We start from the raw sequence: 72,089 nt of genomic DNA, 5'->3' as shown, positions 1-72,089 counted from the left end.
CGTCAGACTATAAATCGAATTGTTAGAAAAGCTTGCAAGACCACGACTCCTAAAATTACTGCATAGCTGAATGAACACCTACAGAACCCAGTTTCCACAAAAACTGTTTGTCGGAAGCTGCACAAATCTGGATTCCATGAAGAACTGAAAGTAGAAAAGCTCTGCTCTCAAGGCGAGCAATTAGAAAACCTCTGCTCTCAAGGCGACAGTGCTATCCACTACATCACCATGCTGCCCATTGTAATTATGTTATTTTTGGCAACAGTTCCTCTTAAAGTATGTTTTATGTACGATGTGGCTTCGAAAATCCTAAGAAACACACACGCATATACTGGGCTAATACAGCAAATAACCGTACAAATATCCACACTTTTCAAAGCAAACAGATCTATTCATCCCTCGGAGGTTTACAAATCTCACCTCTGTCCCTTGATAGACATACATGAAGTGTTTCACGGGAGATCCTCAACCTCATGTTAACTATATAGGCTTTATTAGTGGTATTGATTGCTTTCTTGCCCTTTTCCCCTGAGGTCTTACACATTCCAATTTAATCTGTTTCTCATTTGAGGTTTTACTAGACGCGTACAGATTTCTTTATATTTTCATCTCCTTTTTAATCAACCTCATTATTTATCTAAATACTAGGATATATCCTGAATTAAATGTGGTTTATAGAACCATTTCCTACAGTTATTTACAAGCTGCCAACTATATGGTAGCAGAGACTGATAGTATGACCTATATCAAGCAGTCTAAATAGCGATAAAAAGAGAGGCTTAAACCGAGCCTGAAGTTAGAAAATCACTTCAGGTTTGATGCTTGCCTAAACAGAGTTGATGCTTGCCTAAACAGAGAGAAGGCCCTGGATAGGTGTACGCTAAAAAGGGCATCAGTAATTTGGGTGCCTAAGAAGCCGCTAGTAGAATATCGGTAATTTTACTGATATTCTGCTATCGCTTTGCCTAAATTTCCTCTCACACTACCCTTCAATCAGTGGCGTAGCCAAGGCGCTGTGGGTAGGGATGCTCATTCAGATTCCGCGGAAATGCAATTTCTGAAATTCCGACCGGAAATTGAATTTCCGCGTCGGAATGCGGAAATCGGTAATGCAAGTGCCGTAGGCGGATTTCCGCCGGAAATCGCGGAAATTCCCGACGGAAATCGCGGAAATTCCACCCGACTTTACCATCGATTTTCTCAAAGACTATAAGGTCTTTTTGAAAACTTTTTTTGCATCTTGTTCACAAGATTCGGTTTAATAAACCCTGAAAATTTGGTGTCTCTAGGACTTAAGGGGGCTTTGCTATTAACCACTAAAGTCGGCGGATTTTTACTGTAATGTAAAATGCAGAAAATCTGCATCTGCCTATTTTCTGCATTTTACATTACAGTAAAAATCCTCCAACTTTACCGGTTAATAGCAAAGCCCCCTTAAGTCCTAGAAACACCAAATTTTCAGGGTTTATTAAACAGAATCTTCGAAATAAGATGCAAAAACAAGTTTTCAAAAAGACCTTATAGTTTTTGAGAAAATCGATGTTAAAGTCGGGTGGAATTTCCGCGATTTCCGGTGGAAATTCCGCATTGGAATGCGGAAATTGGTAGCGGAAAGCGGAATCAGTAATCGGTACATGACGGAATGCGGATTTACAGCGGAATCGGAAATTGGCATTCTGACCATCTCTAGCTGTGGGCCCTGATGCAAGTTTTACAATGGGTCCCCCCAAGCACTCTATACATAACAATTGATACAACGCACCAAACATTGCCAATGGAAACAACAGAGGTGCAAGAAGGGGATGGGTGGCAGTTAAATGATTACTAAAGTTCGAAGTATCTATAGAAGTAATTATTATGAGCACAGGACCAATAGAGAGCTAATACTGCAATTTGAGGGGCAGCCCCGAGGGGCCCCTCTGGCCCAAAGGCCCTGGTGCTGTTACAACATCTGCACCCCCGATTGCTACGCCCCTGCCCTCAATCTACCTACTCCTAATACTCACGTACTGCTACCTATGCCTAACACTAACCATCCCTTACCAACTCATAACACTAATTGACCAACTACCTACTCAAGTCATAATGCTATCCCCCCTCCCACCCAGCCTAACACTTATTACTTTGCAAATATTGATGCTGCCACTACACCGCTATTTTTTGTCTTCCGCAGTTTAGCTACATCTGGCACCTCCATTGCTATAATTATACTGTAAGCGCTGCTATAGTTAATTGGCTGGCGTTCGGGGACAGGAGGATCCGAGAGTGACTGCGAGGGCACAAGACGGCTGCAGGGGGCTGGTAGAAGCCCCAGGTGAGAATTTTTTTTAAGCTTAAGTTTCCCTTTAACAGCTCTTCAAAACTACATGTGTCCCTAAGTAGTCCTAAGGACAAGTGCACCATTACTGACCAGTTCACCTGGCGGGTAGTTCGTGTAGATTTCAGCTGTCCGCGCTCGTGACAGGACGCAAACACATAGCATGTTCGACCTGCTCCCTATACCTCGTCATTGGGCTAAACTTTGACCCTCTACATCACAGTCAGCAGACACATGGCAGCCAATCAGGTTGCACTCCCTCCTGGACCCACGCCCCTCCCCCCCTATAAAAACGCAGCAGCATCGGCCATGTTCTCAGTCTCTGGCTGCTGTTGTAGTGAAAGGAAGGGAGAGACATTGCTGGAGAGATAGGGAAAGCATTTGTTAGGCTCTTATTAGCTTGCTCCTCGCTGAAATTTGCCTCTGGAAGCACCCCAAAAAAGCTTTTTTAAGGGCTAATATTCTTCTGATTTTTTTTTGTTGTGTGTGTGTGTGACACTGACCCTGCATAGATACAGCCCTGTCTGTCACAGCTATTACCACCAGTGCATTTCTTTCCATTTTATTTGTGTGATTTAACTTACTATATCATAGCTTTCTTTGTGGGTGACACTGCATAGATACAGCCCTGTCTGTCGCAGCTGGCCCTTGCTGTACTGTGCCAGGCCCAGCACACTGTATTACCAGTGCATATCTTTCCACTGTATTTGTGTGATTTAACTTACTATACCATAGCTCTCTTTGTGGGTGACACTGCATAGATACAGCCCACAGTTGCCAGCTGGAATTTGTAGTTCACCCGCCAGCACACTGTAAAAAATGTGTTTTTCAATTTTCATCATCATCGCCTGCACTCTCGCCAATGTGCGCACAAGCACGGCCATCACTACACAAATATTTCCGCAGAGAGGACTGGCATTTATGTCCTGAGATCAACAAATGACAACCCTTTGCAGTTGTGTGCTGTGCGTTAAACAGTGAGTTTGGTCTGTCAGTGTGAAGCAGTACACTACTTACACTACCATGTATACACACGTGCTTTAAAGCACTTTATGCCTCCAATTTAGGAATAAAATGTGATTTCTGCCCTTTAGGGATTATAACCCTACTCTGCGTCAAATACTTAATTTTCCCAGGGACTTTTAGCATGTATCCCACTCCGGCATGCCCCCCTCCAGGTGTTAGACCCCTTGAAACAACTTTTCCATCACTTTTTTGGCCACAAACAGTCTTTGTAGGTTTTAAAATTCTCCTGGCCATTGAAGTCTATGGCAGTTCGCCATAGACTCGAACTTTTGCGGAAGTTGGCATCGCAAAATGTGAAGTTCAAGCCATCTCTACTGCTCATGCACAAGTTGGACTCGCGCACATGCAGTAGTGATTTAATCATCCTCCTCAGAACTACTGGAGAAAAAGAACAGAATGGTAAGCAGGGGTGCCTCTAGCCATCTTGTCACTCCAGGCGAGAAAACCTGTGGCGCCCCCCCCATGAAAATAATTATAATGTGGCAGCATTCCACCAAGAAATAACCATAATGCGGCAATGTTTCACCAGAAAATAATTGTAATGCGGCAGTGTTTCACCAGAAATTACACTTATTGCAGCAGCGTTTAACCAGAAAATACATGTAAGAAAGAAAATACATGTAAAGAAGAAGGCACGCAGGGCGACATAGGGAGGCAAAGGGGGACAGAAGGAGGCACAAAGGTCAGAAGAAGTCACAAAGGAGGACAGAAGGAGGCACAAGGGTACAGAAGGAGGCACACAGGGGGACAGAAGGAGGCACACATGGGGACAGAATGAGGCACAATGGAGGACAAAAGGAGGCACAATGGGGGACAGAATGAGACACAAAGGAGGACATAAGAAGGCACAGGAGGACAAAAGGAGGTACACAGAGGGGCAGTGAGCAGTACAGGGGGACAGAAGAAGGCATGAGGGCCAGAAGGAGGCACAAAAGAGGACAGAAGTAGGGGGACTGAAGGAGGCACACAGGGGGACAGAAGGAAGCACAAAGTGGGACAGGAGGCAGCACAATGGGGACATATTGAGGCACAAAGGGGGGCAAAAGGAGGCACAGGAGGAAAGAAGGAGGCACAGGAGGACTGAAGGAGACACACAGGGGACAGAAGGAGGCACAATGGGGGACAGAAAAAAGCACAAAGGGGGGCAGAAGGAAGCACAGGGAGACAGTAGGAGGCACAAAGGGGGACAGAAGTATCCACAAAGGGGGACAGAAGGAGGCACAGGGGGACAGAAGGAGGCAGAATGGGACAGAAAGAGCCACAGGGAGACAGAATAAGGCACAAAGGGGCACAGAAGGAGGCACAGGGGGACAGAGAAAGGTGCAGGGGACAGAGGAGGCACATGGGGACAGAATGAGGCACAATGGGGGACAGAATGAGACACAAAGGAGGACAGAAGAAGGCACAGGAGGACAGAAGGAGGTACATAGAGGGGCAGTGAGAGGTACATAGAGGGGCAGTGAGAGGTACAGGGGGACAGAAGAAGGCATGAGGGCCAGAAGGAGGCACAAAAGAGGACAGGTGGAGGAACAGGGGGACTGAAGGAGGCACACAGGAGGACAGAAGGAGGCACACAGGGGGACAGAAGGAGGCACAAAGTGGGACAGGAGGCAGCACAATGGGGACAGATTGAGGCACAAAGGGGGGCAAAAGGAGGCACAGGGGGACTGAAGAAGACACACAGGGGACAGAAGGAGGCACAATGGGGGACAGAAAAAAGCACAAAGGGGGGCAGAAGGAAGCACAGGGAGGCAGTAGGAGGCACAAAGGGGGACAGAAGTATGCACAAAGGGGGACAGAAGGAGGTACTAAAGGGGGACAGAAGACGGTAGAGGGGATGTAAGGAGGCACAGGGGACAGAAGGAGGCAGAGGAGAACAGAAAGAGCCACAGGGAGACAGAAGAAGGCACAGGGAGACAGAAGGAGGGACGTGGGACAGAGAAAGGTGCAGGGGACAGAGGTGGCACATGGGGACAGAAGGAGACACAAAGGGAGACAGAAGGAGGCACAGGAGGACAGAAGGAAGCAGAGTGGGACTGAAGGAGGAAACGGGGCAGAGGTAGCATCGGGGGACAAATAAAGGCAAAGGGGACATAAGGAGGCACATGGGGACAGAAGAAGGCACAAAGGGAGACTAAAGGACAAACAGAGGGTCAGGCATGGCACAAGGGACTGAAGGAGGTACAAAAGAGACAGAAGGAGGCACAAAAGGGGAAAGAAGGATGAACAAAGAAGAAAGAAGCACAGAGGTGGCAGCTACCTGCAACTTACGCTAAGTAGATGCAACAGAAGTAAGTAATAGAACACCCAATGGGTGGGGCTTAGCCCAGGGGCGGGGCTTAATTTTGGGGCGGAGCTTAATCCAGCAACATGGCTCCCCCCAGGACCAATGGCACTCCAGGCAATGGCCTGTACTGCCTATGCCTAAAGGCGCCCCTGATGGTAAGCACACCACTATAAAATCCAAAGAGGTCACAGTTCAATCATCAGCGTCACTGTTATACCGACCGACGACCACTCATGCACATATTAAATACAAAGTGAAGCGCATTGATAAACACACCCACCTCGTTTCCTCACTTCAGGTTCGCTTCAAAGGATTGCTGCTGTGAAATTCTTGATATTAAAACAAGTCCTTCTATTGCTATTGCCTTTGCGTGTGGCAAAATTTAATTTTAGTATTCATTAGCCACTACCTGTAATAGTTTTGAATACCCTACTGCAGCTGCTACTTGTAATAGACATCCCACAGCTTTACAGCATGCATATGAAAAAGGTGTTAGCTACATGTACTTCACCTGCCCTGCTGGAAATAGTGATAGCCAGTCTGGCATCACATGGAGTGTGCTGTAGTCCTCCTCATAGTACTCTCCAAGGTCCATGGCCTTTAGCTGCTTTTATGTAAAGAGTATCTGGCATGCAGTAATCATCTTCTTTTCCTTTTCAGGCTGCTGAAGAAGAAGTAGTACACTGAGAAGTAGTACCAAGCTCTGTCAATTACACATCAGCACAAAGTTTCTCACTCATCTCTGACTGTCAGAAGTAGCGATGGTCATGTCTAGGAGAACTCATGGAGAAGCATATCATATGTTTGATCACATGACCAAACTGATCACATGCTTCTCCATGATTTCTCCTAGACATGACCATGACTAGTCAGAAGTTACTGCTGGTTCTTTCTGTCCTTTAGCAGTGTTTTGCAGCCCTGGAAGGAGATGAAGATGCTGAAGCTGTGGTTACTAAGGAGGTTCTGATCACACATGACGCAGTGAACACAGCTCTGCTTTGTACAGTATCAAGAGGCACTTGCAAGTTAGTGACAGGTGCTCTCCAGATAAGAACCCAAGGCCATTGTCCAATTCACTTTTTCTCCTATGTCTTCTCCTAGGGGATTTTTTTCACATCTTATCAATAAAATGCACTTTAAGCCACCAGCAAGCAAGAAAATACTCAGAATAATTTTGACAGTACTTTTCTACACATTTTTGAAACTTTTTTATTTGCAAAGTGCTGAAAAGTTATTTTAAAGAGAAAAATAATTACCTCCTAGGAGAAAACCCAGGAGAAAAAGTGAATTGTGGAGTCACGCACCATTGAGTGGTTTGTTGTGGTGTCCTGCATTTTGGAACAAAGTGTTTCAGGCTGTATTGTATGTAAATGGCAAACTTATGCATGGCTCCTTCACAGGCTCAAATGTGCTCTCACAGTCACCAGCGCACACCATTTAGTTGACAGCTGCACAATGAGCGCGTATTAGACCCACACAGCAGTTGAAATTCATTGTACCCTCCTCCCCTCCAATAATGTCCTTTCTTGGCATTATGGGATAGCCTGCTGTATTTTACCATGAAAGTTGTTCAGTTCAATCACTTTTGAATTGTTTGTGTGATATTTGAAGAGAATTTTACTTTTACACAAACATGAACAACCAAACTGCTTGCTAGTAGAAAGCACAACCTTTTCGATACTAGGCTATTAAAAGAAGCTTTGATGTTCATCATTATAATACTTTCATCTGTACAACAAATCATGTGAACATAGATGACTAACTCAAATAACTATAAAGGTCAGATCAATTATATTGAATGCATTTTTCTCAGTTGCAAATGCATCAAATGTAGAAGGAAGCCTTCTCCACAATTAATTAATTGCATGGTTTGACGTTAAGGCTAAAGCAATGTATTATAATTCACTTGATCAGGATCTTTTAATACCGGCTTTGTGTTCTTTTGTTAATTTAATAAACACAAACAGGAATTTTAGTAATTAAAGTGAATGGGAACAGAATTTAAAAAAATGAGACAGATACTTACCCAAGGAGAGGGAAGGCTCTGGGTCCTATAGATACTACCCGCTCCTCTCCTGGTCACCTCGTTCCAGTGTTGGCTCACCCGGTACCAGTATTTGACCAAATTAGTCAAATACTGCTTTACCCGGCCAAAGGAGGCTTCAGAAGTCTTTAGGGAGCCCGAGTGCTCCTGAAGAAGGGCGGCCCTGTATTGCACCTGTGCAAGCACGCTCTCTCACATGCTCACGCCTGTGCAGTATGGACCCGCACATCTTCGGGAGGACACAGCTCCCGAAGACTTCCAAATACCCTTTCGGTGGGGGATTGAAACAGGGGGGAGCCAGCACAGGATAGGGAGCACCGAGAGAGGAGACGGAAGGCTCTATACAACCCAGAGCCTTCCATCTCCTTAGGTAAGTATTTGCTTATTTTTTTTTTAAATGCGGTTCCCATTCACTTTAAAGCAAACCTGCAAACCTTAAATGAATAAAAAGTTAGTAGCAAAGAAAAGAGTATCATATTTTTATTTTCAGTTATATAGATATTTTTTTTATAACATTGCATGATGCTGTTACATTTGCAGTTTTAAAACCACAATCTGTATTTTAAGCTATAAAATAAAGCAGAAATAATGACCGTTTGATCTTTCCTGCAGTAAAACCATTAGATTGTAAGCTCGCAAGGGCAGGGTTACCTCAACCCTTTGTGTCTTGGATTTTATTGCCCATTTCATAGCTGGCACTCTGTTATACATTTTATTCATCATATTACATCTGTCATTGTAACCAACAGTTCTGTATTTTGTACCAGAGTCCATATTTGATATATATAATTGTATCATTATGTACCCTTTGTTTATTTTCCTACTTTGTACAATGCCACGGAATATGTTGGCACTTTATAAATCAATATCAATAATAATCTTAAGCTGTCTCTCATTGTTTCTTGGCTTTTTAAATGCTTCAGAAAACAGGACTGTATTTAACCCAAGTTGTATCAACGAGCTCAGAGAAGCTATTTTGCATAGATAACAAATGAAGTGTTTTAACTCTTCCTGTACTAAGAGGCTCCCTTGGCTAAATATTCCATTTAGCTTGGCACTTGTATTGGCCTGAGGAAGCGGGCTTGGACCCGCAAAATGCGTTGCCTGTGCTATAAATAAATCTTTTGTTTCTTACAAAGATTTGTCGTCATTGAGGTAAGCTACCTCGCGTTTTTGTCAATTTTAAACTGTTTTTAGATGCTTTTATCTACGATTAGGGCGCCTCTTTACAATTGTCTAGTGCATCTTGTACCCCCATACGTGTCCCGTTTGAGGGGTGGAGACAGACCACGCATGGTGTACACCACGGTGGACACCTGTCCCCTTTCTTTTACCCAAGGAGTGCGACCGCATCCAGGTCCTCAGTGACCTCCCCGAGTGGAGTCGGGTTTATTGTCTCCACCTGCTTCCTGCGGTCGGTTGCCCCTCTGCAACCCACCTTTGTGAGTAGAATTTCACTTACTACAATTACCCGATTGTATTGACGTACTGCACCATTGGGCTCCCCGTTTTTGTTCCGTGTCCTTTTTCAGAAGGTGTCCTGACACCCACTACCCACTATGTATTGGGAAAAATGTGAGGGAGGGAACACACTTAACTGTTTTCGTGCGCATTTTCTGCACAGAAAAACTGAGAACTCATGTTAATCAATGTGCTAGTGCACACTTACTGTGTTGTTCGCGCGCAGAAAAAAAACTGACATTCTGCATCCTGATTCTGCACATTTTGGCAGTTTTCTGTATCAATTACATCAGCTGCTGTGAAAAAACGCGCGCGTTTTCCTGCATGGAAACACACTTAGTGTGCAGAAAAAGTATGCAGAAAAACGCGCGCGGAAAACTGAAAGTCAAGTGTGTTACCTGCCTGAGACTTTTTTATTTGCTATTAATCTTTTATTTCTTCGCTGTACTACACAGACAATGCATTATCTTATAAGTTGTTTTTTGCTTCAGGTTTGCTTTAAATGCCTGCGATACTTTATTTTATATTTAAATATAGACATGATTATCCAGTTAGCTTTATATAGGTTTTTGAAATTGGTAAAATATCAAACTGCCAGATCAGCAATTTAATTTGAATTACATCCATTATTTAAAATAGCACTAATTATGCAGGTGCACTAAGGATTGGAAGCTGGAATATAAGACATTACATTATACCAGACATGAAGGTTATATTTCTCATAAACTTCCATTGCATCACTGTGTTTTCAAATATTCACTGTGATGTGTTACTCTGCATAGATCTATGTTTGGATCTGTGCTGGCAGCTTCTTACTACAAGCTGATCTACAATCACACCCAGTGGCGTAGCTAAGGAGCTATGGGCCCTGGTGCAAGTTTTACATGCCCCCCCCCCCCCCCAACCACTCTACACATAACAATTGATATGGGGAACCAAAACCTGGCTGGGATTTCCACAGTGTCAGAGGTGCAAGTAGGGGATGGGAAACACTTTGTTAGTGATTACTACTATTTAAAGCATCTATAGAAGTGATTACTAACAGCACAGGGCCAATAGAGAGCTAATATTGTGCTTGAGAGAGGGCCCCTCTGACCCAAGGGCCCGATGCAGTCGCTACCTCTGCAACCCCTATTGCCACACCACTGATCACACCAGTGCTGGCAAATGCAACTTAAACCTCATACACACGCTCAACAAAAGTATTTTAAATGAACAATTATCAAACAACTTTTGTTGTTGAAACAAACCAAAAAAGTTGTTTGCTATTGTTCAAACAACTGATAAGACGCAGCTCAAGTCAATCCTAAGCTACGTACACACGCTGCATTTTTACAAACTACGGGTCGTCAGACCGGCCTGCGGGGCGGCCATTCAGACGACAGTTTGCCGATTTGTACAGTCTGTCGTCAGGCTGATAAGGCTGGTTTTGACTGATCCGCTCGGTGGATCAAATACTGTCTGTAACCTTAAAGGATACCCGAGGTGACATGTGACACAATGAGATAGTCATGTGTATGTACAGTGCCTAGCACACAAATAACTATGCCTTTTTTTCTTTCTCTGCCTGAAAGAGTTAAATATCAGGTATGTAAGTGGCTGACTCAGTCCCGACTCAGACAGGAAGTGACTACAGTGTGACCCTCACTAATAAGAAATTCCCCTTTTTACCTCTTTCTTGCTCTCAGAAGCCATTTTCTGCTAGGAAAGTGTTTTATAGTTGGAATTTCTTATCAGTGAGGGTCACACTGTAGTCACTTCCTGAGTCAGGACTGAGTCAGCCACTTACATACCTGATATTTAACTCTTTCAGGCAGAGAAAGAAAAAAAAGGAACACAGCATAGTTATTTGTGTGCTAGGCACTGTACATACACGTCTATCTCATCTTGTCACATGTCACTTCGGGTATCCTTTAACTAATACCCCTAAATATTGTCTGTAACCTTACCTAATGTACAGTGCTGCGTTATATGTTGGCACTTTATAAATATAATAAATAAATAAATAAATAATATGGCCACCTCTATATCTCTCTCACCTCGGGTTCACTTTATGGCGTCAATTCACCAGAGAGGATTTACTAAGAGAAAAAAAAGGTAGGTAGTTTATCTCATTAGGTATTTTAACACTCTGGAGTCAATTCACCAGTGTGAGAGGACAGAGAGAAAAGTGTTCGATAGCAGGGGATAATGAAGAGATATGCATGAGGAAAGTGTGAGAAAGCAAAGAGTTAGGTAATCGGTATTAATGATTTACATGGTATACTTTTCCTCTCTGTAAGCGTGAAAGTGAAGCATTGTGGGTAGGAGGCGGAGTTTTACCACTACGTGACCAGAGTATTCCCGCCTTTTACTGCCGGATCATATCATAAATCATATCACGAGTGAGTCTGAACTTCTTCACCACCTCTGTCTCAGTAAAATTATCAAGAACTGTTCTCTCACGAAAAATACGAGGGGCGATTAAACAGACCCTCCTCATAATAGAAGCAAGCTCTAAGGCCTAGTGCACACCAGAGCGGTTCGGCTGCGTTTTGCGATCCGCTTGCGGCTGCGGATACGCTTGGGTAATGTATTTCAATGGGCTGGTGCACACCAGAGCGGGAGGCGTTTTGCAGAAACGCATACTCCCGGGCTGCTGCAGATTTTGGATTGCGGAGGCGTTTCTGCCTCAATGTTAAGTATAGGAAAAACGCAAACCGCTCTGAAAAACGGCACTTCAGAGCGGTTTGCCAGGCGTTTTTTGGTACAGTAGCTGTTCAGTAACAGCTTTACTGTAACAATACATGAAATCTACTACACCAAAAACGCTTCACAAAACCGCAAAAAGCTAGCTGAAACGCTACAGAAAAATAAGAAAACGCGTTTCAAAATCTGCTAGCATTTTGCGGATCTGCTAGCGGTTTTTGGTGTGCACCAGGCCTAACAGAGTAAGCTCAAAAGGCTCCATCTTCCACAGCAGCAGCTGCTGTGTGAAAACCACGATATCTCCAGGTTCATTCAGGGGATAAAGAGATGAAAAAATAATGAATGGCCACACCCCCTTTCTTCCCTGGTGAATTGTGATTTGGAGAAAAACTAACTACTAACTATCACTTATTTATCTCATACTTATCTCACATTTACCGTATCTCTTGCAATTCTCTCTGTCGATATTTTCCCCTATATTTCTGGAGAATTGCTATTTGGAGATATCACAGGAGGTAAATTACCTCCCAAGAGATAAATAGGTTGGTAACCTCTGGTGAATTGACGCCAATGTCCCATATATGTGTGTTAAAGGGACACTGTAGGGTCAGGGGAAAATGAGTTGAAGTTACCCGGGGCTTCTAATGGTCCCCCACAGACATCCTGTCCCCGCGCAGCCACTCCCCGATGCTCCGGCCCCGCCTCCAGTTCACTTCTGGAATTTCAGACTGTAAAGTCTGAAAACCACTGCGCCTGCGTCGCCGTGTCCTCACTCCCGCTGATGGCACCAGGAGCATACTGCGCAGGCCCAGTATGGTGTGTGCCTGCGGCGTGCGCTCCTGGTGACATCAGGGGAAGCAAGGGCACGGCAACGCAGGCGCAGCGGTTTTCAGACTTTAAAGTCTGAAATTCCATAAGTGAACCGGAGGTGGGGTCGGAGCATCGGTGAGTGGCTGCACGGGCACAGGATGCCTGCGGGGGACCATTAGAAGCCCCGGGTAACCTCAACTCATTTTCCCCCGAATCCCTACAGTATCCCTTTAATAAAATAAATATATTCTTAATAATGCTCTGTGGACTTTTTAAGTCTTTTCAGTGGTGTCTATTCCCATCTTCTTGCAATGTGGCATGTAACTCTGTTGAGTTAAATTTAATTCCTATTCAGCTATGTGACAAGACTAATAGGAGATAGAGAGAGAATGATTGGCACCAGAACGCATTCAGCAAATGTTGGGGGTAACAGGTGTAGTGGTTATGCCTTCAGACAGAAGTTGCAATAGATGTAGAAATAAAGAGGACAAGAATCTGGTGGGCACCAACCACAGAAGGATCCAATCATATCACACCTTTATTGCATCCCTTCGTCAGAGGTAAAATTTACACGAAAATTCACACATGTAAATTCAGACCTTGCCTTGCCTAGTGGGAAGGAAATGGATATAAAAGTACATACATTGTTTATTTATGCCCCACATCTATATAGCAGGGTCCCATTTCCTGCAAAGAAAAACATTTATATCTATAATTCTGCTCCTAAAAATTACCCTTTTTTGTATGTTCCATAGTTTTATTTTATACTAGCTGGACGGCCGGCGTTGCCCGGGTATGTATTTGGCTAGTGTTAGCTCTGTCCACTTTTCCTAACCCTAACACACAATTACTTAATGACCAAGTATGTGAGCTTTGCGGTCTTTGGCATCAATAAGTTGCAATGAAATAAAATTAATCTGATTGGATGTGGCTCCACCCCTTTTCTGAATTTGAACCCCAATCACCCAATGGCCAACTGTACCAGGTACAGGTGATTAACAGTGCAAGAATGGCAGCAATTAAATATTCCCCTTAAAAATCAATAGGTGGATTTTGATTGGATTTTGTAGGCTCCACCCACTTTTCTGAATATTAATCCCAGTCACCCAGTGACCAACTGTGCAAAGTTTGAGAACCCTACCATTAACAGGGTAAGAATGGCTGCAGTTTACATTTACGCAATGAAATTTGTATTTTTCTCCACCCACTTATTTCCTAACATTGTTCAGATATGTATTTGGCTGGTGTTGGCTCCGCCTACTATTTCTAACCCTAACACACAATTACTCAATAACCAAGTTTGTGAGCTTTGCGGTCTTTGGCATCAATAATTTGCATTGAGATTAAACAAATCTAATTGGCTGTTTGTGGCTCCACCCCTTTGTCTGAATTTGAACCCCAGACACCCAATGACCAACTGTACCAGGTTTAGGGCTTGTGCCATTAACAGTGCAAGAATGGTAGCAATTACATATTCCCCTTGAAAATCAATAGGTGAATTTTGATTGGCTTTTGTAGGCTCCACCCACTTCTCTGAATATTAATCCCAGTCACCCAGTGACCAATTGTGCAAAGTTTGAGAACCCTACCATTAAAAGTGTAAGAATTGCTGCAGTTTACATTTTCTCAGTGAAATTTGCATTTGTCTCCGCCTACTGATGACCCGGCATTGCCCGATTATGTATTTTGCAGGTGCTGGCTGCGCCCACTTTTCTAACCCTAACGCGCAATTAATCAATTACTCAATTACCAAGTTTGTGAGCTTTGCTGTGTTTGGCATCAATAATTTGCATTGGAATGAAACAAATCTAATTGGCTGTTTGTGGCTCCACCCCCTTTCTGAAATTGAACCCTAGTCACCCAATGATCAACTCTACCAGGTTTGAGGCTTGTGCTATTAACAGTGCAAGAATGGCAGAAATGTAAATATTCCCCTTGAAAATCAATAGTTTAATTTTGATTGGCTTTTATAGACTCCACCCACTTTTCTGAATATTAATTCCAGTCACCCAGTAACCAACTGTGCAAAGTTTGAGAACCCTACCATTAACAGTGTAAGAATGGCTGCTGTTTACATTTTCCAGTAAAATTTGTATTTGTCTCCGCCCACTTATGACCCGGCATTGCCCGCTTATGTATTTGGCTGGTGTTGGCTGTGCCTACTTTTCTAACCCTAATACACAATTAATCAATTGCCAAGTGTGTGATCTTTGCGGTGTTTGGCATCAATAATTTGCATTGGAATGAAACAAATCTAATTGGCTGTTTGTGGCTCCACCCGCTTTCTGAAATTAAACCCTAGTTACCCAATGATCAACTGTACCAGGTTTGAGGCTTGTGCCATTAACAGTGCAAGAATGGCAGCAATGTAAATATTCCCTTTGAAAATCAATAGGTTAATTTTGATTGGCTTTTATAGACTCCACCCACCTTTCTGAATATTACTCCCAGTCACCCAACGACCAAGTCTGCAAAGTTTGAGAACCCTGCCATTAACAGTGTAAGAATGGCTGCAGTTTACATTTTCCAGTGAAATTTGTATTTGTCTCCGCCAACTTTTTGGTTATGGGAATAAAAAGTATCCTATACTTTATTCCAGGTAATGTACTATGTGTGTGCCAAATTTCATTCAAATCCGTTCAGCCATTTTTGCGTGATCGAGTAACAAACATCCAAACATCCAAACATCCAAACATTCAAACAACCAAACATCCGAACTTTCCCATTTATTATATTAGTAGGATTTAAATCTACTTTTAATGTTTTAGATCTCTGTTCAATAACACATTATTTGAAAGATGCCAGAGCTAAAATCTATCAACTATTGACCCTTTTTATCTCTGCCCTGCTCTCAGAAGCCATTTTCTGTTAGAAAAGTGTTATATTGGTGTAATTCCATCCAGGCTCCCACCTGGGCCCAACCCGGACAGAAACTGATACTTACATACTTGATTTTTTACTCTTTTAGGCAGAGGAATTAAAAAAGAAACACAGCATAGTTATGTGTGTGCTTGGTACTGTACATACACGTGTCTGTCTCATCATGCCGCATGTCACCTTGTGTATCCTTTAAGCTATATACACGTTTTAGGTTTTTCTCAGTCAAAACAATCATTAATTATCTTTTCAGTTAGAAATCTAAAATGTTTATAGATGTCCCTAAACAGGGCCATACACCATATGTGTTTTCTTTTTTTTAGATCCTTAAAAATTTTTGATTGATTGTATTGTTTGTAAAATCAGAGCAATCCACTGGACACTATTAAAATTTTTAATTACAATTCACTGTCAGTGGAACCCCACACTACACTTATGTGGCCTAATGCACAAACCGCAGTTAATATTGCCGTGCACAGGGGGCACACAGCAGTATTGCTGATTCTAACGCCAGCTGTAAAATGGTCAATGAGGTGCAAATAATTGCAAGCTGATATACAAATGTGTATGCAAATGTATGCAGCTTGAAAATGAACCAATCAGATGCTGCTGCTGTGTTGTGGTCAGTTTTCAAGTTGCATAAATATGCATAGCTCCCAACTGTCCCTCTTTTGGAGGGACAATCCCTGTTTGGGAGCCCTGTCCCAATGTCGCTCTTTCTTCCTCATTTGTCCCTTTTTCAGGACTAATGTACAGATCTATGTAAATTTATGTTTTTTTCTTCTGAAAAATGTGTTTAACTCTGAACTTTATTCCCATCTTTTAAATTGAAATATTTAATATTTTCAAATGTTAATATGAAGGAAAATAAACCAGGATTGTAAGGACCAGTGTGGTTTTGATTATAAAACTACATATTTTTCCTATGAAATCTTTATGATATGTGTGACTAGGGGTGTGTCAGGGGTGTGATTAGGGGGTGTGGCTTAAATGTCCCTCCTTCTTATCTCAAAAAGTTGTGAGGTAGGAATGTGCATAAAGTTAGCATCAACCTGAAAGTATTTGCATACTGTTGACTGACTCAGAAGGAGATGCGAGCAGGCACTAGTAGGTTGCTGTCAGTGGCGTAGGCGTAGCAATAGAGGATGCAGAGGTTGCGACTGCACTGGGGCCCCTGTGATAAAGGAGTCTATTAGGGGCCCTCCTTCATCCATCTTATTAGGTTGTTATTGACGTTATGCTGGTAATGAACACTTGTTTATGTGCACTGAATAGTGATAATCCTTATCAGTTTCCTTAATCTGAATACACCTCTTTGACACTGCAGCTGTCTTTAGTTGGTTTTGGGGCGGCATATCCATACAGTGCTTGGGGCCCCATGTAAAACTCGCACTGGGGCCCTGAGCGCCTTTGTTACGCCACTGGTTGCTGTGGAGAACATGTATCGGTGCAGGAGGCATATATCTTAATTATTTGTAAAAACTGGAACTTTGTTTAGAAAATGTTATCATGCTAAATCATTACAACTACTGCTTTATTAATTGTGTGTGAAGCAAAGATGTGAGCTTTGGTATCAATGAAAGACATATTTTCATTCTCCCCATTCTGTGAAATGTCTCATATTTCCAAAAATAATGCAATAAAAGTAATTTCCTTTTTTAACCAATTCCGTTCTGTATAATGACTGTCAAGAGACTAGTGGGAGGATAAGCATTTCCCCATGACCCCAATTAACAGTGTGACCTGTCTGGGCTGACTGCTTTCCTGTATCCCCAAGTATGAACCTGGCCTGACCTCTGAGTCTCTTCACTTAGTATGATGGGTGAATTTCCTGGAGACAAACTCCGACTGCACAAGATGTATGGGTGTTCCATCCACCCCACCTCCCATTCACGTCTATTGGAACTGGGATAATGTCGGTCAAATCTTAATTAACCACTACGGTACCAGCAGCCTCTGACCACTTAAGGACCAGAGGCTGCTGGTACGCTAAAACGCCGCATCCCGACGAATCGCCGCAATAATCTGTCGCTCCCACCAGTCACGCCGCTCTGTCTCTATGACGGCAGAGTGCTGTGCGCCGGTCAGGAGCCGCTTTCATTGGCTCCTGACCCTGTCACTCAATGTAAGCCAATGGGATTGGCTTACAGGAATGACAGGGCCAGGAGCCAATGAAAACGGCTCCTGCCCGGCTCACAGTGCTCTGCCGTCATAGAGGTGGCAGGGCAGCACATTGCGGCGGGGACAGAGCAGCAAGAGCGGCAGGGACGGGCGGGGACACGCGGTGAATGGGACGTAGAGTTTACGTCCGGTCAGAACCGCAGCGCCACCCGCCCGCCGTAGATTGAAACTGCGTCGGTCCGCAGGTAGTTAATCAAGACTCATTCCATACTGTAGGCTGATTACAAAAAGAGTCTTTCTCACTCTAGGTTGTGAACACATCAAACAATAAGACTCTGGGGGATTCAAATATTTGACGAGAGCAAAAATCATAAGCAGAGTAAATTAGATGCTATGCTGGAAAGCGTTAAATACATTCTCTGTCCCTGAAGCTGAGAACAAACGTTATCTGAGGCCAAAGCGTTATCTGAGGCCATATGCTAGACGGGAGGCGCTCAATCTTGCTGTGATTGAAACAAGCTCCTTAATGTTGCCTGATGAAGCGGAAGATTGCCTGCGAAACGCGCTGCATTATTTTTTTGGAGTGTCTTAAAGGACAACTGAGGTGACATGTAACATGATGAGATGGACATGTGTATGTATAGTGCCAAGCACACAAATAACTAGACTGTGATCCTTTTTTTTCTTTCTCTGCCTGAAAGAATTAAACTTTAGGTATTCAAGTGACAGTTTCTATACGGGTCTGGACCGGGTCAGACTGGGTCAGACTAAAGCTGATACAGCCATAAAATACTTTCCTGTCAGTAAATGGCTTCTGAGAGCAGGAAAGAGATAAAAAGGGTCAATAATTCATAGATATGAGCTCTAGCATACTACAGTGAAGGTGTCATTGAGCAGAGATAAGGAAACAGGAAAAACCTAAGAACTAGATTTAAATATAAAATAAAACGGTGGGATATATATGAAAAAGTCATTTTTAGGAGAAGAAGGATAGATTTTTTTCCTTATCAGTTTATTTTCACCTCGGATGTCCTTTAAATAAAGAATACATTATTTCAGTGAATATAGACTGATGTGTCTACGTATGGGAAGTAAGTCTGCAACTACTGACCCTTTTTAAATTATTTTTTTAACTTTTTACTCTACACTGGCTCCTCTGGTCTAAAAAATTCAGACAGCAGTTATTATTATTGTGTATTTATATAACATTGACATATTTTGAAGCACTGTATGTAGTATTTAGTCTTGTTACTTAATTGTCCCTCAGAGGGGCTCGTAATGTAATCTCTACCAGCCATATGTCCATTGTAGTCTAGGTTCAATTTAGGGGGGGGAAGCCAATTGACTTATCTGTATGTTTTTGGAATGTCACATCACAACACATCCCCCCCCCCCCCCTCCCCAGATGACTTTCTCTCATATTCATCTGTTGTGCTCGCCATCAGTGGTGCTCAGCAGAGCTCGAATATTCGAGTAGCTTGAATATTCGAGCTCTTTTTCAGCTATTCGAGCTCGAATACCGAGCTCGAATAGCTGCAGCTATTCGAATGGGCTATTCGAGTTAACTCGAATAGCCCATTCAATATTCGCGCTATTCGAGCAAACAGCGCTATTCGAGCTCGAATACCGAGCTCGAATAGCGTCATAGCCCAGATTGATGTCCTTAGAGCCAATCAGAGGGCTCCCTGGCCCTCTGACAGCAGCCAATCACAGAGGGGGACCCTGGCCAGCCCCTACCCTATAAATAGCGGCCGCCATGTTCCGTTTTTCCGTCCTTGACTGACTTTGTACAGAGAGAGATCTGCTCCTTTGTGCTTTGGCTTAGCAAGAGCTCTATTGTGGTCAATCACCTAGCGTTTTTGCTCACATACACCTCCTATATACACCTATATAGTTGTTAGTTAGATAGACATTGTATTTTAGTTAGTAGCTTGTGTGTTACATACTAGAGACAGACAGCTGCTGCAGGCAAGCTTACACAGCTTTAGGCCTCAGGGCCTTGCCTGTGTGGGCAGCTGTCCTCCTGTCCTCTGTTAGTTTATTTCTCATCTTATCTATACCAGTGTTTCTGCTGTCCTTTACTACTGAGAAATTGTGTTTTGTAGTATACTCACTGTAACTGTAGTAGGACACTCACTGTCACTGTTTGTTCGTTCATAGCTCCTGCGTGTGTGCGTGCGTGCACTGTCTGTACACAGTACACACACTTTATTTCCTTCTGATTACTACTGATTATTGTAATTTCTAGTTGTACTTACTGTTACTACTTACTGTACTAGGGACACTCAGTCACTGTTCATAGGCTAGCTCCTGCGTGTGTGTGTGTGTGTGCGTGCACTGTCTGTACAGTACACACACTCTATTTCCTTCTGATTACTACTGATTATTGTAATTTCTAGTTGTACTTACTGTTACTACTTACTGTACTAGGGACACTTAGTCACTGTTCATAGGCTAACTCCTGCGTGTGTGTGTGCGTGCACTGTCTGTACAGTACACACACTCTATTTCCTTCTGATTACTACTGATTATTGTAATTTCTAGTTGTACTTACTGTTACTACTTACTGTACTAGGGAGGGACACTCAGTCACTGTTCATAGGCTAGCTCCTGCGTGTGTGTGTGCGTGCACTGTCTGTAGTGTACTACACACACTCTATTTCCTTCTACTGAATCTTATTACTACTGATTATTGTATTTTCTAGTTAGTGTATTAGGGGACACACTAACTGTTCACTGTTCACACTTACTGATTACTGAATTATTGTATTTTGTATTAGTACTGTACTAGTAATCACTTAGCGATCTAATCACTTAGTGATTAGTGTCACCTCACCCACCAACCCACTTCATTAAAGTACCCCACTTTTTCACCCGCCCTTTTAAAAAACTTTTTTGTTTACGCCCAAAACATCAAAGATGTCTGGAAGTGGCAGCCAGCGCGGTTTGGGCAAGGGGAAGGGCAGCAAGGGAATCAGGAGGAGAGGGAGCAGCATTGTGGCAAGCCGCGGCCGCGCCACCATGCACAGTTCCGCAGCAGCAGCAGCTACGTCAGTGGCTAACATTCCGCCTCTAGCCACTGGCCGTGGACGCCTTGGGCGCCGCCCAGCAGGAGCATCTGCAACTCACGCTGCAGAGACACAGCAGCAGCAGCAGCAGCAGCGTGTAGTACATGCTCCTATTTTCCTCCAGCCGGGTCGGAAACGTCCCATTGAGGAAAAGGATGCAGTCACTGTGGTGCAACTGATGACGGAGGATGAGCAGCCCGCCATCAGCTCTGCATCCGAGGCCTCCACCCTCACCACCACCACCACCCCTGTTCGCAGCAGCCGCCCAGCAGGGCCTGGGGAGGAGGTCAGTTCACCGTCAGTCGCCGACCTGTCATTCAGCAGTCTTTTGACCCCAGGCATGATGAGTCAATTGTCTGCTGTTGTTGGCGATTTGGAGGAGGAGATGCTGATGGGCACTTTGGGGGATGAGGGATTGGACAGCAAGACTGTGGCGACAGTCAAGCAGCCCATCCATGCATCAGGAGAGGAGTTTGGGGGGTCATCATCCCAGCAGGACATGTTTCAGGAGGGGGAGGATGATGATGATGACGTGGTGACAGACAAAGACTGGGTGCCGCCACCACCAGCACCTGGGAATGTCATGATCAGCAGCTCTGAGGAGGAGGATGCGCTTGTGGGCCTTGCAAGGAGGCGCATCATTGCAAGCATTGGCAGCAGTAGGCAGGTCCCACAGCCTGCTGGTGTCTCAGGCTCAGCAGCAGCAGCAGCATCTGCCACCAGTACCACCACCAGCCGCACCCAACCCCCCCACCCAACCACCACAGAGAGACAGGCAGCAGCGGCTCCAGGCCGTAGGGGGTTGTTCTTGTCACCAATCTGGCGATTTTTCACAATGCCCACAGTGTACAGCAAGTACGCCACTTGCAACCACTGTCAGCGGAAGTTGAGCAGAGGTGCAGACCCCTTAAAGTTCAGCACCAGCTCGCTCATCAACCACCTTGCTGCAAAACATTTCCACCAGCATGAGGAGTTCCAGAGGCTGAAGGCATCTGGTGCTGGCAGTGGCACCACACCCATCACTGCACAGCCTTCAGCAGCAGCAGCCGTCCACCCTCCTGCTCCTCCAGCAGCACCAGCAGGAGTGGGGAAACGCACTGCTCCTCCCCCCTCTGCAACTCCTGCCGCCGACACTGAGGCCTGTTCTGGCAGCCAGTCCTCAGTGGCCTCCTCTGCTGTGTCCGCTGATTCCCGTGCTAGCAAAAGGCCACGCCAGAGCCTTTTGAGCGAGTCCTTCCAGGGGGTGGTTAGGGCTCTGCCTCCCAGCAGCCGTCGCGTGCGGCAGCTGAATGGCTTGCTGGCACGGGCCATGTGCTCACAACTCCTGCCATACACGCTCGTGCAGGAGGGGAGCGACATGCGTGCGCTGCTTGCTTGTGCAGTCCCAGACTGGCAGCTCCCCAGCAGACACTTCTTCGCCCGCAAGGCCATTCCTGCACTGCACCGCTTTGTGATGGCCAATGTGGAGCGAGGGCTGGAGCACGCGGTTGGTGAAAGGGTCCACGTCACCATGGACTCCTGGAGCAGCCGCTTCGGGACAGGCCGCTACGTGTCCTTCACTGTCCACTGGGTCAGCTTGGTGGAAGGGGGTGAGGATGGGAGAGCAGCAGCGGGCACAGCAGCAGCAGCAACACAGTGGGTGGTGCCACCCCGCAGGGTCAGGGGAACTGCAGCAGGTTACTCCGATCCTCTGCCATCCTCCGGCACACCTGGCCAAACCCCCCGCCTCAGCAGCAGCGTGAAGCCACGCCACTGCCAAGCGCTGCTGCAGTTGGTCAGCCTTGGGAAGACCAAACTGATGGCAACCCATGTGTTGGCCAAACTCCAGGAGCAGGAGAGGATTTGGCTGACCCCCAGAGGCCTCAGAGTCGGAGAGGTGGTGGCCGACAATGGGGTCAATCTGGTTGCCGCAATTGACAAGGGAAACCTGACCCACATCCCCTGTCTTGCCCACGTGCTGAACCTGGTGGTGCAGAAGTTCTTGCGCACCTACCAGGGGATGGGCAAACTGCTGGAAATGGCAAGGAACGTTGTGCGCCACTTCCGGCGCTCGGCTGCAGCCTGTGCGAGCCTGGAAGACGTGCAAAAGGAGCTGGAGCTGCCACGCCATCGGCTGATCCTTGACGTTCCAACTCGCTGGAACTCCACCCTGGCGATGTTGGAGCGTCTGGTTGAACAGAAGCACGCTGTCAACCAGTACCTTGCCCTGGCCACTGTTTCCGCCGCTCAGAAAAGGGACAAGACCAGCAACATCACGTCCATCGTCCCCGATGACGACTGGAGGCACATGCAGCAGGTGTGCTTAGTGCTGGCTCCCTTTCTGCAGGCCACCAACATGGTGAGCAGGGACCATGCTATGGTCTGCGAGTGGGTGCCCCTGGTTTGTCTGCTGAACAGGGTCCTCGATGCTTTGCTGGAACAGGGAGCGGCAGCCTTGGACCAGCAGGAGCGGCAAGCAGCTGCACAGTCCACCTCTGAGGGGGAGGAGGAGGAGGAATTGGTGGAGGTCCCTGACCTTGCTGCTGATGAGGGGGATCAGCACAGTGCAGCTGAGTTGGTGCGGGGGTGGAGAGAGGATGAGGCGGCAGAGGAGGAGGATGAGGACAGCACTGTCGTCGATGTGCCAGCACACGTGGCCCGCCTCTTCCCAATGGCAGCGCACATGCTGACGTGCCTGCGCAAGGACCCCAGGGTGATCCAGATGAAGCAGAGGGAGGACATCTGGATCAGCATGATGTTGGACCCACCTCTCAAGGGGAAGTTGAGCCAGTTCCTGCCGCCTGCAGGAGGAGAGCCAGCGCAACAAATAAGGAGCTTGCAGCAGGCCCTTGTTGAGCGCTTGGAGGAAGCCTTCCCCCAGCCTTCCACCCCCACTGTCCAGCCAGCACAGAGGCAGCAGCAGGTGCCTGCATCCAGCAGCAAGCGCCCTACAGACCTGCTGTCTCTCAGCAACGAGCTCTACAGGACTGTAGAGGCCCCGGCAGCAGTGACTAGAGAGGAGGTGCATGCAGCAGCATCCTCCTCCGGTCACAGCCAGCGCCTGACCCGAATCGTGGCTGACTACATGGGGTCCTACAGCGGGCTTGACAGCAATGCCCCTGTTGATCCCATGGAGTATTGGGTCAAGCGCCTGGAGATCTGGAGCGAGCTGGCGCAGTACGCCCTGGAAGTGCTGTCCTGCCCCCCTTCCAGCGTGCTGTCCGAGCGCTGCTTCAGTGCAGCTGGTGGCGTGGTCACCGAGAAACGCTCACGTCTGTCTCACAAGTCTGTGGACAGACCTACGTTTCTCAAGATGAACCAGGCGTGGGTGGAAGGCGAGTTCCTGGCCCCTGTTGTCGGCGAGAGGGGGACATGAACTGGCTGCCGGAAGAACCATTATTAATGTGCCTTACCACCCTTTACCACCTCCTGGCTCCTGCTCACTAAGCCAGCCTGGTTCACTTTGACTATTACGTCGCCTGCAGCCACACATTTTACATCTACAGTGGGCTGCTGTGTACTGCCCTTCTGCTGTCTGTCTGTCTGTGTTTCCCACTGCCAGGGTACACAGATTTACCTTCTGCTGCCGCTCTGCCACCAGCTATTACGTCAAACAATAGCTGCCCCTGCTGCCTGTATTTACCTTTAAAAAAAAAAAAAAAAAAAAAGGTTTAATTTTTCTGAGGTGCCCGGGTTGAAAACTGTTTTGTCCCAGTTGTGTATTGGACACGATGTGGGCTGCACGACTGCTGTCTGGGACCTCCTGTTGTGTTTATTTACAGCCCTGGTATCAACGCTAGGTACCAGGGCTATTATGTCACGCTGCCTACCTACCTGCTGCCACACTCACACTACTCCTCCATTCCTCCTGCTGCTGCTGCTGTCTGTCTGTGTTTCCCACTGCCAAGGGTACACAGATTTTACCTTCTGCTGCCACTCTGCCACCAGCTATTACGTCCAACAATAGCTACTCTCATTACTCCTCCATTCCTCCTGCTGCTGCTGCTGTCTGTCTGTGCTTCCCACTGCCAGGGTACACAGAATTACCTTCTGCTGCCACTCTGCCACCAGCTATTACATCAAACAATAGCTATATCTGTGTAATTTGATGTGAAAACAAAACAAAAAAACCATTAAAAAAAAAAAAAAAGGTTTAATTTTTCTGAGGTGCCCGGGTTGAAAACTGTGTTGTCCCAGTTGTGTATTGGACACGATGTGGGCTGCACGACCGCTGTCTGGGACCTCCTGTTGTGTTTATTTACAGCCCTGGTATCAACGCTAGGTACCAGGGCTATTATGTCACGCTGCCTGCCTGCTGCCACACTCACACTACTCCCCCATTCCTCCTGCTGCTGCTGCTGTCTGTCTGTGTTTCCCACTGCCAGGGTACACAGAATTACCTTCTTCTGCTACTCTGCCACCAGCTATTACGTCAAACAATAGCTATATCTGTGTAATTTGCTGTGAAAACAAAACAAAAAAACCATTAAAAAAAAAAAGGTTTAATTTTTCTGAGGTGCCCGGGTTGAAAACTGTGTTGTCCCAGTTGCGTATTGGACGCGATGTGGGCTGCACGACCGCTGTCTGGGACCTCCTGTTGTGTTTATTTACAGCCCTGGCATCAACGCTAGGTACCAGGGCTATTATGTCATGCTGCCTGCCTGCTGCCACACTCACACTACTCCTCCATTCCTCCTGCTGCTGCTGCTGTCTGTCTGTGTTTCCCACTGCCAGGGTACACAGAATTACCTTCTGCTGCCACTCTGCCACCAGCTATTACGTCAAACAATAGCTATATCTGTGTAATTTGCTGTGAAAACAAAACAAAAAAACCATTAAAAAAAAAAAAAAAAAGTTTAATTTTTCTGAGGTGCCCGGGTTGAAAACTGTGTTGTCCCAGTTGTGTATTGGACACAATGTGGGCTGCACGACCGCTGTCTGGGACCTCATGCTGTGTATTTACGGCCTGGTACCACCGCTAGGTACCACACAGCCTATTATGTCTTGCTGCCTGCCTCATTGACTGCCTGCTGCCACACAATCATCCTCCTCCTCCTGCTGCTGCTGCTGAATTTACCTCCTGCTGTCTGTGTGTTTCCACTGCCAGGGAGCACATACAATGGCGCTTCCACCATGCGTGCGCCACCAGCTATTTATTACGCTCAAAAATAGCTGCATTTCTTTAAAAAAAATATATAAAAGAGAAATAAGTGAAGAAGAAGAAGACGATATAGAAGAAGAAGATATAGAAAAAGAAGAAGAAGAAGGAGAAGAAGAAGAAGATATAGAAAAAGAAGAAGACGAAATAGAAAAATAATAATAAGAAGAGGATATAGAAAAAGAAGATATAGAAGAAGAAGATGAAGAAGATGAAAAAAAGAAGATGAAAAAGAAGAAGAAGAAGATGAAGAAGAAGAAGATGAAGAGGATGAAGAAGAAGAAGATGATGAAGAAGATGAAGAAGATGAAGAAGAAGAAGATGAAGAAGATGAAGAAGAAGAAGATGATGAAGAAGAAGAAGATGGAGAAGAAGAAGATGAAGAAGACGATATAGAAGAAGAAGAAGAAGATATAGAAGAAGAAGATATAGAAGAAGAAAAAGAAGAAGATATAGAAGAAGAAGATATAGAAGAAGAAGAAGATATAGAAGATAAAGTAGAAGAAGAAGAAGAAGAAGAAGAAGAAGAAGAAGTATATACACTACTGAACAGAATTTTGGACACAACTTCTCTTTCCACCTTTTTTTTTTTTAAAGGAACATCCCCACATAATCACTTGCTGTTGTTACTTGGAAAAAAAGATGTTTCTTGCATTATTCACCCCCAAAAGAAGTGTTGGAAGCTATTTAAGGCCAATTCGAATAGTCAGCTCGAATAATGAGCTCGAATACCGACTCGAATAGTGAGCTCGAAGTTCGAGGTCGAATCGAATAGTAAAAAATATTCGACTCGAATATTCGACCGAATTCGAATAATTTACTATTCGAATTCGACCAAACTCGAATAATAAAAAGGGGTATCCGAGCATCACTGCTCGCCATTGCTACATAGTTATCTAGGTTGAAAAGAGACACGTGCCAGTCAAGTTCAACCTCACAGCATCTCAATACAGAGGATATAAAATCCATCTTCCTGGATCAAGGTATCATCATGTTCCCACACCTAGCAATCATAGCACTGGACTCCCTGCAAAGTAAGTAAAGCACACAAGAACTTTATGAATGCAAGCATAGAACCTGCTCCTACTGTGAAGAACCCTTTCCTACACAGGTGGTAGTTTTCCTTTCCCACATGCATAGATCTTATCTCTTATCCTATATACAGAGTACAGACCAAGGAATGGAAAACATGTTTGCAAACTTTTGATGTTGATCTTGGGGGGGTCACCTCTCAGTCGTCTCTTTTCCAAGCTAAATAAATCTAGTTTGTCTAACTTTTGGTACTCAGCTCCTTTGATTAATTTAGGGCCGGTTTCCCCTACAAAGTGATGCGAATGCGGCTACGTAGCCACATCACATCACTTCCTCATCTCCCGATGCGGAAGTCAATGGAGGAGATGGGAGGCGGCTGCAGGCGGATGCGGCCGTGCGAGAATCTGCAGCATGCTGCAGATTCTCGGATCGTTCCGCACTGCCCCACACAACATGCACGCAGTGGAAATCCTTCCGTTGCCGTGCATATGTTTCAGCACACCTGCGGTGCGATGCGGCTATGTAGCCGCATCGCACCACTCCTAGTGGAAACGGGCCCTAAATTGCTCCTCTTTATACCAGTTCTAGAACTTCAATATCCTTCCTATAGTGTGCTGCCCAAAACTGTATCCCATACTCCAGATAACACCTCACTCGTGATTTATACAGACAGAGTAGCATACTAACTTATCATGATTTTAATTCTCATGTTGTGCACCACAGGATTTCATTTGATTTAGCTGCTGCTGTTTGGTACTGAATATGGTTACTTACCTTATTAATCAATTTTGCCCACACCTGATTTTCCTAACTGTATGCCATTTAGTTTTATATAAAATTATGACATTGGCACTCCCAAGATGTATGACCTTACATTTATCAACATAAAATGTAATCTGCCATATACAGTGCTGCCCATAGTTATTCATACACCTGGCAAATTTTAAATTAAAGCTACTTTTATTCAACTAGCAATTAATCTTTTGATGTGAAATGACAGGTGTTAATGAAAATCTGTGGAGGGAGCTAAAGATCAGGGTGAAGGCAAGAAGACCCTCCGACCTGAAAGATTTGGAGCTCATTGCTAAAGATGAATGGGCAAACATACCTGTGGAGACATGCAAAAAGCTGATCTGCAATTATAGGAATCATTTGATTGCTGTAATAGCCAATAAAGGCTTTTCTATTGATTATTGAGAAGGGTATGAATAATTTTGGTCTAGACACCTTTTGTTCAAATGTAAATAAAAGCTGAGAAATGTTTTTTTTTCCCACAATAATGCCTCTTGTACCTCGTCGTATTATCTTTTGGGAGACAACTATGTAATTTCCTGTCAAAAAATTACTTGCTGGTTAAATAAAAGTAACTTTAAAGGGGACCAGAGAGGAATGAAATGGGAAAATAGAAAAAAGCTTTTATACATACCTGGGGCTTCTTCCAGCCCCATAAGCCTGGATTGCTCCCACGCCGCCATCCTCCGCTTCCTCTATCGCCGCTACCTGGTCCCGTCACTTCCGGCGGGCGCGGCCAATTGTCCGCATCACAGGGGCTCCCTCCTTACCCTTACGCACACGGCTGCACAGTAGGCAGCCACAAGCGTAAGTGTATGGAGGGAGCCCTTGTGATGCGGAGAATTGGCCACTTCCGCCGGCTGACTGGCGGTTATGACGGGACCCAGTACCGGCGGATCCAGGCAGCGGAGGACGGCGGCGTGGGAGCGATCCGTGCGTATGGGGCTGGAGGAAGCCCCAGGTATGTATAAAAGCTTTTATTTTATCCTCTCTGGTTCTCTTTAAATCAAAATTTGCCAGGGTATGAATAATTATGGAAAGCACTGTATCTGTCCATACAGCCAAACTGTTAAGATCCTGTTGTAATATGTCACTATCCTAGTGTTGATAATTTTGTATCATCTGTAAAGATAGCAATATTAATTTGTATTACTTCCACTAGGGGCTCTATTCATAAAACATTTGCGGGGAAAAAAAAATCTTGGAGGGAAAACACTGCATCTGTATTTTAGACTTTAGTGTGCTAATTCATAAAAAAGTTTACACTTGCAATAAAAGGTCGGGGAAGTCCCGTACTAAACTAGAGGTGCTGCCTGAGTGGATATAATTTCTCTGTGCAGAGACAGAGTTACTATAAAGGAGGCAGCCCCAACTTCCCTTTAGAATGATGTGCATTTTTTTAAAACTACCTTTCCTTGCCCTGAATCTTCTCTGAAACTGTCTATTATGGTGGGCATAGACGGTGCGAACCGGTGGCTCGATTAGCCGCCGGATCGACTCCCGCGCGTCCCCGCGCGTCCGCTCGTACGCCGAATTGATTACCGCTCGTCCCCGCCGGCGCCACTTATCTTCCGCTTGATTCCCTGCCATTGTCGATTGATAAGAAAGAAACGCACCGTGTATGCCCACCATTAGTCTTTCTAAACAATCTATTTAATTGCTGCAGCTTAGAAGAACTTCAAGAAATGTTACACATGCAGGCTTTCTGATGTGAAATTTATCTGAAAACAGGTACCCACGGGGTTAAAAAACACAGCCTGGGTATTCTGGGATGCTTTTTTTGTTCTGCTCTCACTGCTGCTGCCTGGGAGGTCTGTCTCCATTAGCTTGCCTGTTATCTTGCCTGTTATCGCTGGCTTATCTCCTTTTCTAAACAGTCGATATTCTCCATTCCCATTCCACTTGCTCTAATCTTTATGAAGTAACATGTAGTGACGTGTTGTGATAATCACCACATAAGGCGGTAATTTCCCGCACTGCTCAGGAATGTCAGCTTTTCATGCGGAAACAGCTTTTATAAATGGACACTTTGCTAAATGGTCGGTAAAGTCAGCTGTTTTGAGCATTACCGCATGCAGGAATGCTTTATGAATAGAGGCCTAGGTCGTTAACAAATACAGTGCATTAAAATGAATTGGACCTAGTACTGAGCCTTGCGGGACTCCACTGCTAAGGTCTCATTAACATCATCACACGCAGATGGCCGTGTGATCAGCGCGTACGATTGCACACCATGTGCGTTTCCATGCGTTGCGTTGCTGATCCCATTCACTGTAGTGAATGGGTCAGTTGCACGTTTTGGCAAAAAACTACATGCAGCATGTGTTTGGGCACCGCACTGGTATGCAACTGCAATGTGAACATCAGACAGTGCAGTCTATGCACTTCTGATGTTCCTGCGTGCCTGCCACCTACATGAGTTGTTGAAATATGGACGGCAAGTCGCAGAGCTAAATAAGCATCTCGCAACACTGAGATGCATACACAACATGTAGAAGAGCTTGGATCTCACGATCCAGACACTGGATGGAACCGTTGAAGATGAGGAGGGTGGAGTACAGCCGGACCAAGAAGCAGAGGCAGCCGCTAGTTGGGTCACAGTTAGAAGGGGTAGGGGAGAAAGTGGCAGGGAGGCTAGTTCCAAGTTGTCCCTCACTAATAAGTATGCTTGTTTGCGTAATATTGGGGAGGAGGATTCTGGAGTAGCAATGCTGCAGCAGGATGTGCTCCTTAGCAACCAAGGGGCAGACTGCTGCAAAGAGAAAGGGAATAGGAGTGCAGCTAAGGCTAGACAGGTACTGGTGGTAGGGGATTCAATTATTAGGCGCACAGATAGGGTAATCTGTCGAAGAAACCGTGAATGCCGTACAGTCTGTTGCCTCCCGGGTGCTCGGGTTCGCCATGTAGCGGAAAGAATTGACAGATTACTGGGTGGGGCTGGGGAAGACCCGGCTGTCATGGTACACATTGGCACCAATGACAAAGTTAGTGGGAGATGGAAGGTCCTCAAAAATGATTTTCAGGTACTTGGAGATAAACTTAAAGCAAGGACCTCCAAGGTGGTGTTTTCTGAAATACTGCCAGTGCCACGTGCTACATCTGAGAGACAGAGGGAGTTTAGGGAGTTAAATAAGTGGCTGAGAAATTGGTGTAGGAAGGAAGGGTTTGGGTTCCTGGAGAACTGGGCAGTGCTGGGCGTAATGGAAAAAACTACGCTTACGGATCATTACGCGTAATTTTACGCTATTACGCATTACGGAATTACGCTTACGGCGTAGACATTCATTTACGGTACATGTCTGTAATTACGCATAGCCCTTACGCAATTACGTGTAAGAATACCGTAATTCAGGTTGTTACGTTATTGTCTTACGCGTAAATTCCTACTAGCAATTAATGCTTAAGGTCATGCTGCCAAGCGGAAAAGTTGACGCATGGATCAATGTTAGGTAGCCGCCGACTTTAAGGGTTAATAGCAAAGCCCCCTTAATTGCTTAGAGCCTCAAATTTGGAGAATATATTAAGGAAATCAGAAGGAATAAGAGGAAAAAAATTTTTTTCAAAAAGACCTTATAGTTTTTGAGAAAATCGATGTTAAAGTTTCAAAGGAAAAATATATACATTTAAAAACCCGCCGACTTTAACGGTTAATAGCAAAGCCTGCTTAAAATTTAGGAACACCAAATTCACAGGGTATATTAAGGGGATCAGTGGGAATAAGAGGAAAAGACCTTATAGTTTTTGAGAAAATCGATTTTTAAGTTTCAAGGGCAAAAATGTCTTTTAAATGCGGAAAATGTCAGTTTTTTTTGCACAGGTAACAATAGTGTTTTATTTTCATAGATTCCCCCAAGTGGGAAGAGTTTTACTTACTTCGTTCTGAGTGTGGGAAATATAAAAAAAAAACGACGTGGGGTCCCCCCTCCCAGACCTCTTTAACCCCTTGTCCCCCAGGCAGACTGGGATAGCCAGAATGCGGAGCACCGGCCGCGTGGGGCTCCGCACCCTGACTATACCAGCCCGCATGGTCCATGGATTGGGGGGTCTCGGAAGGGGAGGGGCAGCCAAGCGTTCCCCTCCCCCTCCGAGCCCTTGTCCAATCCAAGGACAAGGGGCTCTTCTCCACCTCCGATGGGCGGTGGAGGTGGAGGCCGCGATTTCCTGGGGGGGGGGTTCATGGTGGCATCTGGGAGTCCCCTTTAAAAAGGGGTCCCCCAGATGCCCACCCCCCCTCCCAGAAGAAATGAGTATAGAAGTACTTGTACCTCTTACCCATTTCCTTTAAGAGTTAAAAGTAAATAAACACACAAACACATAGATAAAGTATTTTAATTGAACAAAAAACATAACCATGAAAAAAGTCCTTTAATATTCTTAATTAACCATTAATACTTACCTGTCCCTTTAAAAGCCAGTTCCCACGCAATATCCTCGGAAATATACTAATCAGTTACAATGTAACAAAGTTGTTACAATGTAACAACTTTGTTACTTTGTAACTCCACCGCACCCGACGTCACTCGCCGCTCACCCGCCGGCCGCCGCATACACGCTAAGTCCCCGCCGGCTCCCGCCGTCCACTCCGCCCACACCTGTCACCCATACACATGCTGGCACCCATGGGTGCCAGCATGTATATAGGTGACATGTGGGAGAGGCGGGGAGGGTAGCGAGAGCCGGCGGGACTTAGCGTCCTCCACACCCGACAGAGCTCTGAGCTATATAGCTCAGAGCTCTCTAAAGCATCTTTGTATTTGGGACCAAGGAGCCCCATTGGTCCTTAGCAGACCAATGGGGTTCCTTCAAATCAGAAGGAACCCCATTGGTCTGCTAAGGACCAATGGGGCTCCTTGGAGCCCAAATACAAAGATGCTTTAGAGAGCTCTGAGCTATATAGCTCAGAGCTCTGTCGGGTGTGCAGGACGCTAAGTCCCGCCGGCTCTCGCTGCCCTCCCCGCCTCTCCCACATGTCACCTATATACATGCTGGCACCCATGGGTGCCAGCATGTATATGGGTGACAGGTGTGGGCGGAGTGGACGGCGGGAGCCGGCGTGGACTTATGTATGCGGTGGCCGGCGGGTGAGCGGCGAGTGACGTCGGGTGCGAGGATATTGCGTGGGAACTGGCTTTTAACCAATGCTCGGAGCCTTGCAAATAAAATAGACAAACTAGAGTTCATTCTGAATGACAAAGGCTATGACATTGTGGGAATAACCGAGACATGGATGGATGAAAGCCATGACTGGATAGCTAATTTAAAAGGATACAATGTGTTTAGGAGGGATAGGACAGGGAAAAAAGGTGGAGGGGTTTGTCTCTTTGTTAAGAATTCTCTTACAGCTGTCCTCAACGATGAGATGGAGGAAGATTGCGAAGATGTGGAGTCCGTTTGGGTAAATATTCATGGTGGAAATAAAAGTTGCCAATTGCTTATTGGGGTATGCTACAGGCCACCTCTTATTAATGAAGCTGCAGAACTGTGATTACTACAGCAGATTGAAAAAGGTCATAATTATGGGCGACTTCAACTTTCCAGACATTGACTGGAGTATTGAGGCTACCCATTCTGGTAAAAGCAGCAGATTTCTGGCAGCACTACAGGACAATTACTTGACTCAAATAGTAACTGAACCAACTAGGGGGAATGCGTTACTGGATCTGATCATTTCTAATAGACCAGATAATGTATCAAATGTGCAGGTTCAAGAACATTTAGGAAATAGTGATCACAGCATGATAACGTTTGATCTGGTGACTGATAGGCCACGGGGCAGCAGGACCACTAAAACTATCAATTTTAGAAAAGCAAAGTTCAATCAAATTAGGATGGCACTAAGTTTGGTGAACTGGGATAATGTACTACAAAGGGAAGACACTGAAGGGAAATGGCAAACTTTTAAACTTATACTCAATCAATATTGTAGTATGTATATCCCATATGGAAACAAAATATCTAGGAATAAAAAAAGGCCTCTATGGATGAATAGAAAGGTTAAAGATAAAATGAAGAGGAAAAATAATGCCTATAAGGTCTTAAAACAGGAGGGGACCGAGGCTGCACTAAGCAATTATAAAGAGTGCAATAGAAATTGTAAAAAAGAAATTAGGCAGGCAAAGATTGAAGCTGAAAAACAAATCGCTAAGGATATCAAATCTAACCCAAAAAAGTTTTACAAGTACATTAACTCTAAAAAAAGAAAGGTTGACTGTATAGGACTCCTAAAGGATGAGGGTGGGAACTCAATGGTGGATGACCAAGGTAAGGCAGAGTTATTAAATGCTTTCTTTGCTTCTGTCTTCACAAAAGAAACAGCACTGTTGCAAACTACAGAGGTGGAAGAGTCTCAATCTTCTAACTGTAATATTAAATACTTAACGCAGGAAGAAGTGAAGGCAAGACTAAATAAATTAAAAATAGACAAGGCACCTGGCCCGGATGGCATGCATCCTCGGGTCCTAAGGGAATTAAGTTCAGTTATAGATAAACCCCTTTATCTTATCTTTTGTGACTCTCTTGCAACTGGCAGAGTCCCAGTGGATTGGCGTACAGCCCACGTTTTCCCATTATTTAAGAAGGGCAAAAAATCAGATCCAGGAAATGATAGACCTGTAAGCTTAACATCAGTTGTATGCAAACTATTTGAGGGGTTACTAAGAGATACTATACAGGACTTCATAGTAGAAAATAATCTTATTTCTCAGCATCAACATGGGTTTACTAAAGACAGGTCCTGTTTGACTAACATGCTCAGCTTTTATGAGGTAGTGAATGCTAATATGGTTATTGGGAATGCTGTAGATGTGATATACTTGGACTTTGCAAAGGCCTTCGACACTGTTCCCCACAAAAGTTTGGTGCAAAAGTTGAGGATGCAAGGACTGGGGAAGAGTCTGTGTTCATGGATAGGGAACTGGCTAATGGACAGAAAACAAAGAGTTGTGGTCAATGGATCGTACTCAAAATGAAAGACTGTTAGCAGTGGGGTCCCACAGGGGTCTGTTCTGGGTCCAGTGCTCTTCAATTTATTTATTAATGACCTAGTAGATGCAGTAGTGAGCAATGTTGCTATTTTTGCAGATGATACAAAATTGTTCAGAATCATCAACTCTCAGGAAGATAGTGTCATATTGCAACAGGATCTGGATAGGATGGCTATATGGGCACATACATGGTAGATGAAATTCAATGTTGACAAATGTAAAGTCATGCATTTTGGACGTACTAATGGTCTAGCACCATACAAAATAAATGGGATACAGTTGGGGACATCAAACTTGGAGAAGGACTTAGGAGATCTCATTGACAAGTTAAATAATCGTACTCAATGCCAAGCAGCTGCAGCTAAAGCTAACAAAATTTTGGGATGCATTAAAAGGGAAATAAAAACTCGAGATGCTAGCATAATATTGCCCCTGTTTAACTCTCTAGTAAGACCACATCTGGAATATGGAATTCAGTTCTGGGCACCACATTACAAAAAAGATATTGCAGTTTTAGAGCAGGTGCAGAGACAAGCAACAAAATTGATACGTGGGATGGAAGGTCTCACTTATCAAGAAAGGTTGGATAAACTGGGTTTATTTAGTCTAGAGAAAAGACGCCTTAGAGGGGATCTAATTAACATGTATAAATACATCAGAGGGCAATATAATAGCTTGGCGGATGAGCTTTTTGTCTCTAGGCCTTCTCAAAGGACTAGAAGACATGATCTGCGCATGGAGGAAAAACGTTTTAGCCATTTATTTAGGAAAGAGTTCTTTACAGTAAGAGTGATTAAGATGTGGAATGCATTGCCACAGGAAGTCGTAATGGCAAACTCTATACCTGCATTTAAAGGGGGCTTAGATGCTTTCCTTGCGTTGAAAGACATCCATGGCTACAATTACTAGGTAATGTCTAATGATGTTGATCCAGGGATTTTATCTGATTGCCATCTAGAGTCGGGAAGGAATTTTTCCCTTTAGGGGCTAATTGGACCATGCCTTGTAAGGGTTTTTTCGCCTTCCTCTGGATCAACAGGGATATGTGAGGGAGCAGGCTGGTGTTGTACTTTATACTGGTTGAACTCGATGGACGTATGTCTTTTTTCAACCAAAATAACTATGTAACTATGTAACAACACCTGACAGTTTCTCATTTTGAGTGTGATCTGTTTACTAATACTCTTTGCCTCCTGCCCTATAGCTTATTTTCTATCCATTTACACACACTTCCCCCTACTCCCTGTAACCTCGGCTTCTACCTCAGGCTATTTTTGCTGTATTTACTGCAGTTTGTTTTTTAATTTACTGCAAATTACCTTTCAGTTTCATCCTCTTTCCAGCTTTCATTTTTAAATACTGTTGTAATGATCCGCTCAGCTGTCTGCACAGACAGACAGCTGTTTGACCATTCCTTAAGTCTGAGGGCTGCAGGTCTCTGGAAAAGAGACCTGTCTTTGCTTTGCAAGTTTCAGACCTGCTCTGCTGCTGAGGAATTTGCATACATTTGTTATGCAAATTGCCTAGCTGCCTCCTTTGAAGGCTGGCAGTATAAATACCATGTTCTCCCAGAATCCTTGGCTGGTCATCCTTCATGGTTTGTTACTGGTGAACTCTCCTAGAGTATCACCCCTGTTTGTTTGCTAAAGTTTACCTTAAAGTAATTCCTTGGGACTGCACTAGGCAGCTCCTCTAGTGCAGTTAGGTTGCATTATCTGTTTTGCCTGTTCAGTCTTTGTGTCTCGATTGCCTTGTCGTGTGGCGGTCGACAGGGAATCGTTCTGTCTGTCTGGGGGTGCTAACCAGAGCAGTGGTTGCTACTGGTAGCCCCTTCTGTTCATCTGTCTGGATTGCATTAGCCCTAATGGTAGTGGCAGTGGTTCCTTCTGTGTCTCGATTGCCTTGTCGCCAGCGGCAGTCGACAGGGAATCATTCTGTCTGTCTGGGGGTGCTAACCAGAGCAGCGGTTGCTACTGGCTGCCCCTTCTGTTCATCTGTATGGATTGCATTAGCCCTAATTGTAGTGGCAGTGCTTCCTTCTGTGTCTCGATTGCCTTGTCGCCAGCGGTGGTCAACAGGGAATCGTTCTGTCTGTCTGGGAGTGTAGGCCAGAGCTGCGGTTGCTACTGGCTGCTCCATCTGTCTGGATTGCATTAGCCCTAATGGTAGTGGCAGTGCCTCCTTCTGTATCTCTGCCTTTGGGGTGTTAACCAGAGCAGCGGTTGCTACTGGTAGCCCCTTCTGTATATCTGTCTGGATCGCACTTGCCCTAGTGGTAGTGGCAGTGCCTCCTTCTGTATCTCTGCCTTAGGGGTGCTAACCAGAGCAGCGGTTGCTACTGGCAGCCCCACCTGTCTGTCTGTCTGTCTTGTCCGATACGAACGCTTGCTGTAGGCTCGGTGAGGTAACCGTTTAGCAAGCGTTCGCATTCTCTATTTCGTGTTTGTGTGTCATTGGTCAGTTAGGGTGGCACGCTTATCACTGGGCGCCTAACGCGCAGTGATCGTGCAGAAACGCGTTCGCTGTTGCGAATGAGTGCGGTATTCGCGTTTAGTTAGCGTTTTGTTATTTTCTTTATTTGTTCTGATTCTTGTTTGCTGTGCCTTTGCTACCCTCGTGCTCTGTTCTGTTTAGCCTTGTGTCACTTCTGGCAATCGCCTCTCTCTTGCAATTGCATTCGCGCTTTCTTTCCGTTGATGTGTGTTCACCGTCGCTGGGGGGCCACTAAATTGGTGAACACACATTCTGTCTGTCCCTGTGCTATTTTTCTTTGAGGGCTATTCAACCCTGCTTGATCCTGCTCGTACAATTCCCATCTGACATCTGTGGCCGTGCAGAGGCTGTGCTCCATCTGCTGGTGGGAATTACCCTCTACTGGTGCATTGCACCTAACCTGGATTCTCCCAATTACACGTTTGTGGAGGATTTCCGCCGCGTCAGCGCACGTCTGGTGCGCTGACCACGGAAACTATTCCGCAAACGTTACAACTATAAATAGTGTTGAGTTTAGGAATGATATTTCTCTCTATTCCCCTTCCTTTGCTCACCTAAATTGATCACTATAAATATAAATAAGTGAGACCATCATATAACCTTTTCACTAAAAAAAAAAATCCCTCCAAAATGTACCCAGATGCCACTATTGTTTTGGCGATCAGTGGGCAGCTTACAACCAATTTTACCAAGCCAAATTGTTTTGCAACCTGACAAATGACTGAAATAGTCCCCTACAATGAGGAAACATCACAACACACAATAAAGTAATATTCTAAAGCTAAAGTAAAAAAGATGCAGTGGAGTAGATGGTTTCTGAGCTTTATTGAAGATGTTACATAAAGCTAGCAGAGTTGGTGGTGGTCCTGTATTGGAGAGGAGCCACCAATATGGCACGTAGCACGCAGGAGAGGAAAAACCCCCTGTGGAGGAAACCTCTGGAGGGCCCATGGCTAGTGCACTGCCCCACCTCTCCGGGCATAAAGGCTGATACACACAATTCAATTTTCACATCATATCAACAGGTCTATCGATAATGTTTGGCATGTCCAATCTGCTTCCGATTCAGAAACGGATCGATTTTCAGATCAGTACTGCACAAAAATCAATCCGTTTCTTGATTGAGAGTAGATCTGACATGCTCATTGATTTGATAGGAAAATTGCATTGTGTGTATCAGGCATAAAGGCGGTCTTGTAGCCTTGTAGATGGTTCTCTTTCTGGCAGTGGAAGATGATGCTGGTGTTGCTTTGCTGTTATTCTTCTTTCATCTCTTCAGTCTTCCACGGCGGTCAAATGTTGTAGTAAAGATATGTGCAGCCGCACTCCAGGAGTACAAGCTGCACAATGTGTCTGCCACGGGGCCGGATGGCCAGCCGTGACTATGCGGGAAAAATGCCAAGTCCGGTGATGAAGTCATTGTGTGGACTGTGTATGAGTGGCTGGAGCGCCATCTTCATTGGAGGAAGCACTCATACCGTCACACGGGGCATTGCTCCTTGAGGTGAAGGAAGCAACGTTTGCAGCTGCAGCCGCAGCAAAGCAACAAAATGTCCCAATGACTTCATGACGTCTGATCAGAACATTGTGGTCTGATCTATGCAAGGGGGGTCTGAGCCCCACAATATGTCTGCCACGGGGCTAGAAAGCCACTCGTAACCATTCGGTAAAAAATTGTCATGTCCGGTTGTGAATGGCAAATCCAAGGAGGGAAATCCAGATGCACTCGGTATGGGTGGATGCTTCGCCATCTGCCCTAATCCAGGAAGCGCCCCTACGTCTTCGTGCATCGGTCACATCACCTCCATCGGAAGATCCATTTGGTGTCATAATTGGTGGGTAAGTCTGTAGCTGGTGATTTTTATGAGCCTGTTGGAATAAAAGCTGCGTGAGCAGTAACAGGAGTGTACATGCAAAAAAGGCACCTGGAAATTTGTGATGAAGCCTCTAGTAGAATATTGGTAATGTTACTATTATTCTACTATTGCGGCACTGGATAATGCAGATAGAAGAATATCAGTAATGTTACCGATATTCTACTATCACTTTACCTCAGGGACGGATCTCGGGGGGGGGGGCAAGCGGGTCTCTTGCCCCAGCCGCAGTTTGTTGAATTCTTAAAAAGGCGGAAACATTTGGATGGGGAATGGCAGTTTAGGCGCCAAAACCTGACCTTGCCCCAGGCGCAACTTGGGGCAACATGGTCTAGATCCGTCCCTGCTTTACCTAACCTAACTCTTCCAATAATCCTCCCCCCTACCTACCCCTAATACTAACCCCCACCTACCTAGGCCTAACACTAACCCCCCCCCCCCCCACACACACACACACACCTACACCCAACATTAGCCCCCTACCTACTCCTAACACTAGCCCCCCACCTACCTAGGCCTAACACTAACTCCCCACCTACACCCAACACTGACCCCCTTACCTACACCTAACACTAACCCCACCACCCTACCTACACCTAACACTATCCCCCAACTCCCTACCTACGCCTAACACTAGCCTCACCACCCTACCTACATCTAACACTAACTCTCCACCCCCTACTTATGCCTAACACTCACTAACCCCCCACCTAGCCTACACCTAACATTAATCCCCCCACCCTCTACCCGCAGTTGAAATTGCAGTCTATGCAGCACCCAAAATGCCTGCTTCACTCCTAGGATGTCTCTGGCCCTCGCAGTGGCCACACAGCTCTTTGTTTATTCAATACTCACCTTGCTGCAGCCGCAGCAGCTGAAGAGGCTCCAGATGCGGGAGGCCCAGGATCGGAAGCGGGAGGCCCCGGATCGGCGGCCGTGGTTGCTGTCATCAGAGTCTGTTAACAGAACAACAGACAAGAAACACTCCATTAGACAAATGCTTATATTGCTGAGAACACATCAACTGTTAAAGCAAGTCCAGCAAAATATTTATTTTTATTTAAAGAATACCCAAGGTGATGTGACAAGATGAGATAGACATGGGTATGTACAGTGCCTAGCACACAAATGACTATGCTGTGTTCCTTTTTTTCTTTCTCTGCCTGAAAGAGTTAAATATCAGGGATGTAAGTGGCTGACTCAGTCCTGACAGAAAGTGACTACAGTGCGACCTTCATTAATAAGAAATTCCAACTATAAAACACTTTCTTAGCAGAAAATGGCTTCTGAGAGCAGGAAAGAGATAAAAAGGGTCAATAGTTCATAGATTGTAGCTCTTGCATACTTCAATGAATGTGTCATTGAACAAATCAATAAAACAGTTAAAACTTAAAAAGTAGTTTCAAACATAAAATAAAACCGTGGCATATCTTTGAGGTTGGAACCACACTATGAGCGCTTTTCTGAGCACTTGCTGAGTGCTTGGGATTGCTAAGCACTTTCTGGGCGCTTTTTTAAAATCACTCCCATTCACTTTAATTAAAATCGCTGTAAATATCACTTTAACCCCTTCACCACTGAGGGGTTTTACCCCCTGAGCACCAGAGCAATTTTCACCTTTCAGCGCTCCTTCCATTCATTCATCTATAACTTTATCATTACTTATCGCAATGAAATAAACTATATCTTGTTTTTTCCGCCACCAATTAGGCTTTCTTTAGGTGGGACATTATGCCAAGAATTATTTTTTTCTAAATGTGTTTTAATGGGAAAATAGGAAAAATGTGGGGAAAAAAATAATTATTTTTCATTTTTCGGCCATTATAGTTTTTAAATAATGCATGCTACTGTAATTAAAACCCATGAAACGTATTTGCCCTTTTGTCCCGGTTATAAAACCATTTAAATTATGTCCCTATCACAATGTTTGGCGCCAATATTTTATTTGGAAATAAAGGTGCATTTTTTTCAGTTTTGCGTCCATCCCTAATTACAAGCCCATAGTTTATAAAGTAACAGTGTTATACCCTCTTGACATAAATATTTAAAAAGTTCAGTCCCTAAGGTAACTATTTATGTATTTTTTTTAATTGTAAATTTTTTATTTTTTTTTTAATTACAAAAAAAAAAAAAATAGGGAGTGTGGGAGGTAATGAGTTAATTTTATGTGTAAAAGTCATTTATTTGTATGTGAAAAATGTGTAGGGTGTAGTTTACTATTTGGCCACAAGATGGCCACAGTAACTTTTTGTTTTAATGCGACCTCCAAGCTTCCTTCCGGAAGCTTGGAGGAAGTATAAGGAGGCTGGACACGTGAGTTTTTTTCTCACAATGATCGCGCTGCCCATAGGAGAGCAGCTGATCATTGCGGGGCTTAGATCAACGAACGGGAATGGATTTTCCCGTTCATTGATCTCTAGGCGAGCGGGCGGCGGCGTGTTTACTAGCGGCGGGCGGCGTGTTTACGAGCGGGAGCGCGGGCAGCGTCGGGAACGCGGAAAGTACGTGTTTCTCCGTCCCTGGTTTTTAAAGGATGGAAAAAGGGGCGGAGAAATACGTACGCGCGGGGGTAAAGTGGTTAAAATCACCCCTTATGCAATTTGCGTGATCGCTGTGATTTTTACATGATTTTTACCATGATTTTAATGAAAGTGAATGGGAGTGATTTTTAAAAAGCGCTCAGAAAGCGCTCAGCAATCTCAAGCACTCAGCAAGCGCTCAGAAAAGCACTTAGTGTGGTTCCAGCCTAAAAGTCATTTTTAGGAGAAGGAAGATAGATTCAATAGTTTATTTCATTTCTTTATTTTCGCATCGGGTGTCCTTTAAAAAGAAACAGGAAGAGGGCGGCGCCTAACCTTCGTGCGGGGCAGACGTATGGCGGATTAGCTCCGGCAAACTCAGCCGCTTATAGCACGCCTTGACCCCACTCCTTCTCCCTCCTCGCATCGATCCTCTCCCGCAGGGCTCCTGGAACACCCCGACATGGGCCCTAAGAAAAATCAGGCACCCACGGACCCAGGAATCCCCGAGCTATTCTCCAACAAGCAGAAGGGGACCGTAACCCAAGATGGCGCCCGGCCTAGCGGTGAGAGCAGCTCACAAAGCGGTAAGAACATAGAAGCCGACAGAGTCACTAAAGCGGACTTACAAACTCTTTACCTGAACCTTGAAAGGCTTATCAATGCTTCTAAAACAGAGACCGTTAAACAGATCAGTGAGGAACTGTCAGCTCTCGGTGAGCGAGTACACGAGGTTGAGGAGGGGCTGGAGGGGGTCAAGGCCTACTGCAGCCAGGCAGATGCTGATATCCAGGGGATGCGTGCGGATATCGCCACACTATTCGAGGCGAGGGAGGACCAGGAAAACAGGGACAGGAGAAGCAACCTCAGAATCCGGGGGGTCCCTGAATCCATCACGGAGGTACGAGACTTCTTACTTGCATTATTCCGCCACCTTACCCCTGATCTCCCAGAGTCAGAGCTGCGGATGGACCGGGCGCACAGGGCCCTGAGACCCTTGCCCAAAGAGGGGGACCCCCCCAGGGATATAATCACTAAGCTCCACTACTTCAGCTCTAAAGAAGCTATTATCATGGCCTCTAGGAACCTGCCTCATGTGGACTTTCAAACCCATAGAATCTTGATTTTCCCGGATCTCTCCCCCATCACCCTGAATAAGCGTTGGGAACTTAAGCCCCTGACCACTGCTCTCATCAAGCAAGGGATTAAATATCGGTGGGGTTTTCCCTTCAAACTGATTATCCCCCACAACGGTCGGCAAATCACCATCTCCGACCCCAGTCGTATCCCGGAGGTTTTCCACAAACTGGGCCTCAAATACGTGAAGCCACCTCGCGGGGCGGTAGCAGCTCCACAAAAGAGACTTTCTCCACCAAGGCCCACCTGGTTCACAGTTCCGGAGCGGAATCCCCAGGATAGAGACCAGACGGATGTCTCCTCAAGCAACCCTGCTAGCCCTGCTTCCCTGGGCTCCAACGCCTGACCATTCCCCACAGTACCTCGCAGTACATTACAGCTAGGAGCCTGACTATGTTCTCCAATGTATACAGGCGGTGGGCTATGACCGGCGCTCCCGTCGTCCTGCCCTGACACCTACTTGGGTGCTATAGCCCTGAACTGATCTGTAGTCTCAGCACTACAGTCCTGCGATGCTTTCTCGGGTCACTTGGATAAGTGCCCCCCTTTCTTTTTTCTTTTTTTCATTGTTTTATTTACAGCTTAATGCTAGGAATAACGTTATACTGTTATATGCTGTTTCTGTTCTAGGTGGTTCCTCCCCGGGCCAACGGGACCTTAATAGGCCCGGTTGCTTTATCTTCACCTTAAACTCTCTTTTTATTTCCATTTGTTTATGTCGGATCGCCGTAGTTTTAAAATATGTAGGACCGACTATATATATATTTTTTGGGGATGTTCGGGTGGTAGTTTTATGTTTTTTATTTGTTTCTGCCTCTCTACCTGAACCATGGCCACACCAATAGCAACTTCTGATAGCCCCCCTAGATCCTCAGCCACTGAGGCTCCCTTCCCTGCGTATACAGATCCCTCTGCCCCCATGACCATTATTACTCACAACGTCAAGGGACTAAACGCCCCCCAGAAAAGACGTTTAGCATGCCAGTATTATAAAAACGCCAATGCTGATATCATCTTTCTGCAAGAAACTCACTACACCTCTAAAAAAGAACCTAAATACTGGCATAAACTTTACCCCCAGGTTTATTATGCTTCCGCCCTCCAGAAGAGATGTGGTGTGGCTGTGGTTCTTCATAAGAGACTTAACTTTAAGGTACACAAAACTATCCGAGATCCTGAGGGGAGATACCTAATTTTAGTCGGGGACTCTAACGGATTGCTGTTAACATTAGTAGCTGTCTATGCTCCCTCCGAGGGGCTACGCCCCTTCCTTGCTAACCTATCTTCCAAAATTTCTACCCACAGAGTAGGTAAACTCCTGTTAGCGGGAGACTTCAATGCCTCATTGGACGGAGGGCAGGGTCGTCATCGTACCCCCCCTAAATGCCTACTGAAATTTCTATCTGACACTGGGACCTGGGACGTCTGGAGGGCGCTTCACCCTGGGGAGAGGGGGCACACCTTCTACTCTCACCCACATGACACATATTCACGAATTGACTTTATTTTTATGGACGCCACACTCCTATCAGAAGTAATTAAGGCTGACCACTCTGAGATTTCATGGTCAGACCATGCGTCTGTCTCGGTACAGTTTTCTTCCCTGACCCCTAGACCTAAAAGCACTTGGCGCATTAATGAATCCTTGCTGGTCAATAGCGAGACCAGACTTAAAGTGGCCTCTGAAATCTCCTCCTTTTTTAAGATTAATAAGGAGGGTGACACCTCCCAAGGGATCAGATGGGCAGCCCATAAAGTAACTATTAGAGGAGAATTGATTAAGATCTCATCTATTAAACGTAAATTGGCAATGACCAGGATAACGGAATTAAAAAAGGAGATCAGACGCATGGAGCTTAAGCATGCGGCTGGGGCACCCTCTGTGTCTTTTTCCCATCTCACCACCCTGAGATCTGAGCTCAAATCTCTTCTATTTCAGAAGGCAGATAGGGCCATGCGCCTGACCGCCCAAAAATTCTATGAAAAAGGAGATAAACCAGACACTATGTTAGCTAGGAAACTGAGCAGTCGCCTAACACTAAACAGATTACACCCTGTCAGAAACAGCTCGGGTACTCTGATACACGACCCTAACGCCATAGTGAAGGAATTCCAGAAATATTACGCCCAACTGTATGATGGCACTACTACGGACAAGATCCGCACCCCAATAAGTCATATCCAGGAATATCTACATGATATCCCTATCCCTAAATTACCGTTAGATAGCAGCCTCTTATTAAACTCTCCTATTACTGTTAAGGAAGTTCTATCTGTCATTAAGGGCTTAAAGTCATCCAAGGCCCCTGGTCCGGATGGATACACTGCCCCGTACTATAAAACCTTTAAACAACTGCTAGCTCCAGAACTATCTACTTTCTTTAACAACATCCTGAAGGGGAAGGAAGATTTTCCCCCTGACTTGTCCAGAGCATCCATAGTCGTTATACCCAAACCTGGCAGAGACCCGGCGGAGGTTACCAACTACAGACCGATCTCCCTTATCAACATTGACGTCAAGATATTCTCTAAAATCTTGGCGAACAGACTGAATCCCCTCTTACCAAGTGTCATCCATCCGGACCAGACAGGCTTTATCCTGGGGAGACAAACTACGGATAACGTCCGTAGGATCACCGGGTTGATTGCTGAGATGAAGCGCTGTCGGACGCCTTCTCTGCTCCTATCTTTGGATGCGGAGAAGGCGTTCGACAGGGTGGACTGGAGGTACCTTAGATCGGTTTTGCTCAAATATGGTATAGGGGGTGAATTCTTGAACGGGGTACGAAGCCTATACACTAACCCCACGGCTTCGGTGTGCAACATGGGCATTACCTCCTCTTCCTTCTCTATTAAGAACGGCACTAGGCAGGGGTGCCCCCTCTCCCCTCTGCTATTCGCCTTATGTATTGAGCCTTTGGCTATCAGGGTCAGGCGCTCCTCGGACGTTACTGGGATTTCAGTTGGCAGATCTGTTTTCAAAACCGCCCTTTTTGCAGATGACACAATTTTTACTCTCTCCAACCCCTTAATCTCGGTCCCAAACCTATTCAAGGAAATTGAATGCTTCTGCACCCACTCAGGGTTTAAGATCAACAACTCAAAATCTGAAGCGATCCCGTTCGGTCTCACAGAGGCACATCAGACTTCTCTCTCTCACTCCTTTGGCTTCAAATTTAGACCCAATGGACTGAAATACCTTGGTGTCACAGTCTCCCAGGATCTCGGAGATCTCTACAAGCTCAACTATGTACCTATGCTTAAAAAACTACATAGACTCCTAGATGATTGGCAGCATTTTCGCATTTCTTTGCAAGGTCGTATATACGCAGTCAAAATGACACTGCTCCCTAAAATCCTGTACCTCTTTAGGGCCCTACCCATAAGAATTAACAAAAGAGATATCGAGGGGCTGCAATCCAGGATCACTAACTTTGTATGGGAGGGACGCAGACCCCGCATCAAATACACCAACTTGGCCCGCCACAAACTGCAGGGGGGATTGGGTGCCCCCAACCTCCTACACTATTACTACGCTGCTAGACTCTCACAGCTCCTTCAATGGTCCTCCCCCAGAGGAGTGGTAAGATGGGTTGATCTAGAGCAGGAGCTCATCTATCCCTTCCCAATAAAGACACTCCTATGGACCCCTAAACCCTGCCTGGGTCCAAACTCCTCATCTTTCCCAATACACGAGTCCTTGTTGATTAAAAGGACATTGAAAAACTTCCTGACCCCTGAGGGCCATCCCTCTGCCCTCGAATCTTTATTATATAATGAAGATTTCCCCCCTGGGGTTTGTGGTTTGGCCTGGGGGAATTGGAGAACTGGAGGGGTTCACACTGTCAATGACATGGTGTCAGATGGGACCTTGCTCCCCTGGCCACAACTTAAGGAAAAATTGGACTGGCCAGATTCTGAATTATATAGATACCTACAAGTTTGCCATTTTATCCAGTCTCGTCAAACTGCAGGATTACAATTAAAGCGCTCCCCCATTGAGTCTATCTCTTGTTCTCACCCTTTGCCACAAGGCCTTATCTCCACTATATATTATGACATTTGGTACACTAAATACTCAACCCCCTCCACGGCCATGGTAAAATGGTTAGAGAGACTCAATGGACCTGAGGACGAAGAACACTGGGAACATATATTTAGCGCCATGGCCAGCTCCTCCAAACATACTCTCACTAAAGAACGCAGCTACAGAATCTTCTATGACTGGTTCCGTACCCCAGTCCAGCTTGCTAAATGGGGACTAATCCCCACTAGCTTATGCTTTAGGGGTTGCCAGACAGAGGCGGATCAAATCCATTGCTGGTGGTCCTGCCCATGTGTGGCAAACTTCTGGGACATGAGCTTCTCTCTAGCCTCAGAAGTATTAGGCCTAGAAATCCCACTGAACCCCTGGTCAGCCCTTTTCCATAAACCCCTTCCTCAACTTAGCAAACCCCAAAACAAATGGCTAGGCCAAGTTTGCAACGCAGCTAAAACCCTCCTAGCTAAAAGTTGGAAGACACTTCCCCCTTCCAAACCTGAGCTGATCAACAAAATCCAATCAATTTATATAATGGAAAAAATAACCTCCACAATCAGAGAAACTACCCCATTATTTGATAAGATTTGGGACCCTTGGGAAACATGGCTCTCCTCTCGGTCCTGAACCCCCCTTATATCACTCTCCTCATCTTAGAATGCCATGGCGAATACCAAACTACTGGCCCGGATGGAACCCCACCTGATGTTAGTTCTTTTCCTCCCCCCCCCCCCCTCCCCCTCACTTGTCCGCTCGGTTTATAGCGGCCCCAACCAACCTGTTAAATTTATACTGCTTTGTTTCTGGTACTAACTATGGACAATGTGTCTGAATATAATGCCATAGTACTTTTGATACAATGTATGACACCAATTGCCTTTTTCCCAGGTTTTCTGGGCCTTTGTCTGTATTTGTTATATGATAATTCAAATAAAACAAAGTTGAAAAAAAAAAAGAAACAGGAAATGGTTAAAACATATGTTAGACATTGTTGTCTGTGTACCCAACAGGGAAGATTTCCATGAGCGGGACACTTACCTTGGAGCTGCTGCTCCGTTGGGTGGGATGGAAGCCACGCTCTCTGCAGGTCCAGGAAGTCCTCAAGGGAGATGTCGGGTGGAATCCACACTCCCCACTCGTCCAGAAGGTCCTGGATACACATCTCACGCATCCTAAAACAGAAAATAACAAACAGGTCTTTTTTTATGATGCTTAAAGTTGCATTACAAATGTGCAGATGACATGCTCAGTGAGTGCTTGTTCACACTATGAGCGTTTAAGCTGCTTGCGCTTGGTTACTCAATTGGATTTTTTTAAGCGCTGGTGATTTTAGAAATTATCCTAAAAGTGCTTGTGCAATGATTGCCTATGAGCGTTTTGATTGCTTTCCGATCGCAAAAGCGCTGCCTGTACCATTTTCTAAGCACTTTGGCTCAATAGAAGGTATAGGAAAATCGCAAAGCAATTGAAAAAGCAATTTGTATAGTGATTCCATGAGCGCTATTAAGAATAAATACATTGTATTTATTCTTTTCCGGGTCAAAGAGTTCACTTCCTGAGTGACGTCAGGGAGTGAAAATCTCAATCGCTCAGCAAAAAGCGCTTAGAAAGGCTCTTACAAAAGCGCTTTTATAAGCTCAAGGCGCAGGGAAAAAATTGCTTAATAAATCGCTCAGTGCTTGCGATAGCGCTGGTGATTTATAATGTGAACAGGGCCTGACTGAGATCACATGAAACCCCTGAGGATAGAAGGGGTTCTGTGATGTCTTTTCCCTTAATGATTACAGATCTCTCCATCTTTGTTGGGCCAGTGACTCTTAAGGTGGCCATACATCAGGCGACTTGGCGGCCAATCAACCTTCTGATCCAATTTTTATAATCGGAATTGGATGAAAATGGGTGCCGCCAAGTGCATGCCTGACGGACAATGTGACCAATCTCTGGCCGACATTGGTCGCATTAATGGGTCGGACGTACTGCAAGATGTAGGACCGACTTGCTCGGGTGTGTCGCGGTAACAACGACCGATAATGGGATGAGCGGTGATCGTGATGAAAGCCCCGACGCTGTCCCCCTTAATGTTTAATGTGCCCCCGGTGCCCAGTGCACTCTATACATGACCTGTCCGCGGCTTCTACAAGTAAAAGACACGTCATGTTCTTATGCATTCCAGATCTTATACTTACACGTAGATGGGTGATCTGTGCATGTCCAGGAGCTCTGGGTGGTCCTGCTACACTCTCCGGATGGGCCTATTCAAAGAAAAATACTGTGTTAGTGCAAATAAAAGAAATCACTTGCAGGACTCAAGATCCTGAATACATTTTCAGTGGAAACTTAGCGGTAAGTGTAGCACTACAGACAGCTGCACAGGGTTATAAAGTCTCCAAAATAAAATCACTTCTATTTACTCTTTTGTTTAAATGATTCCTTCCATCTGTCCACCTTTATGAACGTGATGTGAGGATTTTTCGACCCCTTGCATACTGGCACTGTTTTACTGCAGGCCAACACTATGGCAATGTAAGTCTATAGGGCCTTTCACACCAATGCAATGCGACGGAAGTTACATATTCTCTGCAACCCCGATGCAAGCCTATCCCTACATTAGTGGGCTACTTGTACGGTGACGTGCAATGGACCGTAAGTCATGCAAGTCTATGGCGACACATATATTTAAAAACATTTGTGCAGTAGCATTCTGGTGCGAGTGCGGGTAAACATATTTTTTCAAAATACTTCTGGGCAATTTGTTTCTTTGGCAACAGGAAGTGAATGCTAGAGAGCCCCACTTCCTGCTTGACTGTAAGTCAGAAGGGGATTATTGCACATTATCGCAGAAATCCCCAAAGGCTGTTTTTTGATTTGCAGTGTGCCGGTTAGCAGTGTGAAACCAGTCTCATGGTGAAACAATATATCACTTATTTCTCTCCCTCTGGTGGTGAGACCAAGGATTAAGGAACATTTTTCTGACTGGGGTTTTAGTTTAGGAAGAGCTTTATTTGCTTTGGATGTGTAGAAGGCTGGAAAATAATGTGCTTACATCTGTCCATTTCCATGCAGGCCCATCTCGGTGGTGCCTTGGCTGCACATCCTGCTGTCGCTCCTCCAAGTTGCCATATTTTTCTCAGACTTTGTCACTCACTGTAGATGTATGAGAAAGATAATGTATTAATATGAGGATACATCAGAAGGTGGTTGAGTCACAAAGCTTACTTATTTTTCACCTTAATTACGACAGGAGAGCTAATGCATGAGTTAAACAAATAAAGGGGTTAGTGCACATAACAGAGATAATAGTGCCATGCACCCATGCACACACAGCTCACAGCAATATCACCCCTCCTTTCACCTGCAGTACCATGAGTTTCGTTATTAGTGAGACTCGTGGTACTTGATTAGTGCGACTGTGGCTATGGTAACGCATGTTACTAGCGAGTCTTACCGTTAGTAACGCGTGTTACCATAGCAGCGGTCGTGCTACTCGAGTACTGTGGCCAAGCTAATGGCATACCTCACTGTTCAGCAGGCCAAGGAAGGGTACACAACAGTATTATTATTCACGAGATAAAGAGATAAGGAAAGATCAATCATGAGTCAAGTCAGTTTAAAGATAAATAAATCATGAGTTAAGTTAGAGGAGGAGAGATAAACTGTGAGTTGATAAGTAAGGTGAGATAATTCAACAAAAAAGATTTGTGAATCAGCCTCGATAACACACAGGCCTTGAAAATTCATACATTCATACAGGAAAAGGAAAGTATAGATGTACACAGCGAAAGCAGGAAATTTGGGTGAATGAGGCAAGTGGGCAAAAAGGGCGCTGCCATTCACTCCCATATTTAATATAGTTTGACGGGCGCCGAACAGGAAAAAAGAGCGCCCCGGAGATTATTAACGTTTTCCAGCTGCGCTTGTGATGATTTAAGTTTACAAAATGTGCCCGTGACAAATCACGTTTACAAATATATACTAAACATATCTATCGTATTTAACTAAACGTTGTTTAAAATTGTATCACTTACTGTTTGTAAAACATTATTATCCACATAATAAAGCGATCAGTAAGTAAATCATAATATTTTTTACAGTCACTATTGGTAAAACATTACTATCCACACAATAAAGCAATCACTAAGGAAGGGGGGGGTCTTAGAGTTAGGGACCACCAGGCGAGATTTAGGGTTAGGCACCACCAGGGGGCTCTTAGGGTTAGGTGCCACCAGGGGGGTCTTAGGATTAGTCACAAGTTGTGACTAACCCTAAGACCCCACCTGGTGGCACCTAACCCTAAATCCTAGGTGGTGCCTAACCCTAACAGCCCCCTGGTGGTGCCTAACTCTAAATCTCCCCGGGTTGTGACTCACACCCACAGGGGAGTCTTAGGGTTAGGCACCGCCGGGGAGGTCTTAGGGTTAGGCACCACCAGGGGGACTAAAGGTTAGGAATAGGTAGAGGGAGGGTTCTGTGTGAGAGTAGGGTTAGGTTTAGTTGAAGTAAAATGTTACCAATATTTATTAATGTTTTACTACAGTTATTACAAACGTACTTATATATTTTTTTTCCATTGTTATAAACAATATTTTCAGATTTATTACATGAAGAAACAACAAATATTAAAGATTTTCAATTTGTAAAAAATTATTGTAAACGCTATTACCGCTTATCGTTTACACCACGCGCCCATTTTTCCCAAAGCCCTTTTTGCATGGACGTGTTCACAGCAGTGGTGCCAAGGACAAACAGGATGAAGGGGTGGAACCCAGGACAGAGTGGTGAGTATGACACATTTAATTGAAATATAGTGTATATTTGACAATAGTAATGAAGGCAAAATACAATGGGGTTGATGCATGAAGCTTTGGTAATATTGTTGTTTCTTTGTAATATTACTCCAATGTAACTTAGAGCAGTGTATATAAGTGATATAGGAGAGTCTAGCAGACTGCAAGATGCAGTTACAGCACCAGCTACTCCTGATATCATAACGTGCTGAAATTCGGATACTTGACTCACATTTATTAATAAAATATGGTTCATCACTGCCTTTATTAACTATATACATGATTTTGTTAAAAAAAAAAAGAAATCCTCCCCCTTTGCCTTTCATAATGTAAACCAGTAGCCCTATATAAACCAGTACCTGTGCCATCCACCTGGATTCAGTTGGAATCAGTTTGGACCAGTTTGTAGTTCACTTACAGAGTCAGGAGATGATGAGAAAACAGCATTTCTACAATATTCTGCCATATTTCTCATCATTTCCTGCCCTGTTTATGTCACCAACCTGATCTGCAGCCATCCGACGGCCCCAACATCTCTCCCAGCCAAAATCTCCAGCCGAAACCAGATTAAGCCTAGCATATCAACTGCTACTACCAATTATGGTAAGTTTACTCAATATATACACACATTTTTCGCATTTTTCATGGAAAATAGGCCTACTTACCAAATGCAAGCAAGAAGCAGGTCCTTTTCCGTCGAAGGCTGTAACTGCTGTGCATGAGCCAGTGCTGTGCATGTGCCAGTGCTGTGCATGAGCCTCTGCTGTGCATGAGACAGAGGTTTCACCTCCAGATGACATCACAATCCGCTGCATCCTGCATCTGTAGCAACACTGTATTTTTTTTCCCAACAGATATTTTTCTTGAAACTATGCCAATTGCATGGATTATTGGTTATTTCTTTTCTTTCTTGACTACATGACTGTATTTTTATGTGGCAAGCAGTGGCATAGCAATAGGGGATGCAGTGTTGCGTCCACACCAGTGCCCTTGGGCCAGAGGGGCCTCTAGAGGCTTTCCTTCATCCATCTTATTAGTGTTTTACTGGTGCTATGCTGATAAGGAGCACCACTATACAGTGGTGTGAAAAACTATTAGCCCCCTTCCTGATTTCTTATTCTTTTGCATGTTTCTGCTCATCAAAAACCGTTAACTATTAGTCAAAGATAACATAATTGAACACAAAATGCAGTTTTTTTGTTTCAAAGTTTTTATTGAAAATTTTGAAAATTTTACATTAACAGCGGACAACAAGAGGGCAAGAGGGAAAGCTCTTATAAAACAAGATTTTGTACACAGGGTGATCATAGATAACAAAACGGTCATATAACTTGAGAGTTACAAATCTTCTGTTCCTAAATAGCCCGAAGTACATGTATGAACAGGGAAAACAGACTATACAAAGGAAAATGGGGAAGGGTTCGGTCCGGGCCATTGAGCCCGGTGGGGGTCAAGATAGGGGTATAGGGAAATTGCGACTGCAAAGGGGGAAATGTACCTCAGAGGATTACACCAACTATCTGGGGTATGCCGTGGTAGTGGAAGGGTATAGGGGCCGGCCAAGGAAGAAAGGGGAAGGAGGGGGGGGGAGAAGGCCGGTATAAGGGAAAGCCTAGGAGGTCAGCTCAGGCAGTGAGCAGGACCCCTACTATTCACAGATAATGCGAGCTAGGGGTAGGAGTGTGACCGAGAAGAGGAGAGGTAAGAGGAGGAAGAGAGGGGAGAGAAGAGGAGAAAAGAAAAGAGAGGACAGAAAAGAAGGAAGGGTCCATCTCATAGCCTGGTTATCAATGTTTCCTCCATGTTTGGGTGTTCCAATTGGATCCAGGGTTCCCATATTTTCTCGAAGGATTTATGGGTGTCTCAAAGTATGCTTGTGAGTTTTTCATTGACCATGTAGGAATTCATTCTGGCCTTAACTTCCTCAAAGCTAACTGAAGGTTTCTTCCAACTGTTTGCTATGGTCATTGTAGCCGCTGAGAAAACTAAGGAAGCTAGTTTATTTTGTTTGGCGGTCAATATCTCAATTTTTGCATGTAGTAAGGCCTGCCAAGGATTTTTAGGAATTGTTTTGTGGAACAAACTGGACAGCAGCCTAAAGACACGACTCCAGAATCTGATGAGGCGGGGACAGGACCACCATTTGTGCATCATGTCCCCTGTCACTCTACAACCCCGAAAGCAAAAGGGATTGGCTGTGGGGAATACCTTCGCTATTCTAGCTGGGACCAGGTACCACCTAGTCAGAACTTTATAAGCCGATTCTATCGTGTGTAAGTTATTAGAGCATTTAGATATTCTTCCCCAAATGTCCAGCCATACCTCTCTGTCCTTGGTTTCTGCTAAGTCGGATTCCCATCTAGACGCGTATATATGCTGAATAGGGGTCCGGGGACGAGTTAAAAAGGCATAAACGGAGGAAATGAGGCCTCTCGAGTTGGGGCGGCGGAGGCAGATGTTCTCAAAGGGGGTGAGATTGAGCGGGAGATCCCTATCTTTTATAAGTGTGGTGATCCAATGTCGCAGCTGGAGGTAACGGAAGAACTCCGTTTTAGGGATTTGTTTTGTTTCCTGGAGTTCGGACCACGAGCAGATGCCTCTAGGGGTAAGAAGATGGTCCACAAAGGTTAGGCCATGATCTGACCACCAGGAGAATGATGTTGGGCTGTCTAGGCCGGGGCGGAAAAGGGGGGTTCCCGTGAGAGGTGCTAATGGCAGGTGAGGGGATTGTAGATTGGCCGAATAGCGTATGGAGTCCCAGACTTGGAGGCTGTGTTTCAAAGGGGACTCATGGTTGGAGTTCTTAATTTAGGGAGGAGCCAAAGTAGGGTGCTAGGTAAGAGGGGCGCACATTCTGGGATTTCCAGGAATACCCACAGTGGGGTGTCCTGGAGCTGGAAGAGCCGAGTGAGTTGGCTGATAACAGCTGCTTTATAGTAGGAGCTGATGTGTGGAACACTGAGGCCACCATCTAGTCTATGCGCAAACATAGTTGTTTTACGAACTCGGGGGCCTTTACGACCCCAGATGAAGGTCATAGCTCTGCTCTGAAATATACATAAATAGTGGTCGGGGACTTTAACTGGTTCGAAAATAATATAAGAGTTTGGGTAAGTATGTCATTCTGATTGCGTTGATTTTACCTATCCAGGAGAGAGGGTGGGTAGACCAGCTAGTGGTTAAAGCTGACAGGGATTTGAGGAGTGGGGGGTAATTGGCTGCGAAGAGGGAAGAGTATGAGCAGTTTTAAATGATGGTTTTTATTATTTAGTGAGAAAAAAACCTCAAAACCTACATGGCCCTGTGTGAAAAAGAAATTGCCCCCTGAACCTAATAACTGGTTGGGCCACCCTTAGCAGCAATAACTGCAATCAAGCGTTTGCGTTAACTTGCAACGAGTCTTTTACAGTGCTCTGGAGGAATTTTGGCCCACTCATCTTTGCAGAATTGTTGTAATTCAGCTTTATTTGAGGGTTTTCTAGCATGAACCGCCTTTTTAAGGTCATGCCACAACATATCAATATTATTCAGGTCAGGACTTTGACCAGGCCACTCCAAAGTCTTCATTTTGTTTTTCTTCAGCCATTCAGAGGTGCATTTGCTGGTGTGTTTTGGGTCATTGGCCTGCTGCAGCACCCAAGATCGCTTCAGCTTGAGTTGACGAACAGATGGCTGGACATTCTCCTTCAGGATTTTTTGGTAGACAGTAGAATTCATGGTTTCATCTATCACAGCAAGCCTTCCAGATCCTGAAGCAGCAAAACAAACCCAGACCATCACACTACCACCACCATATTTTACTGTTGGTATGGTGTTCTTTTGCTGAAATGCTGTGTTACTTCTACGCCAGATGTAACGGGACATGCACCTTCCAAAAAGTTCAACTTTTGTCTCGTTGGTCCACAAGGTATTTTCCCAAAAGTCTTGGCAATCATTGAGATGTTTTTTTAAGCAAAATTGAGACGAGCCTTAATGTTCTTTTTGCTTAAAAGTGGTTTGCGCCTTGGATATCTGCCATGCAGGCCATTTTTGCCTAGTCTCTTTCTTATGGTGGAGTTGTGAACACTGACCTTAATTGAGGCAAGTGAGGCCTGCAGTTCTTTAGATGTTGTCCTGTGGTCTTTTGTGGCCTCTCCAATGAGTTTTCTCTGCGCTCTTGGGGTAATTTTGGTCGGCCGGCCACTCCTGGGAAGGTTCATCACTGTTCCATGTTTTTACCATTTGTGGATAATGGCTCTCACTGTGGTTCGCTGGAGTCCCAAAGCTTTAGAAATGGCTTTATAACCTTTACCAGACTAATAGATCTCAATTACAGTACCTTTGTTCTCATTTGTTCCTGAATTTCTTTGGATCTTGGCATGATGTCTAGCTTTTGAGGTGCTTTTGGTCTACTTCTCTGTGTCAGATAGCTCCTATTTAAGTGATTTCTTGATTGAAACAGGTGTGGCAGTAATCAGACCTGGGGGTGACTACAGAAATTGAACTCAGGTGTAATAAACCACAGTTAAGTTATTTTTTAACAAGGGGGCAATCACTTTTTCACACAGGGCCATGTAGATTTGGAGTTTTTTTTTTTCTCACTAAATAATAAAAACCATAATTTAAAACTGCATTTTGTGTTCAATTATGTTATCTTTGACTAATAGTTAATGGTTTTTGATGAGCAGAAACATTTAAGTGTGACAAACATGCAAAAGAATAAGAAATCAGGAAGGGGGCAAATAGTTTTTCACACCACTGTATGTGTACAAAATGCTGGGAATCCTTAACCTATTTTGGTTCCTGGACGTAGTTTCTACGTCCAGGAACCATGCGCGCTACCGCGCGCCCCCGCCGCCGATCGTGCGCGTGCACGCGCACTCCCGGCCGCGGATTCGGTAGCCAAGGAATCAATGTATCGGGCTACGGAACCCGATCATTGATTCCTCTCCCCCGCTGAAAAAGCGACAGCTTCTCTCGGAAGCTGAGCTTTTTCTGGCCGTCTTCTTCCTGATGCGTCACTCTAAGCGCGTGCTACGCTTAGAGTGACGTCATGTAAACAAACTCATGGCCGCCATCTTGTGGCCAAAAAGTAATACTACACCTGAAAAAAAAAAAAAACATAATTAACACGCACTTACATTATAAATCTATTGTTTACCTCCCACCCTCCCAAAAGTACCCAAATAAAATGTTTAGTATAAAAAAAAAAAACCATTACAATAAAAAAAAAAAACATGTAAATATTTACCTAAGGGTCTAAACTTTTTAAATATCAATGTAAAGATGAAATATTTCTATATTTTTTTTATTTTAAACTTGTAAATAGTGATAGATGCAAAATGGAAAAAATGCACCTTTATTTCCAAATAAAATATTGTCGCCATACATTGTGATAGGGACATAATTTTAACGGTGTAATAACCGGGACATATAGACAAATACAATACGCGAGTTTTAATTATGGAGGCATGTATTATTTTAAAACTATAATGGCTGAAAACTGAGAAATAATGAATTTTTCCATTTTTTTCTTATTCTTCCTGTTAAAATGCATTTACAGTAAAGTGGCTCTTAGCAAAATGTACCCCCCAAAGAAAGCCTAATTGGTGGCGGAAAAAACAAGATATAGATCAGTGCATTGTGATAAGTAGTGATAAAGTTATAGGCTAATGAATGGGAGGTGAACATTTCTCACGTGAAAACGACGGAACCTGAATGGGTTAACCAGCTATTTTCTTACTCTGATTACGCCTTTCTGACACTGCAGCGGACCTTGATAGGTTTAGGGGCTCCATATCAATATAGTTCTTGGGGCCCCATGTAAACCTCGCACCGGGGCCCCAAGCTCCTTACTTAAACCACTGATGGCAAGTATCACACAACCACAAGAAGTACACATTTACACATACATATTGTGGTAATCTTGTAATATATATAACGTTTGATATATGGATAAAAGCTGTATTGAAGTGGGGCATTTTGGATGCTGATTCTTGTTCATGTAAAGGTGAAATTTGCAAATAGCTATTTTTTTAAGTAGGCAAAATAGTACCTTGCAGCGCTTTCTGTATTAGTTTGGGGTCCTTTAGGCCCACTATGTAAATTCCTGGCAGGTCTGGGTGTCTATTATATAACTTGTTACCCTGTAGAAACATTGTACTACTGTGCTTAGCTTTCCTAATAGCTGGCCTGCTCACCTTCTTGGCCCCGCCTCCTTTTACTGGTCTTTGTGAAGGGTGTATAGATAGCGTCACAGGATAGTGATATAGCGGCCCATGTGAAGGGTGTATAGATAGCGTCACAGGATAGTGATATAGCGGCCCATGTGAAGGGTGTATAGATAGCGTCACAGGATAGTGATATAGCGGCCCATGTGAAGGGTGTATAGATAGCGTCACAGGATAGTGATATAGCGGCCCATGTGAAGGGTGTATAGATGGTGTCACAGGATAGTGATATAGCGGCCCATCCACTCCTATATAGGTAATCAGGTGACCTTGTCTCCATAGGCTGCAGCTGCTGTTGGATGAGGGGGTGCAGGACACAGAGGATAAAGCCACAGCCGTCATTATCAGCTCCACAGCTTATCGGGTGTTGCTGGGACCAGGATTGAGATGCTGGACAGCCTGCAAAACAGAAGCAATCTACCAGCTGACAACTACTGACCACAAGACATCCCTGCATTGGGCTCTGCAGAATTGTAGCTGTCTTGGAGCCTGTATGATTTTTATATAATAAAGATGATGAAATATTAATAACAAAATATTATGGTATTAATTGTACTTTTTTTTAACAATAAAGTATACCTGTTAATAAAGAACTACTGAAGCTGCCATATTGCTATTATTCTATAAATGCTTATTTTAGACTTCTTATGCTGATCGTCTGGCTGAGATGTGTTGCTAGGATCCTGGAAGATCTGGTACACCCTGGGCCGTATTTGGCACTAGGCACACTAGGCACAAGCCTAGAGGTGGCAGTTTGCAGAGAGGTGGCTGTCACTAGTGTGTGAATCCATGCTTACCATCCTGTAGCCCTACTGATGCTTTGTGTGGCTGGAAGTGTGGTGAAATGGGACCTGGGAGTTGGCTCAGAGGCAGCGGAGGGGGGGGGGGGGGATTGTCATTGCTAGGGGGTTCCCCTCAAGTTACTTTTTCCCCGGGGCCCTAGAACTGGCCCTAGTGTTGGGACCAGTGTTGGGATAATGACAGCTGTTCTGGTCTACAGTGCCCTATTTACACTAGCTGCTTTTATGTTTTGGAAAAATACATTCTCATTCACTTGAATGAGAGTCGCAGCGATTTTTCAAAAATGAGAATTCATTTCTCCAAAATACAAAGTCTGCATAAACACAATGGAAACGCAGCTAGTGGGTACAGGGCGTAGGGCTAGGAGCACACTTGTCTGATTTTGTGTGCATTTTCAACACAGGAAAACTGAGAGCCATTTTTTAGCAATGGGCTGGAGCACACTTGAATGTATTTTTTCCATACAGAAAACAAAAAACTGACAGCAGTGAAGCACTGCATGCACGTTAAAAAACACGCCCATTTTCCCACATACAGACACACATGCTGTGCAGAAAACAGATGCAGAAATATGCACACACAAAACAGACAAGTGTGCTCCCTGCCTCATGCTGGGTACACGCGATGCAATTTTCTGACAAATTTACTGTCTGATCATTTATTTCCAACATGTCTGATTGGATTTCTGATCGATTTTTTTTGAAAGATTTTCACAGAAGTGAATGGAAAAGTGATGGAAAAATCGATTAGAAATCAGATCAGATATGTTGGAAATAATTGTATTGTGTATACCTAGCATAACGGTGGCCACTAATAATGCAATTTGCTGAACGATCATTTACAAACGATTCTTCATATGAACGATCGGAAATGATCATTTAGGACCACTAATGGACAGAAATCTCCTAATCAATTCGATCAGATTAATAGAATCGATCAGAAAATTGGATTGATTTCATTAACCTGATCGGATTGGTAATGAGATTTTTGTCCATACAGGTAACCACTGACGACACAATTTGACAAATTATCATTTATGAACGATTCTTCGTATGAACGATCGGAAATAATTGGTTGGGACCACTAATGGACAAAACTCTCCTAACCAATTCAGATTTTCTGATCGATTTTATTAATCAAAGATTTGAGGAATCTCTGCTGTTGCTTATTGGGAGCATAAATGTTGGCTAAAGTAACAATGGAGTTGTTGTAACTGTCTGTAACTACATTTTCAAACTCACTTTCTCATCTATATTTTTCTTTTTCCAAACTGAATGTATCGTTTTTTCTGAGTACAATAGCTACTCTGCAAGGTTTTTTTGTAGATCCCACCAACCAGTCTGGATATCTCTTATCACCCAGCGCTGGTATGTCTTCCCTTTTATGCCTGGGACACGCAATGCAATTTTCTGAAAGATTTACTGTCAGATTATTTCCAACATGTCTGATCTGATTTCTGATCGACTTTCCATAGACGTGCATGAAAATCGATCAGAAAAATCAATTGGAAATCAGATCAGAGATGTTGGAAATAATGCAATTTTCTGACAGATTTACTGCCTGATCGATTGTGTGTACCTAGCATTAAAGCAGTGGCGTAGCAATAGGGGGTGCAAAGGTTGCAACCGCACTGGGGCCCTTGGGCTACAGGGGCCCCGAAGGGGGCTTCCTCAACTGCAGTATTAGCTGTTTATTTGTCCTGTGCTGGTAATAATCACTTATACAGATGCTTTATATTGTAGTAATCATTAACAAACCCCTTCCCATCCCCTTCTCGCCCCTCTGACACTGTGTTGTCCTTGGCAGGGTTTGGTGCACCATATCAATTATTATGTATAGAGTGCTTGGGGGGCCCAATGTAAAACTTGCATCCAGGGCCAAGGCCTGGATTTACATCACAGGAGCCTATAGGCACAGATGTTCTGGCACCCTACACTTCACCCTCCAAGAACCCACAACCCCCCCCCCAAATTGCACCACAATTGTGTTGACTGGGCCCACTCTCAGTTCTCCCTTCCCCTGCTCAGTGTAGGTAGCCACAGTTGTCCATTAATACTAAGTGTACCTCTCTCTGTCTACCTAATACTAAGTAGCTAGAGGTGCCCTGGCTAAAGGTAAATCTCGTCAGTGGAATGCTGAGAGCTGGGTGAGTAATTTCTCATGTATGCTCTGCTCTGGACTCTGTATAGGGAGGGAGGCTGCCTTTCCATCATCAGGTGCCTGTAGGCACAAGCCTACAGTGCCTTATGGTAAATCCGGCCCTGCTGGAGCCCATAGCTCCTCAGCTATGTCACTGCATTAAAGTGTGTTTTATGGAGGAAGCAAATGTCAATAGCTTAAATCCCAAATTGTACAATGTAAATGTAGATAATGCAGTGTCTGATGTACATTTCACATCATAAGCCACTTTTTCTGAGGCTCCACAGACAATGATCAGGTCACAGAACATTTTCAGCTCCCCTAGAAAAAAAAGGTTTTGGAGCTGTGACACCTTATATGATACTTATTTAGTGGATTTAATACACAGTACCAAATTACGCAGAAATGTAAAAGACAGCTGATAACACCTGGCAGAGGACAGAAGTGAGCAGCCCCTGTGATCGCAGGGGGCCCAGAGCTGTGGGGAGTTCAACTTCTAACCTTCCCTTCCACCAATACAGGGGAATATACTTCAGATCAGGTGTTTTGTGGCTACACTTGTTATGGGTGTGAAGATCATGAAGGCAACACTTGTATTATGACCCTTGTGAGATGGGCCCCCAGGCTGTGCATCAAGGGGAGGCAAGGGAAGGGGTGGGAACACTGGGGGGCCCATCAAAGTTTCGCTGGGAGCCCCCATGAATAGTTATGCCACTGGCAGAGGATGAGTAAGAAACTGTCAGAGCTTCACACTAAGGGCGTTTTGGCCCTTTTTTCAAGCGCAGGCGATTTTCAAAATCGTATTGAGGACAAAGAAGTTGAAAGAGTTCCCTGTGTCCAACTTCTGGGCACAACCATCTCCAATGACCTGAAGTGGAAGGCAAACACCTCCTCCATCCAGAGGAAAGCCCAGCAGAGGTTATTCTTTCTCCGCCAACTGAAGAAGTTCGGAATGTCCCCTAAACTTCTGACCAGCTTCTACTCTGCTACAATTGCATCTGTCCTCTGCTCTTCCATCCTAGTCTGGTATGCCAGCTTCTCCGCCAGCGACAGGCACAAATTGCAGAGAGTCATCAGATCAGAGAGAATTATAGGAAAACCGCTACCCGCTCTGGACCACCTCTACCACTCAAGGCTGAGCTCCAGAGCTTTGAGGATTGCAAATGACCCCTCGCACCCAGGCAACCGTTTTTTCAGCCAGCTTCCTCTGGGCTGGAGGTACCGGTCCATCTACACCAGGACCACTAGACACAGAAAAAGCTTCTTCCCCTCAGCTGTAAACTCACTAAACTCTCTCCACGCACTCCCCAACACAGAGTGATCATGTTTTTGCCGTCACACATACCCATAGCAGCGCCAAGCCCAGTGAATAACTTGAGTGTGGTGTAACTATACAAAAATTGAGTGTTGTTTTTGCTTGTATGTTTTCTCTGTATGAAATGTCTGATATAGTGTTGATCCTTTCTGATGTATTCTGTGTACCCTATCCTGTACGTGCCAAGAGCAATTCCCGGCACGTCCCAGTCGTGCTTGGCGAAAATAAAGATTCTGATTCTGATGTGAGAGTGCTGTACAGTCACATAGACATTGGCCTCAATTCACTAAGCTTATCTCCTGTCTTTAATAACTCTTCTGAGTTCTGAGCTGTCTCTACAGTTATCACCATGGTGATAACTGTAGAAACAGCTCAGAAGAGTTATTAAAGACAGGAGATAAGCTTAGTGAATTAACCACCCTGGCGTTCTATTAAGATCGCCAGGGCGGCTGCGGGAGGGTTTTTTTTAATAAAAAAAACTATTTCATGCAGCCAACTGAGAGTTGGCTGCATGAAAGCCCACTAGAGGGCGCTCCGGAGGCGTTCTTCTGATCACCTCCGGCGGCCAGAAGTAACACGGAAGGCCGCAATAAGCGGCCTTCCGTGTTTCGCTTACCTCATCGCCATGGCGACGAGCGGAGTGACGTCATGGACGTCAGCCGACGTCCTGACGTCAGCCGCCTCCGATCCAGCCCTTAACGCTGGCCGGAACTATTTGTTCCGGCTGCGCAGGGCTCAGGCGGCTGGGGGGACCCTCTTTCGCCGCTGCTCGCGGCGGATCGCCGCAGAGCGGCGGCGATCAGGCAGCACACGCGGCTGGCAAAGTGCCGGCTGCGTGTGCTGCTTTTTATTCCATCCAAATCGGCCCAGCAGGGCCTGAGCGGCACCCTCTGGCGGTAATGGACGAGCTGAGCTCGTCCATACCGCTAAGGTGGTTAAGGCCAAAGGGCTGAGAATGTAGTTGGTTATGCAGAAGAAAGCTGCTGATATAAAGTGAGACAAGTTGCTATTGCTTATAAAAAGTCCAGGCCCTACTGTCACTGAGAGACATTCTCAATAACCCTAGAGTACCCTGCTGAGCTGACACAGCCCCTGCTTGCATAAGGTCCTGTTAAATAGAGACATTATCCCTGTCAAGTCCATTTCAAGTCAAGAGTTAAACTTCAGATGTTCATGTGTTCTGCTTTGATATTTAAAGAGAACCTGTCAGTATTATTAAGTTAAGTGGAAGAGAAGGAGTTGCATCGCTACTTGTGATACTAAAGTGTGCTATAGAGAAAGTGAACTGCCATCTGATCAAGATACAGAGTTAACCTACTTGGATTACAAGTTTTGCATCAACTCTAATTCAGAGCATATTCAGCCTTAAAGTCAAAGTGCACTTAAAGAAAGTTCTATTGTAGAAGGGTGGCGTTGATGGTATAGAGAGGAGAATTGGTCACTTTATATTTTATTTCATTTATCTTTATTTTGCTTGCCTTTAACCTTTTTGATTATTTGATTTATATTGTATTTTGTTTGTTGTTTTGGGAAGCCCAATCCAGAGGGGAGGTATTAAGAGTAAAGTGTATTGGGTGCTACAAATACAACCTAAAGAGTCTAAAAGATCTTGGAGCAAGGTGAATGTCCTGATTGGACCAACCATAGAACTGTCATCTATTCAGTACCATATTGCGAACTGTCACAAGTTTCCCCCATGGTTTTGCTGAGCAATATAGCTTGGACTTGGTTGCAAGGGACTGAGAACTGATTAGGTACTGGACTGAATTGCTCAGTAGACCAACCCTTTCCCCAGCCCACGCCCAACATCTGTACTGTGATCTGTATATGCTGTAAAGTGGTTGATTATTATACAAGAAGACCTATTGTAGCTCACTATAATTTCTGTGTAACAAACAGTTTCCTTCCACGGGTTTTACCGGTGCACTGCCTGTGAAGACTAGATATTGTGTATTGTTGACCTTTGATGTGCAAGGGAGGAGTATTTTGACATTGAAGTGTTTTGGCTGATAACAATTACCATGACCACTGTTCGGTTGCGAATAAATCCTTGATAATTTTATCTGACTCAGTGTCTGGTGGATTTCACTCAGCTGGAGCCTTGGGATAGCAGTTTCATATCGGTTACACAAGTCACCCACTGTCTGCTGCCGCTCATCCCTCACTATCTGCCGCTACAAGTCACGCACTATCTGTTGCCACCCATCCCTCACTATCTGTAACTACAAGTCACCCACTGTCTGATGCTAGCCATTACCCACTGCCTGACGCTGGCCATTACCCACTATCTGCCACTACGAAACATCTACTATCTGCCACTAGCCTTCACTCGCTATCTGCCACTACGAGTCACCCACTGTGTGCTGCTGACAGCCATCACTCACTGTCTGCCACTGCCCATCACCCACTATTTGCCACTATGAGTCACCCACTGTTTTCCACTAGCTATCATCCACTACCTGCCACTATGAGTCAACCACTGTCTGCCACTAACCATCATCCACTACCTGCCACTATAAGTCACCCACCATCTGCTGCTAGCCATTACCCACTTTTAGCCACTATGAGCCCCCTCGGTGTCTGCCACTATTTATCACTCACTGTCTGCCACTAGCTACCACCCACTGTCTGCCACCACCCACCACCCACTTTAATCTGACACTACCTATCACCCTGTCTGTGGCTGGCTATGCATGACCCACTATCATCACAATGCATCACTTTAGGACAGTAGGTCGAAGGTGCAAAAAATATCTGTTTGTCATTGAAATCATGAATACAATATATCTAAAACCACAGGATTGGTAGACAGCACATCTAAAGCGTATTAATCCTACAAAACCAATTCATGCAATTTGCAGACACCTGTTTCAGGCTGATTTGACCTTCATCAGTGCAACATAACATTTTGATATGAGTTTGGGGTTGAGACTTACTGTATAATAAGGGCATTATAGGATACTCAGAGAACCCGAATCACATTTACTAAGATATTCTGTAGTGGAATCAACGGGGAGAAAAGTTAATTAAGTTGGTCTACATATATACCACTATTAAACATGGAAACATACATGTACTAAATAATAATTGATACAACTTAAAATCAATATGCCCATTTTCAGGATTCAGTACATACAATGAATCCGGTGTATTTCTGCCACTTTGCCAATTTTTTTTTGTTTGCTTTGTGTATTCATTAGCACGGCTGTCTGTTTTTTTTTTCAGCCAATTACATAAATTAATTGTAAGGCAAGTGGCAGATTTATGTTTAGAAAACAATTCACCAGAACAATTTTCTTGTACTTTGCACTCCTGGGATAGTTCTGCTTAGTTTAAATTGTTTTCAAGTCTCTTTTGGAATTGTAATAAACAGACCAGTCATTTAATTTCCTCCCATGTGGTTCTTCTCCTAAGACCGGACCATCTGGTATCATTTATTTTCACTTGGCATGTGTGTTTATTTATATCACCACTGAATTATGTCTTTATTCTAATGCTAACATCAACATTGTATGCTATCCTCGCACTACTGGTAGCTCCATTCCTAAGAACAAACAGGGAAGTCAGCAAATATACACCAGCTATGTACATTATCATTTTCTTTTCTTTTCAGAATTCCCAGTGGCGAAGCCCCGGAATATTTTGGTTAAGAGTTTACACATTGTAATTATTCCTCCTCTGTCAGCCAGTAAAGCTGTTCGCCTTAAAAGTTCTTTGGAACTACTTAAGTCCCCAAGTAGTTCCACGGTTGAATGGATAGCTACTGCACATGCGTGAGTCCTTAGTTGCCCATGTGCAGTAGTTATGCCCTGGACCTCAGAAATCTGCGGGACTGAGTAGGTAAAACAGCTTTAACCAGTAAGACAGCGAAGGAGCAATGGGCCTAGAAGAGAAATTACAAGGTTCTATACGATCCAGAGCCTTCACTCAACTCAGATAACTATCAAACCTGAAGTGAGTTTTCTCACTTCAGGTTTCCTTATAAAAAAAAAAAATTATCACCCCTGCTTATACACCTGTACTGTGAGAAAAGTTTTGGGGGAGGAACTAACAGATAAACTGCAAAAGCAACCATTGTCTGGCAATGACTGTCCACTCAACAAGTCAAGGCATAGTCAGGACATGCGGTAGGACATCTATCACCGCATTTCTGCTCAATCACAACTGTATCAACATGAAAGTCAGGGGCTATTTACTCATTGGTTTGCACTGACTTTGCAAAATGTTGGCACTTATTGAAGTGGTATGGATGGGCCTTCCTGGTGGACAGGTAGTATGCTTGTAAACTTTAGAAAGGGGTATAAAAATAGGCTCTAGAAGAATATATTTGGAAAGTAAAAAAACTCTCGGTTTCTTATAATATTCCACAATATGCCACTTATTCATGATTTAAAGGACCTCTATAGCGAAAATCTTAAAATGTAAAATACATGTAAACATATACAAATAAAAAGTATGTTTCTTCAAGAGTAAAATGAGCCATAAATCACTTTTTCCTATGTTGCTGTCACTTACAGTAATGAGTAGAAATCTGACACTACCGACAGATTTTGGACTAGCTCATCTTCTCATTGGGGGTTGTCTGTGTTTTCTTTATTTTTAAAAGCACTTAGTGAAAGCCAGTTGCTCCGTCCAACTGCCAAAAAAAGTGTGCAGCGAACAGGGAGGCTGGCCAGTATCCTTGTATAAATCTTTTTCAGGGAATGTATTTATAAAGAATAAAGGCCATGCTGAGAATACCCCATGAAGAAATGGACTAACCCAAAACCTGTCGGTAATTTAAGATTTCTACTACCTACTGTAAGTGACAGCAACATAGGAGAAAAGTAATGTATGGCTCATTTTACTCTGGAAGAAATGTACTTCTTATTTGTATGTGTTTTAATTTTAAGATTTTTGTGACAGTTCCTCTTTAATAAGTATCTTTAAGATCAGGGCCATGACCATGATTGCCCTGCCAATAAAATTGTGGTCTTGGATGAAAAATATTATCACTATGAGATTATGCCATCATTAAGCTATTGTTATGGCACCTTGAGTTATTTTAGGATCATCTACCAGTTTCACTCCAATATAATTGTGTTCAGTAAGAGATCTTAATGCTATGATCTCGACTGAATTAAGATTCTTGTTAAGATGCTGTGAGTTAGGCTATTCCATTCTGCATCCTCCTTGCATATCCCTTTGCACCAACTTGGTATAGATCTCCACTGAATAAAATGTGATTAAATACACCCACCTACTGGATTTACAGTAATTTTGCAGCTCAGCTGATGACTGTTAAGGAATGATGCAGTCACAGTATCCAGCGGTAGGGGTATCTGGTAATTGGCCTTTCTCATAATTATTTAAACTAAACTCAGTAATTCAATATCAATTTTAAATGTATCACATCCCTAGTGAACCAGAGAGAACAAACTAAAGAAATCTCCCAAATTTTCCTGTGGGAAAAGTAGTAAGCCATAAATGCTTTGCTTTTTCACTTGCATACAAGGTTCCAGTCAAGATTGCTGACCAGTGCAATTAAGTGGTTCAACAGAATTAGACTCAACCCCAGAATTATGTAGAAGAAGAGGGATTGTCTGCTGAGGAATAGCAAGCCTACAGTTGCAGTAAAAGTTTAAACAATCACTCAATAGTTCAGAGGAGGCTGGTTTACATGATAATTATGTGGAGGTGTTCATTTATGTGCATAACTATGATCTAGATTAATTCGAAATTCTGCTCACCTTTTATTTCAAATAAAATTTTTATTGATGCACTCTCATGATACAGAACATTAAACGGTTCAAATTGCACAGTGGTAGAGCAAATACACAATGTTGATTTTATCCAATTATAAGAGCATAAGACAAGTATAGTAGTCACGTGAAACAGGAGGTGCATTTGAAGTGACGAGATTTATCATAACATTATATTCTATTATTATTAACATCAAAACCTCAGTAGTTGTTCTATAAACTTGTTATCTAGAATCATATTGGCAAACATATGTTTTCCTGATTATCAGAGTAAACCTGAACATATCTCCAGAACACTTCTTTACCTCAGACACATCAACTAACGTATCCCCTTCCAAACTCCCACCCTAACCCCAACCGTAGCCGCCTTCACCCCCCCCCCAACTCCTCGCTAATAATCCTGGTTGTCCCCTCGTCTCATCCTGTTCTTGCTTCAACAACCTCTAGTTTACCCAGGGTTCAGGGCCGGGCCGAGGCATAGGCTGGAGAGGCTCCAGCCTCAGGGCGCAGTGTAGGAGGGGGCGCAGAATTCATTCAGCTGGCATTCCTAATTGTGTTTGAAGCAGAAAGAAATAAGAAAAGGGGATACATGGCAGTGACTGCAAGCCAGATAACTAGAGATTAAGGTGTTGGGGAGGTTGTGGGCCCTGTGGCGCCTCTTAGTCTAATAGCAATCAGTGTGTGACGGCTGGGGTGGCAGGGATGGAGGGGCGCACTTTGGTGTCTCAGCCTTGGGTGCTGGAGGACCTTGTCCCGGCTCTGCCAGGGTTCCAGCCACCTTGTGTAGCAAATACCACGATGTGTTTTCAAATGGTTTCATGGCATGATATATCTGGGCTGGGTCTAGACAAATTTCCATATATTTTCTCCATGTTTTGAAAAATCTTGCCATTCGTTTTTTATTGCCCTTTTCCAGCTGCAAAGATTCCATAAACATAATATGATGCACTAATTCCTTTACTAAAGCACATGGGGGTGGTGAAGAATCTATCCAATGCTTTAATATAGCTTTCTGTGAGGCCAACAGGTATAAGTGCTCAAATTTAGATATCATAGGTGGATTTTTGTCAGGTTGTGATTTAGATGCATGTAATACACAAAACATTAAATCAGCTTTTCTTTTATAACTCGTTACTCTATTCATTGTCTTTACAGAGTTCTCCCATACTATTTGTATATGTGGGCAGAACCACAGCATGTGATCCAAATTAGGATTAGGGTCCTTGCATTTTGGGCATACTCTCAAGCCCTCAGGGGTGGAGTCTCCTTCATGCTTATATGGGCCTTTAATCTGTATATATGCTCTATGTAAAATTTTTAAAAACATTTCTCTCCAGTCTTCACTTAAGATTGCTTTCCTCACTGCCATCCAACTGTCTTGTAATATTTCAGTGCTTTGTTCTAGGTCAATAGTTAATAATTCTGCCCATCTTCTCAAGTGTGTGGTGTTTTTCCTAGTGGGTGGAGTGGTATCTCTTATAAGTGCGTATATCCAAGATAGAGATCTCTGTTCTTTTGGGTGAGCTATGATATCTTCAAAGGTCATGTGTACTTTTAACTTTCCCTTTTTGCATAGGATGCTGGAAAAAAAACTGTCTACTTGGGTAAAATAAAATCCATGAGAGGACAGACTGGGAAATTTAACAATCACCTCATTAAAGGACATGAGAGACATATACTTTCGAAGAGCATCGCCCAATTTAACTAGACCCACTCTAGACCAGTGAGCGAAGGCCGTATGCAGTAATCCTGGTGTAAACCCTGGGTTATTTAATAATGGGAACCCAGGAGAAATATGTCCCTCTAAACCTAGTTTCTTCCTTATTTCCCTCCAGCTTATGATTGTATCTCTGATGATAAGGTTCTGTTTAACATATTGTGGGAGTTTACTTAATTTAGTGTGTAAAATTCCTTGGAAAGAGAAAGGAGCTATCAATACTTTCTCTAAAGTCGTGTTAGTGACATAGGAAGTATCTCCCATCCAGTCTCGAACATGCCTAAAGATAGATGCCAGATTATATGACCGGATATCTGGAATGTTTAAGCCTAGGCGGGAGACAGGGGCCTTCAACTTTGATAGAGCAATTCGTGGTTTTCTGGAGCTCCACAAGAATTTTACAAAAGCACTTTCCATGCGTTGGATGTCTTTATGTTTTATGAAAATGGGCAAAGTTTGGATAGGATATAATAGTCTGGGGAAACTCATCATCTTTATCAAATGAACTCTTCCTGCAAGGGATATTGGTAACTGTTCCCAATTTTTCATTTCTTTTAAAATTTTTGTGATGACTGGAGAGAAATTAAGGCCGTACACTTGTGTTATATCTCTAGGGATCTTAATGCCCAGATATACAATATAAGATGAAGCTTGCTTAAAGCAAGTGTGGAGTAAAGGGCTTGCTCTATGATTTCCATTAAGATACAGTAATTCACTTTTGTGGTAGTTAATGGACAGACCCGACACATTGCCAAAGCTATTTATAAAATCAATAATCTGCGGTAGGTCCCTGTTAGGTTTGGCCATGTAGAGTAATATGTCATCTGCAAACAAGGAGGAATACACAGTCTGTGGGCCAATCCGAATTCCCTCGAAAACAGTCGATAGGGCAAGGGCACGAGACAGGGGCTCTAAGGCTAAATTAAATAGTAAAGGAGAAAGTGGGCAGCCCTGTCTCGTGCCCCTACCCAGGGAAATCGAAGAGCTCAGAGATCCTGGGATGGCAATACTGGCAGTAGGGCTAGTGTACATCAACCTAATATAGGTAAGAAAATTACCTTGGAATCCATAGGATTCAAGGACTGTAAATAGCCATGACCATTCGATGCTATCGAAGGCCTTCTCGGCATCTAATGCCAAGAAGACCTCCGTTCCCTTCCATCCACCTCGTAGTCTACCATATTCCAACACGGCCAGAGTTTTCCTTATGTTTAACACTGCGCTTCTACCTCTCACAAATCCTACTTGGTTGTCTAATATAAGACCAGGGAGGATGCTGGCCAACCTATCCGCCATGATTTTGGACATAATCTTGAAATCAAGATTTAAAAGGGAAATTGGCCTGAAAGAAGAAGGTTCCTCAGGATCCTTTCCTGGTTTTACCAATAGTTTTATTCTGGCATCATTTGCTGTGGGGGGAAACTGGTGATCTTTAAGCATATGATTATACAAGGCTGCCATTGTATTCACCGCATCATTTTTCAGAAGTTTGAAGAATTCAATGGAAAGACCATCAGGCCCAGGGGCCTTTCCAAGACTCATTGTTTTGATCACTCGAAGTACTTCTTGGGGTGATATAGGAGAATTTAAATCTTGTAGCTCGGTTTCAGATAATTTAGGTAGATTAACCGAAGTGATAATTTTTTTTTGCTCTGCTTCAAGCGGAGTCTTGGAAGCATATCATTGTGAATAATATCTATGAAAGACCTCCATTATTTCCTCCTGATTTGCGCAAATCTTTCCCTGATGGTTTTTAATTTTTGAGATCACTGATTTGGTCCATCTAGGTTTGGTCAAGTTGGCCAACATCCTTCCTGCCTTGTTCCCAAATTTGAAAAAAAATGTGCTGCTCTAAATGATCTAAAGGTCTTGTCATACCTCTCCAGCCAAAAGTCAGCCTCCCTTTTTGAAGCTATCCATTTATCTCTTAAGGAAGAGGAAGCTGGATTAGCAATATGAGCGGAATATGATTGGCGAGCATCATTGCAAACTTTCTGATAATTCTCCATTGTCTTTTTCCTATATGAGGCTGTATAGGAGATTATTTGTCCCCTGAGGACTGCCTTGGCAGTTTCCCAAAAAAGGACTGGTTGTTTCCGATGTTGTTTATTATTAGAGCAAAAGTCTCTCCACCAAATTATGATATCGGCTGCAAACTGTTCGTCTGTGTATAAAAACGTTGGAAAACGCCATTCCCTAATAGGTTGTTTTGATCTATTATAGCATGTGGCCAAGATAGGAGCATGATCAGAAATCACTAAAGCTTTAATGTCTATAGAATGAAAGGAGGTGAGTATATTTTTGGAAACTAAAAGGTTATCAATGCGTGAGCTAGAGGAATGGACCTGTGAGTAGAATGAATAATCTTTATCTAAAGGGTGAAGATGGCGCCACACATCAATCAGATTAGTAGTTTCCAGAAATGTTTGCAGAGAGCGATCCTGTTGTTGCATAGTATTAGGTAATAGTCTTAAAGTTTGCCTGTCCATGGAAGGATTTGGGACTGCGTTAAAATCGCCCGTTACAATTATTTTGGAAGAATCAGGAGCTTGTAATACCTCCCGAGCTAGCATTTGATAAAATGGAGAATTATCAGAATTAGGAGCATAAACACCCCAGACCAAATATGTCATACCATTTACCTGAACTTCAAGTTTTATCCATCTGCCTTCCTTGGC

At 44.3% G+C, this 72,089-nt stretch overlaps 1 long non-coding RNA gene across 1 annotated transcript; it reads left to right on the top strand.

The window, feature by feature from the left end:
- The first annotated feature begins 51,881 nt into the window (after nucleotides 1-51,881).
- Nucleotides 51,882-58,234, top strand: LOC137518915 (uncharacterized). Its single transcript, XR_011020924.1, has 2 exons — nucleotides 51,882-52,092; nucleotides 57,981-58,234. It is a non-coding gene; the product is annotated as an uncharacterized lncRNA (long non-coding RNA).
- The last annotated feature ends 13,855 nt before the right edge of the window (nucleotides 58,235-72,089 follow it).

This window comes from Hyperolius riggenbachi, chromosome 5, assembly GCF_040937935.1.
Source record: "Hyperolius riggenbachi isolate aHypRig1 chromosome 5, aHypRig1.pri, whole genome shotgun sequence".
Lineage (NCBI taxonomy): Eukaryota > Metazoa > Chordata > Amphibia > Anura > Hyperoliidae > Hyperolius > Hyperolius riggenbachi.
This window is presented reverse-complemented; position numbering and strand designations above follow the sequence as displayed.